This window comes from Pteropus medius, unplaced genomic scaffold, assembly GCF_902729225.1.
Source record: "Pteropus medius unplaced genomic scaffold, Ma_sr-lr_union100, whole genome shotgun sequence".
NCBI classification, from domain to species: Eukaryota; Metazoa; Chordata; class Mammalia; order Chiroptera; family Pteropodidae; genus Pteropus; species Pteropus medius.
The window spans coordinates 16,849,749-16,921,837 of NW_024342473.1; the positions used below are offsets into that span (position 1 = coordinate 16,849,749).

A 72,089-nucleotide genomic window follows, 5' to 3' on the forward strand; every position below is an offset into this window, starting at 1 on the left:
ATGCGAGTACATTTGAGCAAGCAAAGTTTATAGAGATGACTTATCTCATTACATTAGAAGAGTGATTTGCTATCTCAGCATCTATAAGCAATTTTAACAGACATTTCTGGATGAAGAAAAGCTTTTGTAAATATATGCGAAAGACACAATTTCATCAAGCATTAAATTGGAGGTGCCCTGGAAAAATATTACATTTGTTCATTCAATTAGCTTGATTGTGGCTGAATTTTGTCCATGGAAGGCAGCATTTCTGCAGAAAAACAGAAGCATTCCCTATGTCAGCAGGTTTCCTAAAACAGAAAAGCACACTTTCCTCCTTTGCAAGTCCTCTTTTGCATTTGTGCTGTTCCTAGCTATGCGTCCCTAATCAGGCTGCTCAGTCTTGTTCTCCACAGTAGAGAGTAAGGGGAGAGTGAATCAGAAGCCAAATATTTAGGCCTTAAGGAATCCAAACCCAGCGATTCCAACTTTAAATAGCCTGCATCTAGTCTAAAAGCTAGGTGAGTTCTGGGCAAAATTGGGACTAAGGAAGTGGAGAATGGCTGCCGTACAAGAGGGCTTTCTTGGACCCCTGAAATCACAGTAAAGAAATGAGCTATTTAGGATAATCACTCGCCCTCCCATCTCCTCCCCCTCGCTGTTGTGCAGTTGAAACCATCGGCTTTCTATTAATAAGAAACAAACCAGAAAAGACTTATTATGTCAATGGAACCTGGCCGTGGGGGTGGCTGTTATTGTTAAACAGTAGGTGATGACAAATTAGGACTTTCCCAGCTATTATCCATTGTAGCCCGAGGCTATCATACTTCCAAGTAAATTTCTAGAGATCAATTAATTCAAGGATTAGCAAGGAGTTTGGATCAGAAATAGAGAAATGTTTCAAATAAGGTTTAGGTTCCTATATCAGAGATTTCAAATTTTACCACGATTTCTTGAGCTCTGGAGAACCATCTCAGTTTTAATGGATCTCTTCTGTCCTAATAGATATGAACTAATAGATATATGATTATGAAGATTAGAGTAGAGCAGGTAATATAGGACCTCACCCATTTACTTATTCATTCAGCAATTTATTACTTTATTCAATAAATAGGCCTATTATGTGTAGGTTACTGAACTAAGCACCGGAGATTTGAACAACAAGGCAACACTGACCATGTAGAATGATAAGGGCTGTGATTGACAGAGGCACAGTTAAGGCACTTGGGAGTCCGAAGTAGCTGATCCTCACCCAGGCTGAAGCATCTGGAAAGTTGCTGGAAAAGGCAATTCTTAAAGCAGAATTATTTTTTTCTGACATACAAGAGGAATACATAATCATTGTTGAAATTGGAAAATACAGAAAAGTATAAAGAAGAAAATCTGAGTTATCTGGAACTCCAACTAGAATCAGTCACTGTTAACATTTTGGCAGGCCGACCTGTTTGAGAGTAACCTCTAGTTTCCATGGCAGTAAGCTCATCAGGAAAGAATGAGACTTGAAAATTGGACTTCCTTTTCCCCACGGGATTGGTAAGTGGCTTTTGATTTTTCAGAGTCTAGTTTCAAAGACATGAAGGCCTGGATTGTCTCAAAAGGGAAGGTTCTAGGGTAAAAGGAAGAAACGAATAACCTACCCCTGGGACAGCTGGGTTTCCAGATACGAGCGAGCTGGTGCCCAGCTGAAGGGGATGGTGCACCTGAGTGTCCTGACCTTTAATGGGGGAGCCTGGGTGCTTGCAGGGGATCAAAAACTTGCCCACAACAAGAGGCTGCCTCTGGGAACATTTTAGTGCCTGGGTGTGGGGAATGGGGAATGAGGCCCTGCCAATGTTAAAATCTATTTTCCAATCGTGATCTGATTTTATACCTCTTTTTCCCCCTCAATCAGCAGAACAGCCTACGTCCCACGATGAACCACTGGAAGGGAACCTTTTTATGTTTACCTTCTGACTTATTTTTCTTTTTGACATTTTATGATCTACAATATCTATCCCAGATAAATCATAAGTATTCTGGACACCTCAGAGCTCCATAATTTAGATCTAACTCTGCTTCGAAGAGCCTAAGTTGGTTAAATTTTGTGTATCGGTAGGGAAAACAGGTTCCTATTAGAGGCATAAACCAAGAGAAAGAGAATGAAGGATGCATTCCTGATATCGTATTCCCAGTTGTAGGGAAAACAACAAAAAACACAACAGAAAATGATTTCAGAGCATAGACGAAACAAAGAGGCAGAATCAAACCTTTTCAGCCACTCAGTGAGAAAACTGCCAGCTCTGTTTTAACATGAGGTTTCTATGTGAATTTACATCTGGCTTCTAATATGAACAGGTACCGAGTAAGGTAAGGTACATCAATCTCGTTCTGAACTTCTGTATCCTTGGTTTTTCCTCTTAGCCAAGCCTTCCAAATCCCCGCATGAATATCTAGGCCCTGTGGGGGCTGAGGCTGTTGTAAATTGTCTTCTGTCAGTAAAATGTCCTCATCTCCCAGCTCCCCTAAGCCCTGTGCTTACGAGCCCCTTCTCCCCATGCCCTGGAACCATTCCTGCCAATCCCAGTCCTGCTTAGCTCAGTTCTTCCTGCCTGACAGGGGCAGTCATTCTTGAAGGATGAGCTCTACCCAGCAACTGGAATATCCCACCACTGCCTCTTTCCATTGTCACAGATAACTATTTTCCTCTACTCAGAACATTTTTTATGGTTCCTCACCTACTACAAATAACCAGCCAGGCACTGACGAATTCAGAGATGATAACACACGTTGTTTATTTGGCACAAAGAATGTGCTACACAAGTTCAGAGTCCAGATAACTTTTTCTTCTTTTCTCTTATCTACCTGCTGCTCTGCCAAAGATGCCTTTCATTAAGATATTGTCTCCATGCAAACATATTAATTGAGAGGGGTGATTTCAATTAATCCTAAATTACTATCAAAAGATTTATAGTCATTTATCATTTCTTCAGGGAATGTGGTTCTAAAAGAATGGGATGTGGGACAGGCAGGTTTTTCTTTCTTCTTTTTTTTTTTTTTTTTTTGCTATTTTTATTTTGTACTTTAATAATACCATCAACAACAACCAGTAATATACTGCTTTTCTTTACATTCTTATAGATTTTAGGAAATTATTGCGTTTTCCCCTGGAGACATAACCTACAGTCAAAAAAGTAGTACCACATTGTGAAATTTACAAATCTCAGTAGTCAACAGCTTGAATACAATCCCCAGGGGCAGGGAAGAAAGCAAGTGTCACAAGAGGCAAACACCTATAAGGACAGCAAGCTTGGGAATCCACCGTTTCAATGCCACTGACCCAGACAGTAGGTACCCTTTCTCCTGGCACCTGCTGCCACCACCTCAAAGGGGTGATTTTTGGCCTATGGTCTGAAGAGCTCTTTTCAAATGACACAAGAGTTTCTTTGAGAAGAGATGCAACAAGAAATGTTCAAGTATGAATGAATAAGAGTCATGCCAAAGTCCAAAAGTCAGGGAAGAACCTGACTATTCCACTAGGGCAGCAAAATACAGTGAGGTCTTCAGTACTGTGCAGGTATGAAGGTATGTCTACAGGTTGAAGAAACAAAATCACAGTTGTTCTTGGGGCTGGGCTGGTTTCCTGTCCTAGGTTTAGCAGGATGTCGCTGTGACTATGGAGCTCCCACTGAAATCTGAGACCCGTGAGTGGGTGGGCACTGGTGACAGCACCGAAGTAGGGAATGTGCAGTAGAACCCTCTACATTAGGGCTCAGTGTCTGAAAATGGGCTATATAAGTAAAGAGCTGGCTGCCTCCTGCTGGCAGGAAGGAGCCTGAGGAGTGGACATGGAAGGCAGGATCTCAAATTTATACTGTAGGAGCGGGCTCATGAAGCCACAGCTGGGTAAGATCACACTCTTCTGCTTGATGTCATGGAAGGCCTCCCTCAGGTGGAAGCGATTCTCTTCCTGAGGGAAGCCATACAGGTGCCAGGTGAACAGGGAGATCCCTTCCTCGCATTGGACCAGGACTTTCCCTCCCTTTCCCTGACTCAGTCAATTAAGTCTATTGTTTCTTGAAAGTGGGAGCTAATGTCAGGCATATGGTTCCTTCTCTTGGGATCCATCTGTAGTGCAGGTGGGTCGTGCAGGCCTCGGAGGTCCACCGTGAGACATTCAGCAGGGCCATGCTGCGCAGGTGGGCAGGGCCTCGCATCCGGATGCAGGGTAGGCACTTCTGGGGTACAGGACCTGAAGGACGGGTATGGGCTGGGCTCCTCTGGTCCCAGGCCGGCCTTGGCTGATGCTGGGCACTGGTTCCCCACCTTGGCTTCTGCAGGCCCTCTGGGTTTCAATCTTCTCTTGAGAAATGGGTTTTACAGCCAAACGACGGTCAGGAGATTCTGAGTAGAAAGCCTCACATCCCGGTTAGAGGAGGCCGAACGCGGGCAGGCGGGGTACGAGGTGAGCACGTCCCGCATCGCCACCTCGCCCCAGAGCGGGAGTTGATGCTGAGGAGCCACACACCGCGAAGGCCAGCTAGGGCGGCGGCGGAGAGAGCCATGGGACAGTGAGGATGACGGGCTCAACCCCAACACACGTGTATTTCCCTTGAACCCCACTGTGAACCTGAGAGTTCAACTAAAGTTGAATCCTTTCCCTGAATTCTCCCCAGTGTGTCCTGTGCATCCACTCCCCTGGGAATAATATTTACAGTATAACGTTGTGAGGATTAAGTAAGATAATTCAGGTAATGTCCTTAGCGTAGTCCTTGGTAGAGTGGAAGCATTCAATAAATCAAAGAAATAAATTTCATATATACACACACGTAATATTCTACTTGTCACAAGTAGTATTGTTAGAAAGTTGGCTCTCATGGACCTTGGAGACACTCTTCCCACTGTGTGGTGTTTGCACAGGGCCGAGGACAATCGTTTCAGGGGTCCCATGTGGCTTGTCCTTATATGTCCTGTTTCCATTCGGGAATTTGGCCTCCTTGGTTCTCTTGGCTTCCTCTCTTATCAAATAATTTGGAAGGTGACTCCTACCACCTTCCTTTCTGTCAACAAATCACAAGACTTGACTTTGTGAGCCCATCAGGGAAATGTACAGTGTTTGGATCTTAGTGTAGGGTGTCCTTGAATTTTACAGCTAACATCATTCATCTTGGCAGTGAGACAAGTTATTTTTTCCTTCCCTCTCCCTCCCCCCAGCTTTATTGAAATATAATAGACAATTAGTTGCTAGTATTTATGTTGTACAATTCAATGTTTTTTCAATTATAGCTGGCATACAATAATATATTAGATTCAGTTGTACAGCATTCCTTTTCTTAAATTCCTTTAAATGTATATATATTTATTTATTTTTATGGTGACATTGGTTAACGAAATCCAATAAGTTTCAGCTGTACACTTTATCAGCAAGGCATATATCTATTTACTCTGTATGTTCACCTCCCATAGTTAGATTTCTTTCTGTCACCACATATTTGACCCCCTTTACCCCATCTACCTCTTCCCTCCTCCTTCCCCCCTCCTCTCTGGTAACCACTAGTCTATTGTCCATGACCATGAGTCTCTGTAATGCTCATTTGTTGCTTTTAGGTTTATATCCCACATATAAGTGATATCATGTGATTTTCTACTTTTTCAATCTGGCTTATTTCACTTAGCATGATTATCTCAAGGTCCATCCAAGTTATCGCAAATGGCAGTATTTCATCTCTTCTTATGGCTGAATAATATTCCATTGTATATATGTACCACAGCTTCTTAATTCAGTCATCTATTGTAGAACACTTTGGTTGCTTTCATGTCCTGGCCACTGTGAATATTGCTACTATGAACATCAGTGTGCAAATATCTTTTTGGATATGGGTTTTCAAGTCTTTGGGGTAAATATCCAGTAGACGGATTGCTGGATCATAAGGTAGATAAATTCTTAGTTTTCTGAGGCACCTCCATACTGTTTTCTATAGTGGCTGTACCAATTTGGAGTCCCGCCAGCAATGTATGAGGATTCCACATCCTCTCCAACATACAGCATTCCTTTTTTTTTTTAAAAAAGAACATTTCTGTCAACTGTGGACCGTATCAAGTTGGCGAATATATGTGGGCTGATGATGGGTAGGAAATAATGTTTCATGCTGGCCATGTCCTCTTGTTCTTGAAAACCGTTTATAGTTTTATGAGCTAACACAGACCAGTTCCTTTAGGGGTAATATATTTTTGGTGGAAGACTACAGAGGTAAAATGCCATTTTCATCACCTTACATCAAGGATCACCCTATCAACATGACCTATCACTGTTATGTTAATGTTGATCACCTGGCTGAAGGAATGTTTGTCAGGTTTCTCCGATAAAGTTGCTCTTTCCCTGTTTTCATGGTGCCCTCTGTGGAAAGAAGTCACTATGCACAGCCCACACTTAAGGAGTGGGGAGTACTGTGCTACCTCCTTGAGCATGGAGTAGCTACACAAGTTATTTGGAATTCAGCACAGTGGATTTGTCTCTTTTCCCTATTTATTTATTTACTTGGTCATTAATTTATGTCATGGGCTCGTGAATATTTATCTCATACTTTGGGTTATAATCCAATACAGGCATACCTCATATTATTGTGCTTCACTTTTTTGCACATCACGGATGTTGCAATTTTTACAAATCGAAGGCAAGCCCCTCCACCAGCAAAAAAAAAAAAAAATTATGACTCGCTTTATTGAGGTGGTCTGGAACTGGAATCGCAGTATCTCTCAGGTATGCCTGTACCACTTTATTTTGTTGCTCAAATTGTTCCAGCTTTGGCCGCTGGGAGCTCTTTCAGTTGGCTCTTGTGTCCCTTTGACACATCAACCTAGATTTCTTTTTCTTAGCACTTCTTTACTTTCTGGCACTACAAGGTGCTCTAAGTTCATCTTATATGTTTTCTGCCCCAGTCTTTGAATCTGCCATTTTTCAAAGGAAGCCTTCCATTTGTTGGAGGATGGTATCAGACATCTGGGCATTAGATGTGCTTATTGCTACTGGAATGTCATTGCTTCTAGATCCTCTCAGCTGAAAGAGCAAGGAAATATGTATATACTAATAACCTGTATATATACACATATGTATAAAATTTTCTATATGTAACCATCTATACCTATATTACCTATGTATATCTATGTATACTAATATACATATATACATACATATTTTATACATATATACACATATGTATAAAATTTTCTATATGTAACCATCTATACCTATATTAAGCTAAACATGAGTTCATACTAATATCTCCAACTCTAATCTATCATTACTTGGATCATTCTAGCCTCCTCTCTTGTTTATCTGTAAATTCCCACTCCAACAGTGAGAAACCTGGTTACTACCATTTTTCAACCATAACTTAATTGTTCAGTTCCTGTATGCATGTACAGCAACATCAGATGTTAACCCTTATCTCCAAGGAAATGGCTTTATCATTTAGAGTACAATGCAGTTCCTTCTTCCTTTAGTGTGACAGATTCTATTCATTTCCTAAGTTGCTTAGATCAGCACCCTTTCTGCCCACCCCCCTTGATGAAGTTCACACATTTGTAATATGGTTGGGTTGTTTGTCACATTTTGTATTTCATTCTGGGATCCCCTTGCCTCCTAAATAACTTTTTCTAATTTACAGTATCACACAGAATAGTTTTACCATCCCCATAGTCCATTGCACTTCATCTACTCAACCTCATCCCAGAGGGGCAACCACTGATTTGTTTATCAGCTTTGTGGTTTTGTCTTTTCAGAATGTTATAAAATTTGAATCAAAACAGTAGGTAGCTTTTTCAGGCGGGCTTCTTTCATTTAGCAATATGCATTTAAGATCCATCCATGTCATTTAGTGGCTCTACAGCTTGTTTCTTTTTATAACTGGGTAATATTCCATTGTCTGGATATACCACAGTTTGTTTATCCATTCACCTAGTAAAGGACGTGTTAGCCACTTCTAGTTTTTGGCAGTTATGAATAAAGCTGTTATACACATCTCTGCAGATTTTTGTAGGGACATACGTTTCAGCTTATTTGGATAAATATCTAGGAGTACAATTGCTGAGTTATATGATAAGACTATGTATAATTTTGTAAGAAACCGAAAACCTGTCTTTCAAAGTGGCTGTACCATTTTGAATTCCTATCAGCAATGAATGAGTGTTTCCATTGCTCTGCATCCTTGCCAGCATTTGGGGTTGTCAGTTTTTTTGGATGTAGTCATTCTAATAGTTGCATAGTGATATCTCATTGTTGTTTTTGTTTGTAATTCCCTAATGACAAATGATGTGAGTACCTCTTCAAATGCTTATTTGCCATCTGTATATTTTCTTTAGTGAGGTGTCTGTTCAGATCTTTTGCTCCCTTTTTCTTTTTCTTTTGGTTGACTTTTAAGAGTTCTGTTTGTGTGCGTGTTCTTTTTTAAGTTTATTTTTCAGTTACAGTTGACATAAAATATTATATTAGTTTCAGGTGTACAACATAGTGAAGTGATCTTATGAAGCAATTGCCCCGATAAAAGAATTCTTTCATATTTTAGATTTAAGCCCTTTATTAGATATATGTTCTGCACATATTTCTTCTAGTCCATGCCTTGTCTTCTCATTCTATTAACAGCATCTTTCACAGAGCAGTATTAATTTTAATGACGTTTAATTTATCATTTTTTTTCATTCGTAGACTGTGCTATTGATGTTGTATTTAAAAACTCATCACCAAACTCAAGCTCATGTAGCTTTTCTATGTTTTCTTCAAGAAGATTTTATAGTTTTTCATATTACATTTAGGATTACCATCCATTCTGAGTTAATTTTTGTGTAAGGTGTATGTCTATGTCTAGGTTCATCTTTTTGCATATGGCTATTCAGTTGGTCTAGCACCATGTGTTGAAAAGCCAACATTTATTTTTTCTCGTTTGCAAAATATTCCTGTTCAGTTTGTGGAACAAGAAAGCTTTGAGTACTCCGCCGCTGTCACTGAAGTCTTATAACCTCCATGTGTTGTTTTTATTCACCCATCTTCCTGCCAATCAGATGTTATCTGCTACTTACTAAAGAGAACTACACTCTGTTTTTTTAGTAGCACAGAAGAGGAACTGCTGTGTGTGTGTGTGTGTGTGTGTGTGCGCGCGCGCGCGCGTGTGTGTGCTGTGTGTGCAACAAGGATAGGAATTTGGTTGGGGAGCTTCTGCTTTAGCCTTGAAGATAGAAAACTCTTAAGACAGGAGAGAGTCTAATTAGCATACATTTTAGATAGAATTCACCTTTTAGGAAAAATATAGACTCATGCAGTACAGACGCACGCACGCACGCATGAACGCACGCATGCATGAACGCACGCACGCGCCTCCCAAGGCCTGGGGAAGCCAGGTAGTAGCTCTCCATGTCCCATACCTAGGGCTCAAGGAAGTGGGGGAAGAATTTCATGACTCTAATGCATGTTACAACATTAAACATGACAGTATATGAAATTGGCTACATATTTCACCACTCTATTTATTCTAGACTGTCTGAAAATCACTAGTTTTGTTTTTTCGCTTATGATGAATTAAACATAAAGAAGAGTGCCATCTTGTGGGCATATCTATTACTACCACAACCGCATCAGATCTTGGTGGAAGCCCATCAACCCCACAGAATCTTTCTGCTTGTAGACACATCTCTATGTATCAGCTGAGGGCAACTGATCACCGAACTCTCTTCAGTTCTTTTACCTACAATGAATTATTCTATGGGCTTTTATTGTCATAAATGACTGAAAAGTACTTCCTAATTACATATAAAGTTAGTCATAGCATGGTATTGATATGGACATTTATAATAAAAAATGGCACATTATCAGTTCCTTAATGTACTCTGATTCCATTTTGTACAGAAGTTTGACTGACTAGTCCCACAGTGACTGAGTGCACATGGAATGGGAATTTGGGAAGTTTCTAGGAAGGATGTTTTATATTCAGTGTCATAATGAGTTTGATGTTTTCAATTGCTAGTCTTGTCTTAAAGAATATAGTTATCATTTACTTATCATTGTGAGGAAAAAACCAAGACAGTCCAGTCAGTAGCAAAAAAGTTTTAGTAAGAGTTCAGGGACTACTTGAGCCAGATTGTAGATGAGAGGCCAGGATAGAGAATTGGGTGCCAGAACACTTGTTTGAGAGATGGAACTAAGGAGGTCATGCTAATTATAGCTAATTATAGCTGTGAGATCCCCTTCGGATCCCAGGTTTGCTGTTTTTTTTTTTTTTTTAAACCATGAGACCTTGGGCGAATCCCTACATCGTATTGTTTTTTTTTCTTTAAGTCTGTAAAATGACAAGTTTGAAATGTATAATCTCCAGTGTCCCTTGAAGATCTGAAATGTGATGTATCAAAGAGAAAGCCTCATTTCTTAATCCTTCGTAACGCTGGCTTTCTGGCCAAAGGCAGGATTTATCACAAAGATTCTTATTTTTTGTGAAAGCTCTAGGTAGAGCATTCTGAAGCTGTGGAATGGTTTATATTTTGCATAATTAAGAAGTTATCAAAATACTTGAATAAAATTACTTCCATCAATATTTTTATCCTCACTTTGAATTCCTATAGCCCTGTTGGAGGGGGTATCAGAGAAAACACACTCCCACTTACACTCAAGGATTGAGGGAGCTGGGCCCTTGCTTCACTGGGGATATGTGTTCTCCTTGCAGCTGGGTGCAGTCAGCATCTCAGGCAATGATGGGTGACATGATCCACCCAGCCTGCAGCTGCTACATCAACTTCATGCTGTCACTATCTGACAATGGTGTTAATACTTGGGAAATAAACCATTCCTTTCCATGGCATTTTGGGTTGGGTGTCATTTCATGAAGAAGACTTTCTCTGTTCCCAAATCACTAAGGAACAATTGCTTTGCATTTGTGTATAATTTGTGTGTATATATTTGAAGAGTTCTCATACATGTAATAAGAACTCTCATACATTCCTCTTTGCTTGAGTGAATGTAATTTGAGGTGTTTTTGGGGAAGAGTAGAGGATCTAAAATCCAACAAGGTACTGGAAAGTTCAACCCGGAATTACAGCGTATCTTTGTCAAAATTATGCTTCTGTGAGTTGTCAAGTGTTACTTTAAAAAAAATGTAGAACGGAAATTGTTTTGATAATGTTTGACCACAAGAGGGCACTGTAACAAAACACCTCACGGCTCAAAAATGTACATCTTTCCCCTCAAACTTTACATGCTGCGATTTCTGGCTGGTCTTATGACATAAAGCTCACTGTCACAAATATTGTTTCAAACTGCATGAAAAGAGATTTTTTAAAAGAATGTTGGTAGCCTGGAAAGTGAATTCTGAATACAAGTTAAACTACTTTGATTAGGTGGAGGTGCTTTATAAATCCTTCATCTATTTCCAAAAAAGGTGCAAAGAGTTCCAAAACCTTTACTTCCTTTAACAACAGACCAAACAACACAAACTCAAAACATTTTAGGAACATTTCCATTTCCAAATTAGAGCTTTTTCGGATTATCCTTCTAAGATCTGTCTAGATATGTGATTTAAAAAAACAACCAACCCCACTCTCCAGGCTAGATATAGCTCTCAGAGAAAATGTCATTACCTCTTCCAGAATACAGACGTTTGAAAAAGAAAGTGGGGGAAAGGCTGTATGAAAGTCTCTGAAGTAAATTAAAGAGCCCAGACTACATTTCTCTAGTGCACAGATAACACTCGAAGGCATCATTGCCAGCAATGAATACCTTTACATTTAAACAATCTCTACTGATAATAAAATAATTAGAAAAATTTGTGTGCATCTGTGCTATTATTAACATGGCTTTGCTTAAAGGAAATTGAGCTGGTTATTCACGGATATTATGAGAATGTCCCTGCCCCTTCTCAGATGACATGTTTATACTCAGGCAGCACTTCTAAATTTTTAATAGAGACGAAGAGATTCCATTTAATTAGGTAGAGTGACTTGTTTATGTGCAGGTTATACATTTATGAGTTCTAATGAAGAACAGAAAATACCTATTGAGCAACCTTTGAAGTTTCACTTGTTTAAGGATAATTGTCAACCCAGCTCAATGGAAAAGGCATCTCAGTCCATCGAGGAATTGAGAGTAGAGCATAGGGAGTTAAGTCTACGTACAATAATTGCACAAACTGTGTGTCGATCAGTGTTCAAAGGATTTTTTTCTCTCCCAAATCAAAGCTCTTCCATTGTACATTTGATTGGAATACTGAAACTGGGTTGTAGGAAAAAAATGTTGAGGCAACAAGACATTTTTTATTTCTTAAAAATACCCACACCATTTATATAAAACTTCTCTTTTCTTTCCTTTTACTTTTTACTTCATATATTCTGAATAGCCTATTTTCTTTGCAAATTAGATCACATAAACGTGTTATTGTCGAAAGCATTTTTCTACATTCATAAATCCTTCCTGAAACTGAAAAGTTAATTTTTCTTAACCTCTGATCTAAGGTAAAAATTCCAAATATTTGCATGCCTTAGATGTACTGCAAAAAGGCCACCTAAATTAATGAGGTTTCTTGAATCGGTGTATAGAAATGAATTACAAAGCTTAAGAAGTCGAAGAGATTTCTTGTGATTTTTAAAGCAATATTAATGATCGTATGGAATGAGAAATCGGGCTTTGTGTTATTACTATAGGATTAGTTTTTAGTTCCTGAAAGCCGATCTATTTATGGGTATGTAGAATGGAATTAAACTCTGAAAAGGTTAATTTTATTAAAAAAAATGTTCTGTAGAAGGTCTATTTCCTATCACCTTTTATAAGTTTCCCTTTGAATGGTAGTTGCAATCTGCATTTGGAGTGAGTCCAGGAAGCTTGAATAATAATGTAATCCCTGGTGGAGCCTCTCTCAGGGGAGGGAGTAGAGTAAATGAAATGCTAGGTACAGGTTCCTGGCAATGTATTCATCTTGATATTATCACAGCTGATGGATTGTAGCAAGGCGACTCCTATGACTTGCATTTGCCATCTTTAGTGCACGTTATAATTTCCGTGTAGAAAACAAAACCCCGGCATACCAAAGAAATAAAACCTAATTGAAAAATAGTATCTGAAAAATATTCATCGAAAGAAAAAGATTTGTCTTGTTGCAGGGTAAATGGAGAGTAGAGAATAAAAAACTAAAGAAGAAAGGGAAAGAAACCATTGCCTTTTGTTTAGCTTGCTGACCATATTGAAGGCTCTCGAGAAGATTTTAGCACTTGCACATCCATTTTCTCTTTCATCTGTTTGCTTGTCTAATTTATTTTCGTAAGAAAACTCTACTTCTCTTGTGCAGAGCCAACATCATGTAGCCGAAATCTTGGATGGTGTGGGTTTAGGATCAAACAGGACCTAATAAGTTGGAATTTGTTTCCTTACTGATCTTATTGCTTGGATCGCCCTGACAAGCTGCAAAGTGATCAAGAGGAATTAGGGCAGCAGCTCTTCAGAGGAATGTGTCTTGGCTGGGTTCTACCTCTAAACGGGAGAGCAAGAGGTGACAAACAGCAAAAATCCAGGGACTTGAAGCCTGGCACAGGGGAAATGGGTTCAGAGGAATGCCCAACAGCATAAACATTAAACGTGGAAGATGTTAGCTGATTTCTTTTTGTTGATTATTTTTTAGGTTCTTGCAGGTAGGCTGATGTTCTTGATTAGAGTTGCTCAACATGCTTAATTCAGGCCTAATTTAAGAAACCAAAGCTTCCTGACTTTGTGGGAGTCTGGGAGACGCTGGAAAGAAGGGCAGGACACCATCTGTATAAGAGAAAACCAAAGGAGTTTGGTACTTTTTTAAAGAGTTCACTTAGGAGTCAAAAAATACTTAGGAGTCATTTAAAGGAAGCTACAGGAAATTGAAGTGAGAAAAAAAGATTTGTGAGCAAATTAAACTCTCTTACCAGTAAATGGAAAGAAACAGGAGAAAAAAGTTCTGGGGACAAGTGCACTGTTACTAAAAATAAGTCATTTCTGCCAAGTCTTTCAAAAACAGAGAATTGAAGTAAACAACCATTCATGGTCTTATTGGATAACTGGAACTAGGGAGCATTAAAATCTGTCTTCTATTATGGTAGATAACACATGTTTAATGTTCTTACAGAACAAGAACTACAGCATTTTCATTTGTTTTCATCAATAAGAAAATTTGTCTATAGATTCTATATCATATTTGACAACCACTGCTGTCAGCTCAGACATTAAGTACCATGTTCTGCTTCTGCCCACCTTTTAATGTTGCAGAAAAGCAAGACGGAAAACCAGAATAGAAGGGAGTATCCACTACAAGTGAAATATTATCAAGGACACTGGCACTGACTGTGCCTAGAGCTGATTTCTGGAGGCTCTTTGGCAAGGTATTTATAGATGCGATCTTTTTGTCTATACCTTTATTCCACTCTTTGTTCCTTTACTGGGTGAATTAACCTGAGGTTCTTGTTAAATCTCTTTCTTTTAGGAAGAGAAAATGATGTACATTGTTATGACTGGGTACTACCAGGAGAAATGTCAGCTGGAGTAGACTGTCACTTTCAGGGGTGCTTTTTACTGGGGATGTGGCTGTCACCAGCTGCTTGAATGTCAGCTCGTTGGTTGGCCTTACTTCTGAGTTCAGTCCTGTGGGGTAAAGGAAAGAAGATACACAAAATTGTGCTAATGAGAAGGGATTTAGGATGTGCCTTGGTATTTTTGGGCAGAGAGAACTTCTTTTGCTTTTGGAGATGGGAAGGAACTTAAAGTCTCGATACTCCAAGCTTTTCATTTTGCACATGTATAAACTGAGGTCATTTGAAACTCAGTGAATGGTTTAAGACAATACAGTGAATTGGTGGTTGAATAATTTCAACCCTGCAGTGCACCTTTGAGGAAGAAATTGCTGAGAAAATGAAGGCATATTTTAGGGAATTGGAGGGGCCTTGATAAGAGGAGAAAAAGAAACTGTGCTCCTTGTTCCTCAAAATGTAGTTCTTGGCCCAGCATTATTGGCATCACCTGGAGCTGGTAAGAAATGCAGCATCTCAGTCTCCACCCCACAACCCCAGACCTACTGAATTAGAATCTGCAGTTCAACAAGATTTCCAGGTGATTTCTATGCCTTGTAGAATTTGAGAAGCACTGATGCCCCAAACCCAAACTGGAGTTACTCGGCAACTCAAAGCTAAAGTGGGCACATTACATTTAAAAATACTAAATGCAAAGAATAAAAATAGTGATACTACACTGTGAGGGTGAAGATGTGGGAAAATGGTGGTATTTAATCGTATAACCTTTTTGGAGGGCAATTTGGTAACAGGTATCAAAGTCTTAAAAATGTGCATACTCTTTGATCCAACAATTCCATTTTCCAGGAAGTTATTCTGTAGAAATAATTGAACTAGTTCAAAAAGATATATGAATAAAAATGTCATCCACATAACATAAAAAAGTAAACAGAAGAAGAAATTATAGAATACCACCAAACTAAGATAACAGACCAATATGACAAATATAGATGCAAAAATCCTAAACAAAATAATAGCAAATCAAATACAACAGTACATTAAAGGATAATACGTCATGATCAAGTGGAGTTTATTCCAGGGGCGCAAGGATTGTTCAACATATGCAAATCAATCAATGTGATATACTACATTAACAAAATCAGGGATAAAAATCATGATCATATCAATAGATGCAGAAAAAGCATTTGACAAGATACAACAATAAAATGGGTATAGAAAGAAAGTACCTCAACGCAATAAAGGCCATATGTGACAAACTCTCTGCTAATATCATACTCAGTGATGAAAAACTGAAAGCTTTTCATCTAAGATCAGTAACCAGGCAAGAACGCCCACTCTCACCACTGTTATTGAACATAGTACTGGAAGTCTTATTAGAGCAATCAGGCAAGAGGAAGAAATAAAAGGTATTCAAATTGGGAATGAAGACATAAAATTGTCACTTTTTGCAGGTGTCAAAAACTCTATAGAAACCCTAAATATAGAAAACCCTAAAGATTCCACCAAAATCAATAAATGAATACAAAGTTGCAGGATACAAAGTCAATGTACAAAAATCCATTGCATTCCTATATACTAACAATGAAATATTAGAAAAAGAAATGAAGAAAATTTCATTTGTAATTGAAACAAAAAAATAAAAAAACTAGGAATAAAACTTAATGAAGATGTAAAGAACCTATATATTAAAAATTATAGGACATTGTTGAAAGAAATTGAAGAAGACACAAAGAAATGGAATGATATTTCGTGTTCATTGATTGGAAGAGTTAACAGTTAAATGGCCATATTACCTAAAGCAATCTACAGATTTAATGCAATCGCCATCAAAATACCAATGGTAATTTTCAAAGAAATAGAACAAGAAAGTCATCAAATTTGTATGGAACCACAGAAGACCCCGAATAGCCAAAGCAATTCTGAAAAAAGAGAACAGAACTAGAGATATCACACTCCTTGACTTCAAATTATACCTCAAATACGCAATAATCAAAACAGCATGGTGTTGGCAGAAAAACAGACACACAGGCCAGTAGAACAAAATTGAAAGCCAAGAAATAAACCCACATGTATCTGGGCAACTAATTTTTGATAAAGGGTTGAAAAACATACAGTGGGGAAAAGAAAGCCTCTTCAATAGATGATACTGGGAAAATTGCAAAGCTGCATGCAAAAGTATAAAACTAGACTGCTATTTGACACCATACACAAATATTAACTCAAAATGGATCAAAATATTAAGAATAGAGCTACCATATGACCCGACAATCCCTTTTCTGGGTATCTACTCCCAATATTTAAAAATGTTTATTTGTAAAGATATATGTATCCCTCTGTTTATTGCAGCATTATTCACAGTAGACAAGACATGGAAACAACCAAAGTGCCCTTTGATGGATGATTGGATAAAGAAGATGTGGTACATGTACAAAAGGGAATACTACCCAGCCATGATAAAGGGTTGAAATACTGCCATTTGCTACAACATGGAGGGATCTTGATAGTGCTTAGCAAAATAAGTCAGATGGAAAAGGACAAGAATCTTATGATTTCGCTCATGTGGCATATAAAACATATGGCACAAATGAACAAACAAACAAACTCATAGACACAACAGAAAGATGGTTACCAGAGGGAAATGGGAGTGAGAGGAAGATGAAGAGGTTTGAAGGGGTCAAATACATGGTGACTAGACTATGGATGGTGAGAACATAATGCAATATATGGATGATGTATTACAGAATTGCACACTTAAAACTTCTATGATGTTATTAACCAATGTTATCCCAATAAATTTAATCAAAAATAAAAATAAAAAATAAAGGTGTCAGAAAAAAATGTCATCGTGTTTATGACAGCCAAAAAAATTGGAAATGGTCTCAATATCCAATAGTAAAAGGTAAGTAAATTATGGAACCAATAGTGGAATACTTTGCAGTCACTTAAAATAATAAATTAAAGGAATATTTAATACTCCAAAAATATATTTGTATGTTTTGCATGTTTGTCGATAAGTGAAAACTCATATTTTTATACTCTGTATAAAATGATCTCATATCTTATTTAGAAATAGAAATATATTTTAAAATCCAGAAGGTCATGCAGCTAAATGTTAGCAGTAGTTACTTCAGACAGTGAGATTATAGGTTACATTTTCCTTTTTTGCGTCATTTTGTGGTTCTTTTACAATTGATGTATATTAATTACCTAATGAAATATGGTAGTATAGTTATTTTGGAAGAGCATTTTTTCTTTAAATCTTAGATATTTTCTAAAAGGAAAAACATAACACCTGTATAACTTTTCCATTATACTGACTACATTATATTAAAATTATCTATTAAACATCCTCCTCCTCCAGGACCATGAACACCTTGTTGACAAAGACCTAGTCTTGTGCACCTTTATATCTAGGGCTGAGCACAGAGTGTGGCACACAGCATGCAGTTAATCGGTGTTTTAAATGGATGAAAGAAAGGATATTGGATGACCATTTAAAGGTATTTTTTTCATCATGAGTGGTCTATGGGAATAAGTTTTTAGCACATCTGAACTGATTGCTATTACATATAGATAATGCACTTGATGAAATAATTGTGCAGGGCTAAGTTCTGCCTAACCTATTGGTTTAGCTGAGATCTTTACTCTGGTACTAAATTGTTCCATGAAGTGTGCCCCAGGGCTGAGTGTGTCAGGAGGTCGGGCCTGTGAGGAAGAGGAAGTGTGCTTCCCAGGAGCTAACCACCATCTTCTCCAGTGGGGCCCACTGATCCCCAGGTGCCCCAAGTGGAATCCTAGGTGAGGACTATTATGCCCACCCAAGTGGAAGTTCATAACAGTGGAAACTGAGTTTACAGGTCCCAGTTTGTTCGTTTTGTTGTAGTTGTAATTTTGGATCTTATCTCATTAGGAGATAGAATTATGAGAGGCTTGCACTGTTGCTAACTAGTGCTCACTCTATTTCAGCACTATGGTAAGAAGCATTTGCAAGTATTCTCTCACCTGATGTTCACCACCTCCTTACGAGGTAGGTACCCATTTTACAGAGCAGGACACTGAAACTGAAAAAGGCTAAGCTATTTGCTCCAAGTTCAGACACGAAGAGGCAGAGCTGGAATCCACATGGAGGGAAGGGGCCTGACTCAGAGACCAGGCCCTTCTGCCAGGCTATAAAACAGTTGGGAGATGATCTGAGGGATTCTTCCCAGCACTAGCATGCTCCAGTGTGACTGCTAGTGGAGACATCACTGGGCCCTTCTGAATTTCTCCAGTTCTCCTAGTTAAACAGATTCTATTTAATAATGAGCCTCCATATTCTGTAGTAGCACATTTTTTTTTCGTTCTTGGACCGAAGTGTAATCACCAGAAAACCTACTCTATAGCTTTAAAAAAATTTAAGGGCTTTAAAAATATTTTAATAATTTCATATTAATAATTTCATACTATTTAAAAATAGTCATAATTTAGCTTATAATTTAATTTAATTTAATTTAATTTTTATTCATAAAGTTCTGGGAAAATTCATGGAAGATTCATTGAATGTATCTAAACATATGCTTGCTTGTTTCTTGGAATACTCCAGTTTCTATATTTGGAAATGTTATTGGGGAGATGTTTCCGATGTTGACTGATATAGTAATGAAATATGAATATTTGCTTACAAATCCTCTTGGCTGTACATTTGGAATTTATGTAGTAATACAGAAGAATCTTGAAAAACATCTGGGGAAGGGTTGTGATTTGGTCCAAATTATTTATCCAAGAGGTTTCACAATCATAAAATGATAAGTAACTACTCTGGGCTTTCTTCATCTGCCCTTCCCCTGGCTTATATCATCATTGCAACATTTTGCAATTTACATTGATTTGTGTGATTATTTGATTGATATTCGTCTCTGTCACTAGCTTGTGAGACCAGGAGAGCCACATCTGTTTTGCTTGTAATTGTATATACTTAGCACATACCAGTGTATTATAGAACATAACAGTAACAGCAGCAGCAACAACAACAATAATAATAATGATTAAGAGTGATAACTAACACTTGCTGGACCCTTGTTAGGTGCCAGGTGTTGTTCTGGGTGCTTAATACTAATCCATGTAATGGAACTTTGATAAATCTTGGTTTGATGACTTTTATATAAGTTTAAAAATAAATTTTGAGTTTATTCGTGTGTCACTTTTTAGTGTTGTGGAGGTTTGGGAATTATTACAAGAACTGGAAGATATTGAACTCGAAGTAATTCAGCAGTGTAGCTTTTCTTTTTTGTACCTGACAAATATTTAAGTTCTCATGTTTTTACATTCTTTTTCATTTGTTGGCCCCTAGAACAAATTTTTAATAAACAAGAGAGAAGTCTAGACTCTTAACTGCTTAAAGAAATTGAATAGCAATACCATTAAAATTGGGATTTAATTTTAGTGGAGAAGTCTTTAACTAGCAGCTCTCTCACTCGGGTGATGGGAAGGGAGGATTGTCTTTTAAGAAAGTTTCAAGCTGATGTCTATGTTGCAGCTGCTGTGGCCTCCACTTAATTTATTGTCTGTTAGTGCAAAAATTGATGAGAATATAACCTTTGTAAGATTTTTATATTTTATTGGCTATAAAAGATAAAATATGGAGTAAAAGGAAGTAAAATAGTATTTTGTTAGGTCAGAGGATGGATTTATGCTTTAACTAACTAATAGGATAATCAGAGGGTCGTAAAGATCAGAGTCTCTGCCTCCTATCTCTTCTCTTTTTATGTGCACATTCAACAAGCTTCTCTTTGCGGCTGTCAGACCCATGGGAGCTCACCCAAACACCAGGCCCCCTTTGTCCAAGGGCATTAACTCAGCTGTTCAGATCAAGAAATCATGGAGGCTTCTGGTACAGACACTGAGCAATTGGGATAAGTCTAAATGAATCAGACACTTGACATGTGCAAATGGGATGTTTGTTCACAAGGGGCTCCATGCTGCATTGTGTCTTGAATGAAGAGGCAAAAACAAAGTGTGTGAATGAAATTGAATTTTGTGGGAAACACACAATAGATCCAGTCTTGGAGAATTGCTGGTGATTGTAGTATTGGGGAGGGTGCTGGGAAGGCCAACCCCAACAATTCTCTAAACACACCCTCAGCACAAAAAAAAAAAAGGAAAGGAAAGAACAGAAAAGAAAGATATCAAGCAAATTTTAAAGTGATTAAATTTGATTAGTGGCTCTCAAACTTTAGCCTACTCATCAGAATCACCTGGAAAGCTTGTTAAAACCCAGATTGCTGTATGCCACACCCAGGGTTTCTGATTCAGTAGGTCTGGGGCAGTGCTTGAGAATTTGAATCCCTAGTAAGCTCCCAAGTGATGCTGATGCTGCCGGGCTGGGGACCACACTTTAAGAACTGCCGCTTTAAGCACTCATTTGTCCATGGTGTAGCTATGTGGACTTGCTTCAAGGAGCTGTACCAGTCCAGGAAGACATCTCAGAAGGGTGCAGCTGGGTAAGTCTATTGGTGCTGGTGCTGGTGCTGGTGGTGGGGGCGGGGGGTGTTTCATGTGCAAGCAAACCAGGACCTGTCCTGAGGATAAATAACCACTTTAATCTTTAGAGCTTGCAAATCTAAGTTTGGACTAAGGTATGAAATATGCAACTTAATATCTTCCCTTAAGTATCCTGTTCCAAAGTAATATACTTGCTTGGAGCTTCTGGAGAATGCCGGTCGGTTTTATTGCCATGTCCTCCATGTCCTGGACGCTAAGCATAGTGCCATGCACCAGTATTGCTATATAATTTTCAGGACTCAATGCAAAATGATAATTAGGGGCTTCTTGTTCAAAAATTAAGAATCTGAAGGTAGTGACAGCATTACATTAATCACAGGCCCTTCTAAGTGCAGGGCCCTGTGCAATTGCATAGGTTGCACACCTTTGAAACTGGTCTTGCTTGCCACCTAGTAGATACAAGCATACCTCGTTTTATTGTGTTTTGCTTTATTGTGCTTCATGGAAGTTGCATTTTTTACAAATTGAAGGCAAGACCCTCCACCAGCAAGAAGATTACTACTCTATTGTGACACTCACTTTATTGTGGTGGTCTGGAACCAAACCTGCAATATTTCTGAAGTATGCCTGTACTCATGAGAAGCAAGCAGTTTCTTAGCTTTTCTCACCAAAGGATCATTGGGTAAAGACTGACCAAGAAGGGATTTTGAAGGATCTCCTGGTTTGACTCTATTTTTGGTGGAGGTAAGTACTATCATTTTATGTAGCCTCTGTAGTTAGCCTTTGCACTTGTTACTGCATTTATAGCAGCTCCTTGCAGACATTAGAATCCCATTAGCACTAGGCTGAGCTGTGACTTGGATCAGTTTTCTGCAGTCCAGTGATTTTTTAAAAAAATTATTTTTCAGTTACCACATTTGCCTCCCAGAGAGGTTTATCTATATGATTGAAGACACAGAGCCAGTGACATTGAACAGGGATTTGAACCTAATCTTCTAAATTCTAGTTGGAAGTTCTTTCTACTGTCCACCATTGAAGAAAGTTTTGAGAAGTTTATTGATCTTATTGATAAATATCTTTGAGCTCCGAAGCTTTAGAATCGATTCAAGAAATCTAGTTGACTCCTGGTCTCTTTCTGTCCCTGTGTGCTGTTTAGTTCTGAGAACAAATGGTATCTCAAATATATCCTATTCCCAGGAGAGTCTGGCTCCTTAAGTTTTACTACTGGTGGCTTGGACAATTTCCTCTGAATTAATTCCCTACTCCCATGTTCAAATGCAATGTTACCCAATATTTTACTAAAAATATTTTCCAGTGCACTGGAATGCTCCTCTACCCCAAACACTTGATTTATCTGTGTTTGCCTGATGTTCACTCTCCTGTGGGTGAGAAACTCTACCTCCCAGGGTATGAAGCCAGATGCGCAGGTGATTATGTCAGGATGCCCAGGGACAGGCTGTCTGGGTCTGGGTCCTGCTTCTACTTTTTACTTGCTATGTGATCTTGGCTAAGTTTTCTTTTCTCTTCTTTCCTTTTCTTTCCTTTCCTTTCCTTTTCTTTTCTTTTCTCTTTTTTAAATTTGAGGTACAATTGTCATATAACATTATATTAGTTTTGGGTGTACAACATAATGATTTGATGTTTGTATATATTGCAAAATGATCGTAGTCCAGTTAACATCTGTCACCATACCTAGTTACAAAATTATTTTTTCTTGTGTTGAGAACTTTTAAGATTTACTCGCTTAGCAACTTTTAAATATACAATATGGTATTGCTATCTATTGTCACCATGCCATACATTATATCTCCATGACATATATTTTATAACTAGAAATTTGTACCTTTTGACTTCTTCACCTATTTCACACCCCCAACCCCAATCTGGCAACCACCTATTTATTCTTGTATCTATTAGTTTTTTTTTTTTGTCATTCCACATAAAAGTGAGATCATGCAGTATTTGGCTTTCTCTGACTCACTTAGCATAATGTCTTCAAGGTCCATCCCCATTGTCACAAATGGCAAGATTGGATTCTTTTTTATGACTGAATAACATTCCATTGTTGTATATACTACATATTTCTCTCATCCATTCTTTCATTGATGGACATTTTGGTTGTTTCCACATGTTGGCTATTGTAGATAATGCTGCCATGAACACGGGGACGCATATATCTGTTTGAATTAGTTTTTGTTTTCTTCAGATAAATACCCAGAAGTATTGACCAAGTTTTCGATGTAACCACACTTGAGCTTGTTTCCTGGTCTGTAGAGATAATGCAGTAGCAGGTCTGCTATGATGATTAAGGGTATCATTTATGCAGAGTGCTTTGCTATATAGCATTACCGTTTCGAGGGCTGGCCCTGACACAGCTAGATAGCGGGTCAAATCTGTGGTTTATTCTCCAATGCTTGTTTCATGCTTGGGGACTGCTGGCATATCAGCTTTTTCTGGGGTGCATTTGCACAATATATCAAGATTTCAAACCAAATCAAACCAAACCAAACAACAACAACAAAAACAATTGAGAGAATGGTGTTGCCCCATTTGCAATAGTAGATGCTTTGAAGCTGACTTTTAATTTGGGGCGGGGGATGGAGAATGCCATGTTAAAAAAATTACACCTTGTAAATGGCTGTGTGTTCTGACAATGAGAGGAAATGAATATGTCTATGAGTGAGTGCGTAAAAGCAAGAGTGTAAAGCACTCATGAACTTCATCATTAGAATCTCTCTTCCCCCAATTCCTTGAATCTTTCAGCGCCGCAATTTTGCAGCGTGTTTTGGATGAATCGATTCTGTGGTTGTATAGGGCTCAGGGAAAATCATTCTATCTTGATTGCTCACAACAAATTCTCATTCTCAGTTTCTTCTATTAGTTTCCAGTATTTAGAATGAATGCAAATGTTTATTTATCAATATCTTGATATGTTTTTCTGATCCCACAACTATTTTTATGTAGCTTAAAGTTTAATATAAATATTAAGGAATGACATGGAGGTAGACACGTCTGACTCCAGCTGCTTCGTCTTAATGATAATGGGGGAATGAAGGCCTTGCATGTTTGAGCCTTATGTACTCTTTCAGCGCTTGCTTGCTTCATCCCTTTTGACTGTTCTATACTTGTGCAGCCCTCTTTCCTCTCTGCCCACCCTCCCATCATAAAACAACCCATGGGCCTGGGCAACCATCTGAGTCCCTGTAATAGGGTGAATTGCTTTAGATTTTCACAGAGCAATTTTTTGGGAGGATGAGGAAGAGTGAATGGATAACAGCTGCATTGCAATTTCGAAGTTAAGATTGCTTACCTGAAGGACTTACTCCAAGTGCCTAGGGAATTCTCTAGGCTTTTGCATTTATTAAAGACATGTGAAATCAAAGACCGTCATTTGGTCTATAACATGACAGTTTCACGGAAAATCCACATTGTTGGTGCCCTATGAGAGCCCCACTTCTTTTTTTGGTATTAATGAGACTTGTGCCATCTCTTCTATGATTTGCTATCCAACTCTGGTTGAACCCAGTGAGTAAGGATAACATAGATACCTTAAAACCAGAGACAATCTAAGAAATTTGCTATTGCGATTCTGTCTCTTATTGTACATAGAGAGATAAACCAGCTTACTCCTTTAATTTTCCTCCTCTCCACTGAGTGTAGGCTCATGAGGGGCTTCCACAAAACTTCAGTGCTGAGTCATCACATGCTAACTTGGACTCATTATCTCTCCTTTTACTTCCCCCCTCTACACCAACACCTCTGCTCTTCCCTCGAAATTCTTTATCTCCTTCTGAATTCCTGATCCGAACCAGATTCTCAGGGATCATCTTGGACACCTCCCTCTTCCTCATCTCAATATCCCCCAACTCACTAAAAATTGTCAATTGTATCCTCAGTCTCTCTAGACTCCCTCCTTTCCTCATCCCCACATTCCCTGCCTTTATTTAAACTATGGCATCTCTCACATGGTGGCTGTGGTCTCCTGTCTACCCTCCCTCTCTACTCTCGCCCTGGACCGGCAGTACTGCCCCAAACTCATAGATGTAATGAGTAAACTTAATTGCTTCTCAGAATGGAGACCAACTCCTCTTTTAGCAAAGAATAGCATGTTTTTACTAATCTTCCCTTGCCTACCTTGCTAGCTACATCTGCCGGCCTCTCAAAAGTAGCTGGAACATATTAATATTCCAAAATATGGCATACAGTCCTTTAACTTTCTGGGCCTTTTTGTGAGTTCTTTATTCATGCTTCTTTTACCGTGTTTTGTCTGAATAACTGTTCTCAAGCTCAAGAGTCACCTCATCCTTGAAGTCTTCCCTGATCGCTCAAGCAGAGTTGATTCCTCTTTCATTTTGACTTCATATAAAAATGTCGTAGCACTGGTGGCACTATTTTGCACCTAGGTTTTAACAGGTGCTTGGAGACAAGGAACTTATTACATCATCTTCATTTTTATTATTATAGTATTTAAAAATTTTTTTTATCATAGTACATTTTAAACATTTTGATGAACTGTAGCATACATACGAAAGTGTTTAAAATGTATATGTGCAGTTTAAAGAACAGTCACCACAAAATCAAACCCTCATGCATCTGTCACCCAGACCTTAGACATAGGATTTTGCCAATACTCAGAAATCCCCTATGTGTCCATCTCTGGTCTCATCTGCCTCTCCTACCCACTGTAGGTTACTATTATCCTGAATTTCATGTTAATTATTAACTTGCTTTTCTTTATGGTTTTTAAAAAATGCCATGTAAGTATGTATCTCTAGGCAATATATTGTTTAATTGGGTCTGTTTTTGAACATCTTATAATGGAATTGTTCTGTTTGTATTCATTTATAACTCACTGCTTTCTTCTGTTATGTTTATGAGATTTATTCTGTTGATATGTTTTGTCATGGTTCATTCACTTTTTCATGGTTGTATAAATTCCATTTTATGAATGCATCATATTTTATTTACCGAAGCTATTGATGATGACTTTTTGCAATTATGAATAAGGCTTCTGTGAACATTCTTGCCCATGCCTTCTGGCACGTGTGCAAGACTGGCATTAGGATAGATATAGCTGGAAGCAGGACATCTGGGTAGAATATATATGCAGGTTCACCTTTGCCAGGCATTACCAAACATTTGCCGAAGTATTGTATCAGGGACTGCATCTTTTTATTTTGGTATCCCTAGTACCTAGGACAGTGACTGGCCAAACACAGTTGCTCAATACATATGCCCTGAGTGAAGGTAGATCAATAAAGTAGGTGTTAAGTCTTAGCCTTTCTTTTTTTTGAATAGCTCTGGGAAAAACAGCCAAAGCAAGTACTTTTTCTACCCCCACAATCAGCCAATAGGGGGCATTCTGGCTTAGGACAGAATGATGTATTTTAATAATAATAAAGATAGAATTAATGCAATTGTAATGTCTTATATCACTTTAAAGAAGATTCTTAGAGGACCTAGTTGATATTATAGCTATAGCAGTCAGACCTGCAGATAAAATGGGTCCCAATTATACTTTAAAAATCAATGTTATCTCAGATTGCCGAGGGGCTAGATTTTGGGAGCTAACCTGCTTTGGAATGTGGGTATTTCTTCAATGAATCTTCTGGAGCTTGAAATATATAGATCATTGACAGAGAGATTAAATGCTTCTAGAATGGGTGTGAAAAACCACAAATTTACCGTGCTACACAGAGAAAGACAAAGATGTACTTTCTGTGTAGAAAAATACTGCTAAACCCTATAAAAAGCAGGTCATAAATTTGGATAAAGCATTAATTTAATCTTGTACCTTGAAATATCTCTCCATTAAGCAATATTTTAGGGCTCTCTTATCCAAGCCATATTTAATAAATTATTTCTTTAAAATTTTTTTTATTTTAAAATAATTTTAGATTTACAGTATTGTCGTAAAGATAGTACAGGGAGTTCTGTATACAATTTGCTCAGTTTCTGCTGATGTTAACAGCATTTCACATAATCATGGTACACTATCAAAACTAAGAAATTAGTGTTGGTGCAGTACTATTAACTAAATTACAGACTTTTTTTCTGATGTCACCAATTTTTCCACTAATGTCCTTTTTCTTTCTAGGATCCAGTTCAAGATACCACATGCATATAGCTGCCATGTCCTCCAATCTGTGACACTTTCTTAGGCTTTCCTTGTTTTTTTTTTTTTTTTTAAATGACCTTGACCCTTTTGAAGAGCAGTGTTTAATCATTTGGTTGAACGTCCCTCAATTTGGGTTGTCTCATGTTTTCTCATGATTAGACTGGGTTATGGATTTTTGGGAAGAATAGTATAGAGGTTAAAGTTTGCTTATCACATCTTGTGAGGGGTACATGCTAGCAACATGACTTATGACTGGCCAAGTTAACCTTGATCAACTGCCAGGTTTCTGTACTGTAAAATTACCATTTTTTTCCTTTCTATACTCTACTCATTAATTGTGAATCACTAAGTCCAGGCCATAATAAGGAGAGGAGTGAGGAATCTCAGAGAATTCATGGACATATATATTAAAAACTACCCAGTAATTAATAAATATTTTGGTAGATACTTTGAAGCTATGTAGATAGGTTTTTCATCCAAATTGGGTCTTAGTTTTAGGCAGAAAATAAAATATTCAGAACTCCAGAAACAGAAATCAGTCAAAAGAAATTTTGACAACAAAAGTTCTCTTACTTTTTACTCAGGATAATAAGAAATAATCATCTAAAACACTGTTTAGGCCTCTGTTGCAGAGGTTTCTCTTGGCTTAAAAGTGAGCAGTTGAAACCCATGTTATAGGAAGAGTGGACCAGAGAAAGGCTCACCCACTACCAAGCCCTGTGGACAACCTCCAGTGACTGTTTCCTTATATTTAATTGGCATTGATGCCATCTATTCGCAACTTTTTTTTCCCTATTTTGGGATATTAAGAGTTAGGCTTTATTTTTAATAGAAATATTTTTCAGTAGCAAGCATGCATAATTGCTCTAGATTGAGAGAGCAAAAGGTAAACATTCCATTTTTTTTTCGTATTTTGCTCTCATCGCAACTTATATAAATTATTATTTGGGATAAGATTCTCCAGGTCTTAGGAACACTGATGACAATTTATCAAGATTGTCAAAATGATGGCCAAGAATACCCTCAACATATGCCAACTCTTCTGAGGGTTTCCTGGCATACACACACACACACAAAAACCCATATTATTAGCTTGTGAATGTATACCTACTCTTGCTTTACTGCCAAGGAAAAGTTCCACTAAAATCATCTCTTAGGATTTTTGCCTATATTTCCTAGAAAATTATGTAAATTTTAGAAAATTACTCTTCTTTGAAAAACTGTTGTATTATGTATTTTTTGTATTATTTTCTGTTTAAACCAGAGGTTCCTGACACAGGGTGCCTGAATTCTTTCTCTAAGTTTTTATTTGCTAGTTACAGAAACTAACTCTTCTTTTAAAACAAAAAAAGAGTCTGTTAAAAGGATATTGGATTGGAACTGGGTATGCAGCTGAAAACTGTTCCTCCAGTTTGAAAACAGAATTGATCAATGAGAACAGAGTGCTGTGGATTCTCCGGTGGGATGGATCCTGGGCCATCCCTAGTTCCTTGGGTTATTGGCTACCAATTCTGGGTCTAGGTCATGTGTATCTTATTAGCAAAGCTTGATCTATTCCTACACCCTTGCTACAAGGGAAGCTGGGAAAGTGACTTGTTTCCTTCTGTGGCAGAGTATGCTCTTATTCACCAGGCATGGAGCTTTCCCATGCAAAGTAAGAGGGTTCAGATACTGGCAGCCAAAATGAAAGACAAATATTCACTACAGACCCTTCTGAATGGGGTCCCATAAGCTGTAAATTTCATCTGATTCTCAAATAGGTGCATTTATTAAAAAGAAGCACTGCTTTATGTGTTCTATAATAATTGTATTATCATAATTATGAACATCATCAAAATTATTATTTTCCTAAACTGTATGTTGACTTTCTTTACATGATGACTGTTAATGCTGTTTCACTCTTTTTGGCTTCTCTGGTATTTGTTTAAGGATTTTTTTTTTCCAGAAAAGCTATATTTTCCTTTAAAAATTTTGGAATCCTAAATTTCTTTTATTTTTTTCCCCCTCATTTAGAAACTCACTTCTGGTGTAAAAAAAAATGGCTGTTGAATCTAAACATTTACCTCTGAAATGGTAGTAAGACATAGACTCATGATATCAAAGAGAGCAGAAGTGGAGACATTAACAATGATGTTTTGAAAACTGGAAGGCAAGAGGATGAGTAGATAATTGACTTAGGAGTCAGAGTTCTCAGATCTGATAAGTCAACAGTGGGGGAAACATTTAGTTAGCATTCCATGTGCATTTGTGGAGTATCTATCAAGTGCCAGACACTCTTCTTGGTCCTTCGGATTCATTAATGAACAAAATCAAAGATCACTATTCTTATGGAGTTATCATTCTGGCAGGACAAGCCACTAAACCAACTAGATTTGTACCTGAAAATCTCCAGGAATTGGGATACCAGATATCTCTGGAAGTGGCAGTGAATATGGGTCTGAAACATGAGGATCGGTCAAAAGTCTTTTTGTGGAGCAATTAGTCATTGTCCAATAGAACTTTCTGCATTTATAGAGATATTCTGTATTTGTGCCGTTCAATACTGCAGCCACAAGCCACTTGTGGGTATTGTACACTTAAAATGTGGCTAGCGCAACTGAGGAACTGAATTTTAAATCTAAGTTTTCATTAGTTTAAATCTGCATAGCTTCAGTGGTTAGTGGCTACTGTATTAGACAGCAGAGTTGAATCCTCAGTTTCCTCCCCTACCTAGAACAGCTGGATACCCCTTTCCCAATGCAACAGAAAGTTTTGAAATTTATTCTGTGAACTAAGAGATATCATATACATAAGAAGGATAGGATATCATAATGCAAAGAAGGGGATCACTTGAATTTGAGAATTTGGTTTTCTTCTCCCACTTGATTCTCCAAATATTGGCAGTCAGCTTCTACTTCCAGGCATGAGAGTAGAAATTTACTATCTGATCTTTCTGAGTAGTCCAAGAGAAAAGATCTAAATTTGTTAACATTAGGGATTTCCCAATGAAACAACTCAGCCAGATCATCTAGGATAAGACCCAGAGTCAACAACTCAACCCATATATGCAGAACTCCTATCAGCTTTTTTTTTTGTGCTATAATCTTAAATGTGAATAGATAGTTAAAGCTCACCAGACATCTGAGGATGACTTTTCTCTAAAATGTAGACAGATACATAAACCAAAAAACAAATTTGAGGAAATAGAGAATATCTAAGGAGAATAAAAATGAAAAAATAAAAAGTCAGATAAGAGATAATTTTGCATTCACAAGAAAAGAATAGAATGCTATAATGAATGATCAGAAGAATAAAAACTAAAAAGTTGTTGGGAAAATAAGACACAAATCACAAGCTCAATATAAGGTTTAGTAAAATAAGGATGTGGAAATCTTTTAGAAACTAGAATAAGAAAGCAAGGAAATGTAAAATAGGAGGAAAAGAGATAAGAAAATTAGATCAGACTAGGAGGTAATATCTGAAGAATAGAAATGCCTGAAATTGAGATTTGAGTGAATGAAAATGAGGAAAATTATCAGATAAATAATTCAAGAACATTTTCTAGGCCTGAAGGATGTGAGGGTTTAGAATAAAAAGAACCATCAAGTGCCTCCCACAACGAATGAAAATAGATCTATACCAGGGTACATCATGATGATATTTCTGAGTACTGGGGACAAAAATAAGGGCCTAAAAGTTTCCAGAGCAGGGGAAGGTTATATACAAAGAATCAGGAATTGTAATGACTTTGGACTTTGCATGTGCTCTCCAACCTAGAATTCTATACCCACCCAAAGTATCAGTAAAGTGTAAGGACTGTGTAAATACATTTTTCAGATATGTTAGATCTCAAACATTTTACCTCCCATGGAGTTTTTTCTCATAAAGCAACCACAAGAATTGTTCTGTCAGAACAAAGAAGTAAAAAGATGATGAAGATCTAGATTCTGAGAAAAAGTGAATTTAACACAAGAGAGAAGTGAGGGAAATTCTCAGGATGATGATGGAAGAAGATTCCTGGATGAATCTGTGCAAAAGACCAAGAGAGCAGCCAGAAGATTGGAGCAAGTCAGAAGGTTCAGGAAGAGATAATTCCAACAGATAAAATGGGTAGTGTTTGAATGTATTGAAAAGAAAGCTAGGTAATCAGGGGAGGGTTTGAAGATAAAGTAACGAAAATTCATTAAAAAAAAAATAAAGGAAAAAAATAAAACCAGAAAACTAAGTGAAATTAAAAAAACTCCAGATAAGTGTTGACTCTGGGAAAAATAAAGTTGTACAGAAAGAAAAAATAATAATTATAATTCATGGCTCAGCAGTGGAATAGCATTTACATAATTATCATAATGTAAAATGGAATAATTATTAAACGAGAATTGTGATAAAAACATGTTGAGGGCATAGAGGATTGGGAAGTATGCATGTGTGTGTGTGTGTGTGTGTGTGTGTGTGTGTGTACAGATAAAAAATACCAATTTTCAGTAGAGGAAGTCAGTAGGTAATGTGTAGAACTAAAAACTCAGAAAAGTTTATGCTTGAGATTAGCAGTGTGGAGATAAATACCAAAATAAGTAGTAAAAGTGGTTAACTGGACTTGAGGAGAGCTGTGGGAGAACAACCATTTTCCATAATAGCCCTTGTAGAACTATTTGCCTTTTCAAATTCTTTGCACATAAGATTTCAACTAAGGTGAAAACATCAACAATCAAAAAAACATTAGAAATGAGATGTGATTAGTTGGGATGGCAAACTTTCTCAACTTCTGAGAATTTGGGGAAAGATTTAACATACTTTCAGGAGTCAAATTCTTGTCTTCACTTTTCCAAGATCGTAGAAGGAAACTCGTTGGTTGCTGCAAATATCTGAAATGATAAAGAGTAATAGGGCCTTGCATAATATTTTCCCCACTAAAGTAACATAGAGGACATGTGTTTTGTTCAAAGCCCAGGCCTTTTTCCTGTCGCCGCCTTTTTCCTGTTGTCCTTTTCTTTGGAAACGGCTTTATTTCCACTTTAGTCAGTACTGGTGGATGACTCTTGGTTCTCTTTCCTAAGAGAGATGGGGACGTGACTGAGTCAGAGCCAATCATCATTTACTTTCCCTCTGGTCACATAACTGGCCCAGGAATGAGAACATGACTCACATTAGGCCAATGAGCATTCTTTCATTTTCTAACTGCAGCTGATGAAGAGCTGCAGACTTTTTCCTCCAGGCTGTCCATATGGCTATAGGGACGTAAGCCTGGGTGGCTTGTAGTTATATTTCCAGTGTGTGGGGTCAATTGTCCAGAGAAATTGAAGTAACTAGGAAGATACAGAGGAGGGAGAGGGAGAGGGGGAGAGCGAGAGAGAAAGAGAAGTAAGGGAAGCAAGAGAAGGCCTCTGAGCCCCTGGATCCAGCTGATCCTTAATCTAGTCCTTTTCATGGTGTGAATTCAGAAGCCAACAGATCCCTACTCCATTTTTTAATAAAACTACTTAGAGCTGGAGTTTTGTCACTTGCAGCCAAAGAGTCCAAACTAATAATATTAGCCAGCATATTTTATATCATTAGGCAAAAAAAAGTTTTTCAAATTAAAAAAGGGAGCATGTAGACATATCCATTGTTATCTGTTTGTCTGTTTGTTTGTTTGTTTATTTATTTATTTATTTATTTTAACATTTGGGATTATACCATTGAAAGGAAAAGACTCTCAGATGAGACTGAAAAGGAATCTGATGGTTTGACAGTTGATGCGTAGAGCTGGCCTGTGTAAACTCCAGCGACAAGAATGTTGAGTTTTTGCTATTTGTGCTGAGATAAAGTTGATTAAATTCAAATTGCCAAATTATGCATTTTATAGTAAATCAGGAGTTTACTTAAAGAATTAAAAATTGCATTTAAGAGTTTATTAATAATCTGGACACTGTTAGGTTGGCACTTTGGAGAAATTTGAAATAAGTGTAATGTATGCTCTGTGCTCTCATGTCACTTAAAATCAATGAAAGATGATATAGTGTGAAATACTTAAGTATCACAGCATAAGATCTATAGGCAGTCACCAAAAAGCAAGAAGCCATTCTCTTGATGCAACTTCTGGCCTATTTAGTCTAGAACTTGCTTGTAAGTCTCACCCTTATATAGAACGATCATTTCCCCACCTTTTTTGAACCCCAGAGTAGGGCAAAGGGCCTTGGTTATGAATCAAGATAGAACAACAAGTCTGCTTTTTGGAGGTTAGGTCATAAATAAACACTCTTGATATAAAGGTGGAGGCTGAGGCACTCCAGTGCTTTGTTAGGAAGAGTGAAAAGCTCAGCTGTTCTGTGGGCCAAGAAGTGCTGAGCCTGCAGGATCCTCAGCAGAAGGAAAGAAACTGCTTTGCAATGGCCTGACGCCTCTAGGGTTGCCTTGCTCTCATCAGATGCTTTCCCTGTTCCTACAGGCAGGCATTGCCCAGAGGAGGAGGGGATGGCAAGGTGCCAGCCTTAAATAATGAATAGTACCCTCATTTACATTCTTTTTTAGTGGCGCCTGTTTGCACACAGCATTGCAGGAACCTGGAGCCCGAGGAAATATGACTTGGAGCCTGCTTGGGCTCCTTCCCTCCAGTGTGCCTAGCTCAGGAAAAGGCAGAGAGCTTCCCCTCAGACCATCTGGCTCACTTGAATGTGCTTATTAGTAACAGTGGAGGTGGGTCTGTTAGCTTGGGACAGCAGCTCGGAGGCAGATGCTGAGTTTATGTGTAAAATATGGCTTCCAGCCAAAGCACTAATCATGGTCGCCTCTGAAGTGGTTCCAATTGTCTGGATGAAGCGCTCCGGCTCTTATGTTGTTTGTACAAGCTGGTAGTTAGAGGTGTTGTGTACAAGATATTTGTAGTCATAATTTCTCCAAACAGGTTAAGGCAAACATTATGAGAATCAGCATATTAATGTGCTGTGTTTCAAATTAGAATTATAAACACACTTTCCTCATTGGAGGCCTAATCTGCTAGGAAGAAGCCAGATGTTTAATGATGAAATCATTATTTAGGAGGACCTATCAAAGTAAAACAAATTGTTGTTTAAGTGAAGGGAAAAACCTGCTTCATGCAAGGGAACTCGGAAGAACTGCTTCACGAGGATTCCTGCTTGCATTAAATTTTCACGCACTTCTTGCTGCTGCTCAAGAGCAAGGGTTTCTTCCAGAAACATCACTCAGCAAATATGAGTTCCATCCTCCTAGGACAAAACTACAGGCCAGGACAGTGCATTTCCTGGTGAAAAGTGGTAGCTGATGTGCTGGAGTAGTAGTTTGGGAAAAAATTTGGTCTCAGAGGCTTTTTGATGTTAACTTGATATTAACTCCTCTTCCTCTTTCTGTCATTTCTAAGGTCAGAGTCAGGAAGCAGTATTTGGTGACAGCTGATATTTTTGTCCTCCACCTGTCTTCTGAGCTTCTTCAGGTGTATGGAACTGGCCGCCACATTCCTATTGTTCAGGTGTTATCATTCCATTAGTCTCTTATTTTCTTTAATGGGGCGCGACCCCATAATCTTTGCATCTGCCATGAATACGCCTGTCTTTCCTCTCTTCTTCTTCCTTCCCTTCGATCCTCCACTCTACTTTCTCACGTTCCCTTCTTTCTCAATTTCTTATTGGAAACACATCTTAGAGAATACATCCAATTGTTCCTTTAGGCTGAAGAGCATACAAAAAGTAGGAAGAAGTACAAAGATGGGTACTGGAGGTGGTTTTCTAAAATTTAATTTCATCACGTGTCTTGTCCTAAATATCCACAATACTTCCATTACTATTCCAATTTATTCATTTTTTTCCAGTTTTCTTTGCTGCTGATAGGTTTTTAGACTGTCCGAGTCCTTTCAGAGTACATAACACTGTCTCCCAGCAAATTAACTGAGGCCATTTTGACATGCACACATTTTTAGTCATTACAGCAATGAGAGGAATAACAGCTTGAAGTGATTAGAAACCATTGGGGTTTGGAGGCTTCCCTTCTGCTGGATTCTAGAATCTCAGAGCTGTCAAGTACTGAAAGGATCCAGAGAAGCCAGCACCTCATCTGAAGTTTTTCCGCAAGACTTGGAGGATGCACGTGGCCCTGAGGGCTCATTTGCTCCAACCCCTGTGGGACCAAAAAGAAGTCATCCCATAGAGATGAGCATTTTTTCTCTTATGAAGGATGTCTTGATTTCTATTAATGCCATCTCATTTCCTTGAAGTGAGTTTTGATTTCTCCGTCTAATCTGTTTCATGTACCTCTCTTTCATTCATTCAAAAGCATTATCTTTTCCTTGTTTATATTTTCTTTTTTATTCCAGCAAGTCCTAGAAGGGATTTGAAGTAAGATCTAACTCACCTACCCATATGATACTTGGATCTTCTCAACAATACTTTCTTGCCTAGGGTTTTCCAGCACATAATTGGTCATATCCAGCGATAGGACGTTGGACACCTTCTAATGCAGCATATTTTGCCTCTGGGTGATTCTAATTGTTAGAATATACTTCTCTGCATTGGCTTTAAATCTGTTTCTTGGTAACTACCACTCATTTATTATCAGGATTGTTGTGACAATTAAGTGGGGTAATGAATATACTACTTAGCATAGTATCTGGCATAGAGAAAGAACACAATAAAAGGTGATTGCTTTTTATTATTGTTGTTTTTGGTTCTTGGTCTGCTCCTTGGAGTTCTATAATACAAACCAGTTCTTCCACATGGAAGCTCTTTGCATAATTGAAAACAACTCTTGTCTCTTTTTGACCTCCTTTTCCCCCTCCCAGTAGTTTAAGCTAAATATTCCCATTAACTTAAATCATCCTTCACATGGCAGTACTTGAGTTTCTTCACTATTGTGGTCACTTGCTTTGAACATTACAGCTTGTTTTTCCGGACATAGCTCCTAAAATTGAAAGTAATATTTATGTAGAGGGTATGTTCTGATTTGTGCAGCATATAGTAGCTGTTAATGAGGCCTTAAGTTATCTTTTCTGGCGGCTACATTACATTGATGACTCATATTGGATTTATTGTGACTAAATTGCTAAGTTGTTTTTTTTTGTTTGTTTGTTTTTTGACAGGATAAACCTATACATCTACATTTTCTAAAGCAAACACACTTATGTTTATCATAACTAAATACCATCTTATACAATACCTGCAGCTTATTATTCTAGCTCTCGAAGACCTCTTTGGCTCTATCCACATTGCACTTTGATCCACAGAAATAGTTTTCTTTGCTTTATGGTTTTGGTTTTTTGTTTGTTTGTTTGAGGTGGGGGAGAATCCCAGATTTCTGCAGGATGTCTTAGCTTGGATTGCTATAGCAAAAATACCATAGATTAGGTAGCTTTTAAACAACAGAAGTTTTTTTTTCACAGTTCTGGAGACTGGAAGTCCAAGATCAAGGTGCCAGCTTGGTTGGGTTCTGGCGAGGCCCTCTTCTGAGTTGCAGACAGCTGACTTCTCATTGTATCCTCACATGGCAGAGAGTAGAAAGGGGAAGCGCACTTTTTCTTGGTGATTCTTTTTAGTTTTTAATTTATTTTTCTAATCTGTTTATTTTTTTTTATGGTGACATTGGTTAATAAAATCCGATGTTTCAGCTGTACATTTTAACAGTAAGGCATATATATGTATATTTACATTATGTGTTCACTTCCCATAGTTAGTTTTCTTTCTGTCACCGTATATTTGACCCCTTTCCCCCTCCCCTCTGGAGTTGCAGGCTTTCTTTCCTTTTTTTCTCTTAAGTTTATCGGGGTAACATTGATTAATTACACAATTATATAATTTTCAGATGTACATTATAATTTGACATCTATATATTCTATTGTGTGATTACCACCCAGAGTCCAGTTTCCTTCAGCTACCATGATTTTTTGTGATTCTTAAAAGGGCACTAATGCATCATGAGGGCTTCACCCTCATGATTTTATCTAATCCTAATTACCTACCAAAGGCTCCAGCTCTTAATACATCACATGGGAGGGTATGGTTTCAACATAGGAATTTTGGGACACAAACATTAGGTCCATAACAGATGAGGAGACTCATGGAGGGTTCAGTAGAAGGAGGAAGAAAGAGTCTGGGTAAGCACAATTGTTCAAAGTGGCAGAATTATTCCAAATTCTATTAGAGTGAGACGGGAATAGAGAAATAGGTGAACGCAAAAGATTGAGTGACCATGAGCACAAATTTGGAGACATTACGAAAACTTGAAAATAACCTAGCAACGTAGTCCCAAGCACTGAATTTAAATGACCAAGCATTAGAGCAGTTACAAAAAAAACTCAAGTCTCCCTGGAGTGGCTTTTGATTAGGATCAGTGACACCGTATGGAAAGAGCTTGGCACGAATCTTGAAACCTAGTAAGGGATCAATAGAAAGGTGTCTAGTAGACAGATATCCTCTTTGGGTCCTTCTAAATCTTGACTTTGGCCTTCATCTTTTTCTCTTTCGTGATTTTCCCTTAAGTGATTGTATTCAATCCATTAGCTCTTTTCACTTCTCCTCACAGTTTCCATCTCTCGTCTATCATTTTGTGAACAAACCTGGGTTTGTGCTCTCCTTACTGTTCATGATTTTATAGCCTCTGAGCATTACCCACTTTTTTCTCCACCTTTTCAGGCTAAAGAGCTCTAAAATGTTTAGCGTACCAAATGCGCAAATCACCTCTCTCACTCCAGTCGTTCCTCTCAAGACTTTCCCTAGCTCTCTGCCTTACTCGATGAAAGACTTCTTACTGGGCTTGGCAGAAGTCTCCCTGGTCCTCTCTGGTCTCCTAGTAGTCTGAGACTTAGTTTTTCCATCTGTAAAATGGGACATGGAGCCAATAATACCATAAGAAGAGGTGAAGAGATTTAAGTGAGTTGATGAATATAAATTGCTGAAAGCAGAATGTGGCATGGAGGAGTCATTCGGAGATGTTGTGGTTAAAACCATCGTGTTCTTAATGAAATCTCCTTTTGTAATTTAATTTAGAAGCAATTAGTGTGAAATGTACAGACCTCCCTTACTAACTCACTCTGTAGATTTACAATGAGGAACACAAGAGTAATTTTTCTGTTAACAGGCTAACTCATTTTAGCTTCATGGTAACTTCTGTCACTTTTTGGAGAATTGTGTGAGAGAAAGCCCTGATGGAGTCATTCATTTTATCCTTTTGCCCTCTAACCCATCACGTTGGCAGTAATAGCTGCCAGGAGCAAGACTTATAGATTCCATGAGCATTACAAGAGCACACGTCTGAAAAATGTTGACCTCTATGTCACCTGTGAACCTCAAACATTAACAAGAGTGATATGATGATGATGATGATGATGATCATGATGGCGATAACAATAACTTCCATTTTTCAGCCACCTACTGTGTGCCAAGTACTACTGTAATAGATCCTTGAGTCAAAAGGATGAACACGACAGTCACAGATGAGAGACAATCTACCTAGAACTCCTACCCCAGTGCTTGGCACATGGTAAGTGTTCAATAAATATTTGAAGGACAAAAATAAGTGATTGAGACTCAAGGTTTAAGTGACCTCCAAGGAGGCCTTCTGGATTCTTGGAGCGGGGGAAAACCTTTTATGAGGCTCAAAATATACTCACTCCATACTGAATTCGGCTCCGTGGAGAGTGATGTGACAGATTCTATTGCCTTTGGGATCTTTTCCATTCAAACAAGCTTACATGAGCCTGACTTTGGGTTCCTTCCTTATTTATCCCCTCACACTTCTCCTTGGTGCCCCACACTGTTCCCATGGAGCAAATCTCTAGACCAAAGCTGTGTTGCAGAAAAGTGGTAGCTAAGGCCATAGGACTCTCAGTTCATCTGGATAATTTTTCTTTGTGTAAGTGTCAGCCAGAACTTAGGAAGGCAATGCTTTTCTTTCAGTCATTTTTTCTCCCTTAATTACTGACTTTTAACAAATGGATCTTAATTTTTAAGCAAATAAGCTATTTTTAAGTTGCTTTGAAAATAGGAATGTCATGGACAAACCAGTCTTGAGCTTTCTGTTCTTTGAGGCTTTAATTTCCGTTTTGAATGACATTTGGTGGTGAATAATACGTTAGGTGCATTGACTCTTTCTGCCTCTTAGGATCCATTTGTTAAATTGCCCATTTCACTACACTCGATGGCCTCTGGGTACTAAGGAAGTTAATGCCCCCATTGAAAGTGAGCAACTTTATTCCTGAGCATCCCACATTAGAAGGATCATCCCCAATGTTTCTGAATTACTTAAGGATGTGAAAAATATCTTTATTTTCTATTTGATGACACTTCTAGGTAATGTGAGGTATTATAGAATAATACCTTAGCTTGGAGAGGATTTTACTCCAAAATAAAATCAAGTCAGATTCTCAGCTGTTGCCTGTTAAGTGCCAGTTTGACATTCGAAATGATCTGAACTTAGTGATTTGGAGAACCCCATAACTAGGAGCTATAACTTTTATTCACTTAAAACCCATTTGGCCATGACTGATGAAGGAGCTCATTTTGTTTGGGAGGATTGAATTGGAGCAATTGGAGATGAAAACTTAAGACCTAATGATGGAGTATCTGCTGTGCAACTTCAAGTTCCGAATTTGTGTTCACTTTAAAATAAACACTCTTACTTTTGTGCCTCTTTTTCTTAGGAAACTTAGTATGGAATAAAAATAAACTAATGTTGTGAAATGGTAGAATACGTATAAATATTTTGGTCTTAGGAGGCCACATTGGCCAACCACAGGGTGTTGGGTTGGGTCCTGGCTCTGTCCTCCGTGGCAATGTGACCTTGGGCAGGTGCTCAACCTTTCTTGGCCTTGGTCTCCTCAGTTAAACATTGAAGATGGAAATAGTGCCTTTCTCAGATGGCTGGAATGATGATTAAGTGGGCTTCTCTATGTAATGGGTTGAACATGCAGAAAGCATCCTTAGGGGCTTGCTTTTAGGAAAACCTTCTAGGTGGGAGGTGAATTATTGTGAAGCTTATGGAACTTAAATTTCAAGATCCCTCATTTGCACATACCCTTTTAAAATAAACATTTTCTTTGGTACCTGATTTTATATTCATTATAGGTTGTTTTCTTAAACAGGGCCTTTCAAATTGCATAGTTCCATAAAGCCTAGATTCTCCCTTGTCCAGCTCTCTTCATAAATTGTTCTATTAGTCCTCCTACTTGGGTATAGACTCCAGAATTCATCAATTTAAAAAACGCTTTTAATGACTGCTAAAACTAAGACTATTTTAAAAGCATCTGGATGGTATATGTTCTGCTAGAGCTCTCAAGCAGGAATTATCGAGAAGGCGAAGAATTAATCTGTCTCCCACATATATTAAAAAATGGGTTTGTTTCTGCCTAGGAAAGCAAGAGTGTAGAAGCTTTCTTGATGAGATTTAATGTTTTAGAGACTGATACCCTGATGAGTATTACCTGATGTTAGAACAATAAACCCATCGAAGTAAGGTACACAGTCCTTTTCGAATGCCTCTGATCTGAACTCTAGTTATGTGACTATTGCCTTCTATTTGGTAAAGTTGTTGTGTTTGTTTTTTGCAGTCTTGGTTGTCTATTTATCAGATCTAGAAATGCTATGTCTTTTTTAAGGAAAAGAGAGGTATGGGCTATTCTGAGATTAAGAGGGAAAGACTAGATCATTCCCACCGCCACTGCTGTTGCTGCCGCTGCCACGGCCGGCATTGCCGCAACTCCCAGCCTCACATGTCGCCGCTACCTTCTCGGATAGAAATTTTATGAATAAGCATCAGACGCCAGTGCTAACAAGCCAGCGGTTCAAATCTCAGAAAAGGGATGAAAAAGAGAAATTCAAACCTACAGTCTTCAGGGATATACTTGTCCCGGGGCTTAATGAAGCTGGTGGTGACCTTAAAGCTGTAGTCAAGTTTCTGGACTCTACAAGATCAAGATTAGGTTATCATCGCAATGCAGACACACTCTTCAATATCCTGGTGGCTGGCAGTATGCTTGTCCCTGGAGGGACACGCGTAGATGATGATGACAAGAACAAGATGACCAACCACTGTGTATTTTCAGCAAATGAAGATCATGAAACCATCCGAAACTATGCTCAGGTCTTCGATAAACTCATCAGGAGATATAAATATTTGGAAAAGGCATTCGAGGATGAAATGAAAAAGCTTCTCCTCTTCCTTAAAGCCTTTTCCAAAATAGCAGACAAAGCTGGCGGTGCTGTCAGGCATCCTGCTGGGCAACGACACCTTTCCTGCCGCCATCTTCACCAGTCTCTTCACTGACAGCTCAGTCAAAGAAGGCACTGCAGCCTCATTTGCTGTCAAGCTTTTTAAAGCAAGGATGGAAGAAAAAGATGCCAACTCTGTTACCTCTTCTTTGAGAAAAGCCAACTTAGATAAGAGGCTGCTTGAACTCTTTCCAGTTAACAGACAGACTGTGGATCATTTTGCTAAATACTTCACGGGCACAAGACTAAAGGAGCTTTCTGATTTCCTGCGAGTCCAGCAGCCCCTGGGCACCAGGAAGGAACTGCAGAAGGAGCTCCAGGAGCATCTTTGTCAGGAAGGCCCGATCAAGGAGGTGGTGCCCTATGTAAAAGAAGAAATGAAGAGGAACGACCTTCCAGAAACAGCAATGATTGGACTTCTGTGGACATGTATCATGAATGCTGTTGAATGGAACAAGAAGGAGGAACTTGTTGCAGAGCAGGCCCTTAAGCACCTGAAGCAATATGCTCCCCTGCTGGCTGTGTTCAGCTCCGAAGGCCAGTCAGAGATGATCTTCCTCCAGAAGGTTCAGGAATATTGTTACGACAACATCCATTTCATGAAAGCCTTTCAGAAGATTGTGGTTCTCTTTTATAAAGCCGATGTGCTAAGTGAAGAAGCAATTTTGAAATGGTACAAAGAAGCACACGTGGCCAAAGGCAAAAGTGTTTTTCTTGACCAGATGAAGAAATTTGTTGAATGGTTACAAAATGCAGAGGAAGAATCTGAATCAGAAGGTGAGGAAAATTAGATGATTCAAGAAGCACAATACCTAGGGTACTACACACTTTGATTGGGAATGCTGAACCATTCGAGAAGAGAAATTTGGCTTCTGTTTTCACAAAGGATAAAAAAATAGATTTCCCTTGTGCAGAGGGGGAAAGTGGTTTTGTTTTCATTTTGTTTTTAAATGGAGCCCGGAGGCATCAGCGATTACACTTGGGACTCTACCTCTCACTCACTATATGCTAACTTAAAGCCATTCAATGAGGAGTCAAATAGGAATCTGAAAGTAAATGCTCAACAGACTCCTCTTTTTTTAGCTGTATTTTTCAGATACTGTGTGGTGAACGCCCCACTGGTGTCTATTACAGGGCCACTTTGCTAGTTGTGTATCTGCTTATTGATGTGATTTGACAAATAAGTTTTTTTTTAAAATAAATGGCTTTATTAAAAAAAAAGAAGGAAAGACTATTTGACAGAGGTTTCCACAGGTCATAAGTAGAGCTATGAAAGACGTATGACATGCAGGCAGAGCACCATTATTTCTTTCCAAAATATGTAGACATTTTCTTAGAGGAAGGAAAGAGTTCAGTTAATGAGGCATTAACAGAGAGAAACTTTTTATTGTAAGCACAGCTCATGCCAAAGGAGGTGCGCACACACATACACACAAATCACACACGTATACATACGTACATATGCTCACTCACTCACATACATACTCACACTCTCTCAGACTGAGAGACATTGAATGAGTGGAGGCTGAGTGAGCTATTCCATGGAAGACTAAGCAATTTGAAATGGAAATGAGAAAAAATATAATGCATCCTCTCAGATGAAAAATACCAAAGCTGAGACTGATTTCGAAAGAAAAGGAAAATAAAACAAAGATTTCAGTCAGTTCGGAGACTAATTTTACTAAGATGAAAAACAGTTAGAGATGTAGTCCTGCTTCAAAATACTATCAGAAAGGGAAAGGAAGAGCTCAGTGAGTGAGAGGCAGGGGGACAGAATCACTAGGGCGACCTGCTTCCAAGTGGCTGAGGCAGCTTGCCCGACTTAAAGCAAGACTTACTAGGATTGAGAGGGTGTTGATGTTGGACCATTTGAGGCCAACAAGGCCATGAGCTTGTATAAAAGGAAGACATCTTCAAGATAAGTAATTACATTAATTGAGGATTCAATAAGTGTTCTCATGTTTTATGGTTTCTTATGAGTGATTCACAGTCATTCCATTTATTAGTTACTTATTGTTACTGGTTTATTAACTCATAGTATACATTTCATTGCTAACAGTAAATGCCGTGACTCTTATTTTACCAACCCCAAGAACTGATTATGTGCATCTCTTCCCAGCACTGCTTTTAGTGACATTATCTTGGTTGCTTGAAATTTGCCGTGATGGGTGTATTTACACCATGGAAACTGGCAATCACTACGAATCAAGAGTTTTCCTCATCCCTGGAGAGATGAGGAAAACTCTTAAATGTTTGCTAGTATATACACATCCCAAGTGCAAGGCTAGGCACTGTAGGAGAATTAAAATGTGAATGAGACACATCCCAGTCTTTAAGGATCTTTTAATTTGGTATAAGGTTTAATGATGATGATAATAATAAATACTTATTAATCACTCACTATACTCTGTTGGAGCTTTACAGGTATTAGCCGATTTAATCATTATAAAAAGGGAGAAGGCTTAAGAAAATTAGTTGCATCAATTTACTATGTAAAGCAGTATTTTATCCTAAATGTATCTTTGCAATGCCAAAATTACCCCTCTTTTCAGGTTCTCATACCATCCCTCAGTTCTATCCTGGCATTTTGTGAACAAGCTCATGTTTATGCTGTCTGTGTTTTATGACTTTAAAGCCTTTGGTCATTCCACTTTCATTCTCCATCTTCCCAGACTAAAGAGTCTTAAGATCTTCAGCTCACCAGGCTCCCTATCCTCTCCCTCACTGCAATTGTCCTTCTAGGAATTTCCCTAGCTCTCGGGCTTTCTTGAAAAACTTCTTGGGATCAGGAGGTGACACCATAGTCCCCATGCTCATTTTGAGGTACAGACATGACATTCATATCTTTATTTATTTTTAAAGTATCTTTAATGTGTTCTTAAAGAAGGAAGGACAAGAGATATTAATGGTCATCACATCTTTGGAGCTAAGGTTTTCAGAAAAAGTCTTTGCAAACACTTCATGTTATTGTAGCATCTAACTTATACATCGGCACAAAGGACTCTGGGCAAATGATTTTCACCAAAGCTGTATAGTTGAGGAAGGTCAATACAGTTATTACTTGTCTAGGCTTGTACTTCAAACTGTGATTGAGTAAGCCTCCAAGGGTAGTTCTTTGCATGTATGAATCTGTACTTGACTATTTGCTGTAGGTTCAGGACTGGAGTTAGGATTGCTGCTTCAAGCCTTCTTATTGTTTGATAGACCAAGACGTTTACAAGTAGGGTATTTTATTCATTCTAGGTGGAAGTATACTATAGCTTCTGGGAATGGATCAGGATTCTAGCTAAGAAAATTTATTTTAAAACCTCAACTGATCCACCAACTTTCTTGGTCAAAAAGGAAATATAGCCATAAGCAAGTCTTGGTTTGAACTGGGAAGGGAAGAGCTAGCTTTTGCTTTGGAGTATGTAGTGATAGCTAATTCTTTTCTTTCTTTCAAGTTTCCTCCTCTAATTAATGTAAATACATTAATGGGATATAATTTCCCTAATGGACAACTGTGATAGTAACGGGGGTGGGACTGAACCTAATGGTTTCTATAACATGTTTAATTTCTGATGTTGCTGTTAAATGTTGAGGAAAATTAGTCACATTTAGAACCATCTGTTTCCAAAAGTGGTTAAAGTGCGTCTCGCCTTCTGACAAACCATTTTATTGCTTATGGTAATATTTGTGGCATGAAATTATATTCTTTTTATTCCCTTTCTTTGTTTTCTGCTACGAATACTCATACATTTTGCTTCCAGGGGATAAGACTAAAAATATCAAAGGACATCCTTTAGGTGTCTTGGCCATCATGAATGTAAAAAGGAATCTAAATTCTTACATTCCTCTTTAATCCCAATATACCTTATCTTCAATTCGGATATATTCACAGATTAGAAACCATAATTATGAAGAGTATAAACCTTTAATGGGAATAAGCACTGTATAATCAATAAATGGTTGAAAAAGTAAATTAGGAGGACCCTAATATGTGATGCCTTAGACATTTTATTTCCTGGGTTGTTGCTATTGAGAGAATGGGAAAAGGTGAGGGGGGGGGGTGGCGAGAAGAGAACTTTAAGTGTATGTATCCCTTTATCAAGAAGGAAAAACCAATTTTTAAAGCACGACCGAATAATTTAGCCGGTGTTTCCCTCAATTGTTTTGCCTTCCAAATGGTCATTTCCACAGAGCAGGCATGAAACAACTATGACCGTCCATACCTTTTAAAAAGAGCAGGTCAAAGATCTGGTAAGCCCACCTGGAATATTCGTTGGGATATTTAAAATATCCACATAATGTGTTTCTTTATGAAAAAGTCTACCGTTTTGGGTTGTGAGTGGTGCTTTATTTTTGAGGGTACACTGGGACCTTTGTTCAGTTTCCTAATTTTGGATTACTCCCTGACATGTTGTTGTAGGAAAATCAGACTCAAATTCTTTTTTCCGTCTTGGGTGGCTGTGGATATTCAAATCTGCCCTATCAGTGAAGCACTTGAGAGCTCTGCTCTATAGCACTCACACAGGGCAGGAAGAGTTTCCTGCTTGCTTGCTGCCTGCCGGCTTATTTCTACTTATTCACGTCAGATAAGTTTTTTTTTAATCTGTTTTTTTTTTTGTCAAAGAAAATTAAGAGAAAAATGGAGGGAGAGGGAGAGATTTTGAAATGAAAAATTAATTGTTTATAGCAACTATTAAAATGTTTGCTTTTCTACAAATTAAAGATTAAAATAATCCAAATGTAAAATGAATTTTTAAAGAACCGAACTGTGTTACAGAGTGTTCTTAACTTCCAGATGTGTAAAGAAACAAAACTTTAAAGGTATGTTAACCTAACTGTACACTGAAAGTAAACTAGCCCCCCTACTTATGTCATCCAGAGTGGCAGCAGCTGGGATTACTCACTTAAGGTTGGATGTTACTGGAAGCTTTAGATGTTCAATTAGTGGGTTAATCCTCCAGAGGGTAGAACAGTTCCTCTCTCACTGCCTGTGTCTGCTGGCAAGGAAGGAATTGGTTATCTTCTGGGACCATTTGTTTGATCTGTTGAATAGGGGTGGAGGATAGCCAAAACTTTGGCCTTTTGAAAATTAAGAAATTTAGCTAATTGGGGGAGAAGTTCTCCTTTCCAGTATCTAGGTGGGCAAGCACCTTGATTGGTCTCCGCAAAATGAATTTTCAAATGAGTTGTTGACAACATCTTCAATAATCTTACATGACAGTAATTTCTAAATGACATTTTGCTCCTATGAGGGCAGTGGAATTGATTGCTTGCAAAATTTTTAAATGGTAGCTTTTTATGGTACAGTTTACAGAACAAATGTGAACTGAAGCACCTTAATTAGGCCACTGTGAAAATGAAATGGCCCGCACTGACAGGATGTGGAATTCTTAAGGAAAGTTCAGCAGCGAGAATACTTGATTGCTGTGGTTGAGTTTAACAGCAGAGCTGAATCACCATCTATCTGCCTGTGGACCCTGTAATGAAATGGACAGGAGCTGCTTCGAAGAGAAACAAGGTGATTAGCTTCACCTATATTCTGCTGGCATTCTCTGAATAACCTCCTGACCCTCTCTTTTTCCACCTTTCTCCTGTTCATTGCCGAATCAGCCCTTGTATAACAAATAGTCATTTATTCAGGCCTGATACACAAGAACTTTGCTTGGAATTTTAACAATATATTTTTTCTAGCTACAAATGAATATGGATGTGGAAAAAGGAGAGAGTGGGGACTGAATGTCCTTCTCTCCCGGAATATCTATTTTATACAAGGATAGTTTACAGTGTAGGAGAGAATGTGACAATATTTTATCATTTTTGCTACTTTTCTCTACCAGGTGAGCCCTTTGCTGCAGGTGACTAGAAGTATATCGGTTATTTGACTAGAAACAACTGATGATACAGACCAATTCTGACGACCAATTAGTGAAAAAATGGTTAAAAGAATTTATTTTCTAACCATGAAATAGTTGGATAAGAAAGATCTTTGAGATTATTTTTGTGCGACTAAAACAGATTGTCATTCTTGCTGGGTGTCTATCCTTTATTTTTTTTTATTCATTTATTCACTCCTTCTATAAATATTTATTCTGCCCCTACTTAGGGCCAGATCTGTATGAGGCACTGGAGAGAGTAATGAATCAGTCAGTCAGACATAGAGCTTACAAACTGAAAAATTATTGAAATAATAAATGACAATGGTGATGAAAGTTTGAAGGAGAAGTAGTGTGCTCTGTGAGCATTACTCCAGCAGTGACCTATTACAGATAAGGATGATTGGATTATAGATCAGAAGCTGCATTTAGTCTTGGTTAGTAGTTATGAAAATATATAAATTAACATACTATGAAATAGCATTTCTAGAAAGATATTTGTAGAGAAATGTAGCTGCATATTGAGAATACAGGGTGAGTGAATGTGGAAGCCCCTGCAAAATGGAATAGTAACTGAGAGAGAAGATTGTTGGCCACCCATTCGGCCACTCAAAAGGATTCTGGCTTGTTCTGCTGATTGAGCACTAGGAAATGGTGACCCTCATGCTCTGGATGAAGTTTCCAAGGTGTTATAAGAATTAAGAATTCAGCGGGGAGGAGCAGGGGGGCAAACACCTTTAGCAGGATGTCTCCATTAGTTTCCTTTTACAGTTGGTTTATTTGAACAAATTTAGTTGACAGGCTTTCCCCTGTTTCCCCATTATATGTTATGTTGCTGATTTTAGCATATTTCGTTCTCTCTGAATTCTCATCCTGACTTCCACAAACTTCTCTTTTTTCCTTAGAATCATCTGGTAATTGGTTAAAGGTGCCTTGTCTGCCTTCATGTTGTTCGATAAAACTGCTAAACATGACAGGGACAAATGCAGAACTGGGAGACTATTCCAGAAGTCTCCCTTCAAGCGTACATGGCTCCATTAGTAAGGTGTTCTAGATTTGAATTCCCTGCACTGTGCTGTCATCAATGTTGTATGATGTTGGGGCTAATTAAATAGGAGAGGAGAGCACAGGCCAGGGACACTAGGATTCTCCACTGTCATGGAGTAGCAGACCAGTCACCATGAACTGAGAAGCAGAAGTGAGTGCTTAAAAGTGTTTTATTTATTCAAGAAACTGCAAACTGAAGAAGTGGCATACCGATGAAGCCAGAACTTTCTTCCTGAGCTTCAGGCCTGTGTGTCTCCAATGCCATATTTACCAACCATCTCCACTGGGTGTCCCATAGGGACCTCAACCCAAACAAGTCACAAATTGAACTCACCCCAGAAACTGTCTCCTCTGCCTTTATTTCTTATCACTAGTTTCCCCTTCATCCTGATCCATTCTCCACATTGCTTTCAGAGTGAACTTTCTAACAAATCTAACATTGTGCCTTCCTTGTTCAAAATTTGTTCTTGGCTTCCTCTGTGTAGCAGGATAAAGTCCGAAGTCCTCTATATGAAAGACTCTGGGTCATCTGATTTTGCCTAACTTGCCAGTTTCATCTACTCACTGCTTTGTTAATTTACATCCACACTGAACTCGTTTTCCTTGAACATGTTATGTTTCTCATTCTCTTACCTTTGCATTTTTTATTCCCTTTGGTCAGAACCCCCTTATCTCCTCGACAGCCCCCTGTTCAACCTCCAAGCCTTAATTCCAGGGCCATGTTCTCTGTGAGGTCTGAAGAGACTTTACTGAGAAGTCTTCACAGACTGTCCTGGCTGGCTCACGAGTCCTCCCCAATGCTCAGATTAGACCACGCATACTGCCATTATAGTGCTGGCCACGGGGATCATAACTGTGTTTTTCTCTTAAAGGTGGGGTCCATGTCATTCCATCTTTGAACCTCCAGTACCTCATGGAGTGTCTAGCTCATGGAAGGCGCTTGTGGAAGGAAGGACAGCTGAGTAAGACTAGAGCTAGGAAACTATGGAAAGAAAGATCAGTAGAGACATCTGTGGGGCTGGACCCTGAGATAAAGACAGAAGGACAAATTTCCTGTTTGTAAATATTCCTGTTGCACCTCTGTCATAGCTCCACCTAATCCATTCCGTGGCAGAGGCAGCTAGTGGTCCAGCTATATTCATTCTTCTCTTCTTCCTTTACTAAAAGACCTGCAGAGTTTAGCTGGGCACATGATTTCCAGTGACTATATTTCTCACATTCCTTCAAGATATGATCATGCAACAAAGTTCTGGCCAATTAGATGTGAGAAGAAAAAGTATGTGGCAGTTTCATGTTGTACCATTAAAAGGCACACTCTCCTTGACATTTTCTTGAACTTCTGTTGACTGTTCTGTAGATGTGATGGAGGGTGGGTGTTAGAGCATCCATCTTGACCTAGAGATGGTAATCCTGCATTGAGGATGGCAGAGCTGTGCCACTAGCCCTGGACCACCAGGTCCTAGACTGGGATCACAAGAGAAATTTCTGTCTTGTCTAACCCATTGTAGTTTTGAACATCTGTAGAGATTGGACTTAAATAATAAATATCTTTTTAAAAACGTGTTTATGAATTGTTCTTTGTTATTTAGCAGAAATATGCCTTGGCATGTACCTCTATATGCCAATTTTATCACATTTGTTAAAAATTATGAAAAATGTCAAACATATATAATTATAATACTTTCTGTGATATACTTATATTTTTCCATTTTTTAAAGTAATTACATGTTATATTTAAATATTCATCGTTGATCCCAATTCTTCTTTTTCCCTCAGAAACAACCTCTATTCTGATAGTCTCATGCATATTTTTATACTTTTAACTACATGTGCCTTTAAACATATATAGCATTTTTGTGCATTTTAAACATTTACAAGTCAATATTAGGCTTTTGTGATTTGTCTATGTTGTTTCAATATTTTACTATGTAACATTTCACTGAATGAATATAATTCAATTTAGTGATCCTCTTAATGATGAATCTTGAGGCTGTTTCTAATTTATAACTATTACGAACAATTGTTACAAGAACACCCTTATTACTGTCTTTTGTGGTCATATTAAAGAGAGATAATGGGGCAGAACCAATATTTGAAGAGCAGCTAACCTGGGGTTTCCAAAAATGAGAAAAGATATTAAATCAGCTAAAATTAAAAAGGTTTATGAACCCTAGAGCCCAGGTTGATGGACTAGTTATAATTTGGAATGTTTGCAGGTATCATGGCAATGGAAAGAGTTCTGGAAGGTTTTGCACTGACAAATAAATGCTCTGGCCTAAAAGTGACACATGGCACTTCCTCTCACAACTATTGGCCAGAACTAGTCACATAACCCCACCCAACCACAAGGGTCCAGACAGTACAATCCTAGCCTAGCATGTGCCCCAAAAGAGAGAAGAGTTAGAATATTCGACAATCAACATTATTCATTACCATAAACTCAAACTATACCTCTGTTGAAACCACCAAAAGCAAACAGTTTAGTATCTATTTGACAAATGTTTTCAGGATTGATAATAACAGCAAATAAGTGACATTTTTAAGTGCTCACTGTAATACTGGCTCGGGGCTCTATTTTCCCTATTTAATTAGATGTTTTCAGTGACCCTAGGAGGAAGGTGGTAGTAGTATTCTCATTTTACAAATGCGGAGACTGAGGAAGACACTCAAATGGATAAGTAGGTCATAGTGCAAGGGGGCTGGAAAGCCCAGGTACAGACTTTAGTTCTGGTCCGGGTGTCTTCTCCCTACATGGATGATCAAGGTGAGCCCTCAAAGCCTCTTCTTTGAGGCCTCTTCGTCTAACAGAACCAGCGATGCAGGCCTCTCTCTGCCTCTCCTCACAGTTTAAAGCCACTAGACTACTCTCCAGAACAGAGTTTAGCAATATTATACTCCTACAGTAAGCGTTCAAAGCACCTCAGTGTTTTATTCTGGAGATAAAACAGCTGTTTCCTCCAAATGGCTTATACTGAAATGTAAATGAACAAGGACGTTAAAAAAAAAAAAAAAGGAAAACAGATTTAAGTTCTTGCCTTTTAAAATTTTTATCATATTCCATCCAAGCTTACTGTTTTTGTTTAATCTTACCATTCCTTTTCTTCTTCCTTATACGCTCTTTTTCTTAGGGATATGCAAACTTTATTAGTCAGCTCCTCTTTCAAGCTCTGTATGCTTTTGTGTTTGAGAATTGGGAATCAGGTACTTTTACTGTTAGCCCTAGGGTAGATCTGAGCAGGAGGAAGCTTTATGAATAATCAAGGTTGACATCTCCAACGTTGTTCCTTCATTATAAATATTGTTAAAGGAGCTGTGACCACCATGGGCTCCCACTGAACAGAGTGTGCAGGGGAAGGCAAAGACAGCCTTTGATTTCAGCTCTTTCCTGGTTATCACTTCACTGATGACCCTGGAGTTGACAAGTCTCTTAGATTTGACTGCCTTTTTTTTCATAAAGTTTCTCTTCAATTAGCATAAGTGTTTGGTCTGCAGGAAGCTGGGTTCATCTCACCAACTCCGAAGGCTAAGAACCATAGTTAATATTAGTGCTGTGTGTTGCCTTAGCCTGAATCCCTAATGAATGCTGTGCTGCTTTGTGACTTTAACCATTTTAGTTCCATTTGGATTAGTTATAACATCATGATCTTTGTTAGGGGAAAACAAAGGCCCAAGGTCATTGGGCCTTCTCTCCAACTCTCGAGAAAGCTTAGGCTCTACACATGTCTGAAAAAATACCAGTCCTCTATCCATATCTCTACTGAGGTGCCCCTCCCACCTGTACCCCACTAATCCCTGCTAATATTATTAGCGAACCATTCTTTAAGATTATTCATGTAATCTTGTCACCGTTTTTATTTTCGAAATGGAGGAGACATGCGAACTTGAATTTATATGAAATGAGTAAAACTTTATAAATTTTCTCAGGCCTCCCCGCTCCTGAGCTTCCTTGCCTTCTAACTCCCCCCAATAAATTTGCCAGAGTGTTACAGAATTTGTTACGTACTAAGAAATTTTGTGGACTTTACCACATTTAATTGTCTCTATAGCCCTGTGAGGAAGGAGATATTGCTGTTCTGATTTTCTTGAAATATACAAAAACCTAGGCTTAGGGAGTAAAGGGATTTGCTCGAGGTCACACGATGAGTATTGTTAGAATCAGAAATACAGTGCCGGGCCTCTAATTCAAACCCTCTACTCTCTTGCCTGGTACATTAGCAATATTTGCCATTCATTAATTCTGCCAATGTAATTGAGCATTTGTTTATGTCAGGCATTGGGAGTACAAAGATGATTAAAGCAGAGTTCTCAGGAGCTCAGATTCTAGTGAGGAAGAAGCCCTGTTAACTGGTGGTGATGACACTAAGTTACTAAGACATTTAACAATGCAGTGGTTGAAAGGGGGAACTATGGGGGTGTGGAGGAGAGCCATTTAATGTGCTCTCAGGGGCTTCAGGAAGCCTTCTTGGAGGAAGTGGTATGTGGAGATGGGTGGGCCCTTGAGATAAAAAGATAGGTCTCATTAAAAAGTAGCTGAGAGCCTGCCTTTTAGGTAGACGGAAGAGGAAAGAGATTCCTTCCTTTTGTAGGTTCTTTAAAAATACTTCAAATACTTTTGAGTAAGCCTACCAAAGATTTCGATGTCTGTATGTACATGTGTGTGCTTGGGGTTTAAAAACCATATTCCCAAATAAAAAATGCATTTTTGTTTTGCCAGATGTGGACATAGAGAAGACAGGAGTAGCAGGTTTGGGGAGGAAATTTATGCATTTATTTTTGTTGACTTTGAGATGTTTGTAGAAAGTTCAAGTGAAGATATGCCAGCATTTGCCTGAGGAGTGGTGGTGTGGAGTTCAAGAGAGAAACCAGGGCTTAGGGAGTAAAGGGACTTGCCCGAGGTCACACGATGAATCATCATCATGCAGGAAGGCAGTGAAATCAGTATGCAAGCAGACAGATGAGAAGGCCAAAGCTTGAGCCCTGAAAAATATCAATGTTTAGGGAACAAGCAGAGAGGTGCCCTCAAAGGAGACTAAGAAGGACTCACCAAAGAGGTAGGAGAAAATAAGGGGAGTGTGGTCTCATGAAATCCTAGGGAACATTTCAAAAAGAAAGAGAGCTCAATAGTGTAATGTTGCTGTCAAGCTTACGATATTCAGTGACACAGATCCATTGCATTTGGCATCAGGGAACCATTACCAGCCTTTCTGAGAGCGGTTTCAGTGGGGTGTGGGACAGACTCTCGACTGGAGTAGAGGAATGAACAGAGGGGTGGGAGTTGGAGATCACCTTTTAGGAGTTGGCCTTTGAACAATGGAATACCACTTTTTCTATCAGTTTCTTTGAAGAAGAGAGAAGATGTAGGGAAGTAGCTGGAGAGGGATGCAGTGTTCTGGAAGGTGGTTTCAAGGTGGAAGAGGGCTGTAGGATTCTGTTTGGGTGTGTCTAGCAGACCGGGACGGGGCAGTCAGTTGAACAGAACTCCAATATGGGGGCAGGGTAGTAGAGTCCAGGGCAGGAATGGAAGGATTGCCTAAGCAAGAGGAAGAATCCTTTCCCTTTGACAGGAAAGACTGCAGAATGGCTCATGGCTAGGATAGGTGGTACGAATCAAGACTCTAGGATAATTTTCTGAGTGCTAACTATGTGTCAGGTACTGTGCCATTCACACACACAAATAAACTTATAATCCCCATTCTGTGGGTGGGGAAAGGGAGCCTCTGAGAAGTACATTAAGCTTCCCAAGGCCACAGCGGGCATGCAGAGCTAGGATTGGAACACAGGCAGTCTAGCTGCAGGGTCTGCTCTCTGGCCACATGTTCTGCTGTAGGAGGGAGGCAAGGCTGGTGACTCAGGCCAGAGTCAGGCAGCTTTAGGAAGTGCAACAAGAAGTCCTGGTTTGCTCCCTCCCCAAGCTGGCCATTTCTGTTCATGAAAATGAATTCACTTTGCTCCTTGGATGTCAAATAAAGTGTGTATTTTGAAGGTGTGACTATTTGACACCTCGACGACAGACATCTTTAGAAAGAAAACTATATGGCTCAGGCTTGAGGATAAATGATATATTCTATTTCATTCAAACCCCCCTACTTATCACCAAATTGAATATTGAAACCTGTGTGTTTATAGTCACAGAGATGTAAAGTACAGCCAGCATAGGGAATGTAGTCAATAAAATTGTAATAACTATGTATGGTGTCAGGTGGGTACTAGACTTTTTGGAGGTGATCGCCTCATAAGTTATGTAAATGTCTAACCACTATGCTATCACCTGAAATTAATACAATATTGAGTGTCAACTGTGATTGAAAAATAAAAAAAAAAATTAATTAAAAAAAAAGGAAACTCATGTGTTTAGTTGAGCCTTTGGTAGTAGAGTGAAAGGTGTGATTGGGTCTGTAGTCCCGGCTATATTCCCATCTCAGAGGAGGAAAAAGAAGACCATATATGGGACCCAGGTGATGGAGAAAGAGAGTAAAGAGAGCATCAGTTGGGACACTGAGGACAGCCATCCTGTTCTGTCCTGTCAGCAGCCTCACAAATATCTGTGAGTCTGACCAGAACAGCAACTTGTCCTTCCTTAGAGTTAGGCAGGGAAGGGTCAGGTGGAGGAAGGAGGCTGCAGAGTCCCCATCTCATGCACATTTGATGAGACACCAACATGTATGTGTTGTTAGAGGATCCAGGGAATGTTAGAGTCAGCATTAGTGTGGGAGTCTTCGTAGTGTAGATTGTATTGCTCAGCTTTTCAAGAACAGAACTCAATTTTCCCAGAGGGGATTAGGCTGAGAAATCAATTCCCAATTCCCATCACAAATCCCACAGGAGACTGATGCTCATGCTGGAGTGATGATATATTAATTGGCAGTGGGAGCATGTGACTGGCGTCAACTTCCCACACCAGACACACTCTCCTTTATGTTTGTACACTCAAGAGATTATATTTCAAGTTATAAGGTTGCTAGATGAGTTCCAAGTTCAAGTAGAGGAATAGAATATTCTTGAGCAATAACTTTATGAATTGCCCTTCTCCAATCTAAAGATATGTCTGTCGTAGGAGTTAATACTGATTAGACCGAGAGCAATAGTATCATAGACAATAATTTTACTATAAATTAGAAGCTTTTGTCATTGTATTTCTTTTTATTGAGATACATCTGATATATTACATTATATTAATTTCAGGTATACAACAATGATTCAATATTTCTATATATTGTAAAATGATTACCACATAAATCTCATTAACATCTAGCTCCACACATGGTTACAAATATTTTTTCTTGTGAAGAAGACTGTTAAGATCTACTCCTTTAGATTATACCAGTTGTGGTTCATTTGTAGATCATCTGACAATAGGTACGATTTGGATTGAGGCACTGCAGAGAACATTTTGGGGAGACACATTAGTCGTATTTTTTAAGTCATCTCTAATTGTGGGCAACATTCTGGATGATTTCCACAAATGGCCAATGCAAAAGTTTACATTGACTTTTATTAATTTCAATTTCTTAGAGCATTATTTTCTTTCCTGGTCTCATAATTCCAGGTGTACTCTGTAATTGAAGCTTAGCAGTTCAATATTCTGAGAACAGTTTAGAGCAGAATCGAAGAAAGGCAATGAATTAACATGACTAAATACTGTGCTAGAAATTCTGAGATGCCTGGTGAGGTATAAGAACCCCCATTTTGTATTTTATGAAGTTGATCTGAAGAAGTGTCAGGAACTGTGCAAGAACACATGACTGGAAGTGGAGGACCTTGGAGTCCAGTGTAGGCTTGCATCCAAAGGAAGCACTTGAGAAATTCAAATTTTATCTTCCCCAGTTGAAGGGTTTCATATAAGGTGAGACTATCTGAGTCCTGAAGGGTACGTAAGTGTAGGAATAGGAGAATTTTTGATTTAATGAACAAATCTGCATTGCCCTGGCTAACCCACCTCTTGGTTTTTACATTCAATTTTGGCTACTATACTCTTCAAGGAATGTAGACAAACAGACATATTTAAAGCCTTTAATCCACCATGGATTATGTGGTTGATTCCATTCACAAGAACAAAATATTTGCCTGGGTATTTTTAGTTCCTTCCCAAGCTATGACACAAAATAATGTAGAAAGTAAGTTATCCTTCATGCTGGGTGCAGTTGCTGTAGTAATTTACTCTTTCTTTTCGTACTGGTCACGAGAATGATTGTGCTGCAAAATCATGGTTGAAATCCACTGATTTAGACATCAGAAACCAGGATAGTGATGGAACCAAAATTATATTTTATGAGGAATGATTCAAGGAACTGGACATCCTTAGAAGAGTGTGTTCAGGACATGGAAAGAGATTTCAAATATTTGTGTTTGGAAGGCTGTCATCTAAAGAGGGGTTAGATGTGTCCTATGAGACCCCAAGGGGTATAAACTAGCATCATGGATTAAAGCTACAAGCCAAAAAAAAACTGAATTAGAATAAAGAAAACATTTCTAAGGTGATGTAAGAAGAAGGAATGATCTTCTTCATTAGGTAGTGAGCTCCCCATTGCTGGGCTGTTGGATTGAGGGCCGGACAACCATTTTACAGATGTTGCTAAAACACTCAAGTTTGAGATAGAGACTAGATTAGATGTGCTTTAAAATTCATTTCAAATCTATAAACTTAAAGCTAATAATTTAAAAAACTACTTATTCACCTCTCATTATGTATGAAACACAAGACAGTTTTAATAACCTGAATAATAACCAACAAATCAAAATTTCAAACTCTTTGGCCTGTAAGAACCCAGCCATGCATTTTATCTTCAAAACTCCAAAGCTGAAGAGGCACTGGCTTCTAAAGACATTACAAAGTTGACTGTGGATTATTGATTGTGTTTAAAAAAAGTATCCTTGAAAAGGAAAGTTTTTCAGGAGCCATTGCATTAGAATAAAGGAGTCCTTGAGAATAAAGGGAACTTAAGAATGGAGGAGTCCTTGGTATTTGTCAAGAGTTTATCCGCCCCCACCATACCAAGCTTATGATAAATGATTATTGAAGTAAGTTAGTCATCTATTTGCTGTCTAAGGATTTAGTATACAAATGCCATGGGAATGCATAAAATTACTTCCAGAAAGAGTACCTGGAAAGAAAGGGCCAAGTTGTCTAAAGTTGTCTTTCTCTGTGTGGCATTTGCTGTTTGTGCGTGAATTGGAACAATTATATCAGACTTGCGGTTTGTTTTAAGTTACCTTTGGCTTTCAGGTGTTTGTAGAACACAAAGAGTAGTCTTAACCTCAGATCTTATAATGGACCTCATAGTAATACATTTTTATCATATGAATTTTATGCCATTCCAGTAGGAAGCAGTTATCTCTTTCCAACTACTTTTTTGAAATCAATGAGATGTATATGTATTAAGATTTTGCCATAACAAAGCAAATTTTGGTTAAATATTTGGGTTTTCTTCCCTACAAGAAATATTTGAAAAAGGAGCAATGGAGAAGGTCATTGGATTCTGATGGCTGAATGGTTAATGGCCACTGAAAAAAATTGCTTAGCAGAGTAAATAATATAATGTTAGAAGAGAAAGAGTTTGAAGAATAATTTTCATTCCTAACACTTTTTGTCTTCCATTTCTATTTTCCTAACAGTAAGCAGAGGATCTAGAGCCCAGTAGGCATTCAACAAATGTTTTGGGATGAATGAGTTTTAGGAAAAGGAAAACTATTCTACATTTCAGTTATTTCTTTTAGTAAGACAAGATCTGTGTGACAGAAAAGCAAAAATTCGGTCATCATCCAGTTGTTAAATATTTAAGCTGCCAAATCATTTATTTGATTGGTGTTTATAACTTTAGAATTGACTGACTTCTTTGGCTTGGGGTAGACACAGCATGCAATTCCTGTCAGTCAGTGGTTGCATTTCTATGTATAACTAGTTGACTTATGTTGATCACATCAGGCACAACCGTAAATCATGACAGTCCAATAATTGGTACTTGGGCTTTTTCTGGATGGAAGGATACCTTGGCCATTCTGTTGCTAATGACACTGAGTACTCAGTGATTAAACAGCATTTGCCAGCTGACTAAAGTTTCCTACCCTGAAAAGATCTTAAAATATAATGTAAAATAGAATTGGTAAGTGAATGTGGGTTCATCTAAGTATGAATGCATGGCAGAGAGTGACTCTCCACTGAGAGAAGCTGGGCAAAGTTGGAATAGAGTAGGATACAAATAATATATTTTTTAGATGTCTGGTTGTGGGGGACAGATTTTAAAGGGGTCCCCATGACCTCTATCTCCTTATGCTTTTGTATAATTCCCTCCACTTGTGTATGGGCAGGATATGTGACATATTTCTAAGCAATAGAATATGGCTAAGGTGATGGGATAGCATTACATTATATAAAGCTATCTTGCTAGTAAAATTGCTCTGGAGTCTACCTCTCCTTGCTGGCCTGGAAGAAACAAGGTGCCTTGAATCATACAAGGGCAAGCACATGAATTCTCCCAAAAACCTGAGTGAGCCTGGAAGCAGAACCTGTCCCAGCTGAGCATCCAGATGAGAAGCCAGCCCTGATTACAACCTTGTAGGGGACTCAGCTAAGCTGTGCTTGGACTCCTGACCCACAGAAACTGTGAGATGATAAATGAGTATGGTTTTAAGTTGTGGTAAAAATGTATATACTAATCATTGTCCTTACATAATATGTTGGTGTTCAGAATATGAACGCAGGAGTCAACTGGAATATACCATAATGTGCTAACTCCTCTGGAAAAGCTACATAAGTACTGAATACTGATTTGTACAAAGCAGGAATAAAAAGAGTAAAGAATAGTTATGGAGTCTATATTCCTACTGTCAAGTCTAATCATTTGTATGTTTGCATTATTTCCTAGGACATTTGTTTTTAAAGAAAATAGAAACATGATTGAATTCTCACATGTGAGGTTAAATATTGGATTGGAATTTATGGTCAGTGTGGTAGATATTGTTTGGTCATCCTTGTTTCTCCTTCTTTGTACTTTCCTGGTTTCTCTGTGGGTGAAATGTACTTCCTGCCTCACTGACAAGGGCTTAGTCATATGTCTTGCTTTGGCCAAGGGAACATCGTAAAGGTGATAGTGATACCAGATCTGAACTGAGGCTTAAAATGTTTTGACAAATGTCTGCCAGAAATTTTGTAATCCTGCTCTATACCTTGAGAAAAACACACCCAAGGTAGCAACTGCTTTCTAGCTTGGATTCCTGAATGAGAAATACCCAGAACACACATGAATTTCACCTACTGCCTGAAGCCAAACTGTCCTAGAGAATTATCAATGAGAAGTAAATGTTTGTTGTTATAAGTGTCTCAGATTTGGGGATTGCTTGCTATACAGGGTTATCGCAACAATTGCTAAATAATCCAGAGTCCAAAAACTCAATTATATCAGATTTTAAATGAAGCTAGTGCTGTTTTAATTCCTTACCACAGAAGTAGGAGTGGATAAACTTGTTAATTTTTCTTCTCTCTGGTAGCAGTTTACTTGGTCTTTATTTGGACAAGACCTTTTAGAGTAGTGTTTCCTACTCGGGTTCTGTTGAATACTAGTGCTAGTTTAAATGTTTACTGGTCTGTGAAACAAAGATTCTATATTCATGCAAGTTAAAAAAAAGACTGATAATGTTTATTAGCTCTAAGAAATTCTACATTGAAAAAAAAACCTCCTACTAAACATAATCTAACCCAATATTTTCCAATCTTATTTGACCACAGAACCCTCTCTACCCCAAACAATTCTGACTTATTTTGCTTAGCATGATAATCTCAAGATCCATCCATGTTGTTGCAAATGGCAGTATTTCACATTTTATTTGGCTGAGTAATATTCCATTGTATATATATCCAACATCTTCTTTATCCAATCATGTATTGAAAGACACTTTGGTTGTTTCCATGTCTTGGCTGCTGTGGATAATGCTGCTGTGAACGTCAGGGTGCATATATCTTTCTGGATAAATGTTTTCAAACTTTTTGGGTAAATACTCAGAGGAGGGGTTGCTGGGTCATATGGTAATTCTATTCTTAATTTTCCATACTTTTTTCCAGAGTGGCTGCACCAATTTACATTCCCACCAGCAGTGCACAAGGGTTCCTTCTTCCCCACAACCTCTCCAATGCTTATTACTTGTCCTGTTGATGATAGCTATTTTAATAGGTGTGAGGTGGTAGCTCATTGTGGTTTTGATTTGCATTTCCCTAATAGCTAGTGAAGTTGAACATCTTTTCATATGTCTGTCGACCATTTGTACATCTTCTTGGGAAAAGTGTCTGTTCAGGTACTCTGTCAGTTTTTAAATTGGATTTTTTTTTTATTGTTGAATTGTATGAGTTTTTTGTATACTTTGGATATTAGACACTTATCAGAGATGTTGTTTGCAAATATCTTCTCCCACTCAAATGGTTGCCTCTTTGTCTTGTTGATGGTTTCTTTTGCTATCTAGAAACTCTTTAGTTTGATATAGTCCCATTTATTTATTTTTGCTTTTATCCTTGTCTTTGAGGTCAAATTCATAAAATCCTTTCTAAATCCCAGGTCTATGAGAAAACTTATGCTTTCTTCTATGCAATTTATTGTTTCAGGTCTTAAATTCAGGTCTTCGATCCTTTTTGAGTTAATTTTCATGTATGGTGACAGATAGCAGTCTAGTTTCATCATTTTGCATGTGGCTTTCCAGGAACTTCTTACCACCTTCTGTTTGGAAGTCTCTGTTCATGAACAGTTTGTTTCTCACTCAATAAAATATTCATGTCAAGTAAAACTTCCTGAATTTTCTTTTGACAGTTTCCTTTAATGGAAGTGCTGGTTCTTTCATTTCAAGCATTTGGGAGCTAGGTCTGTGCTTTCAGATGGGAATGGCAAGGCAAGTAATAGAGACTGGAGGAGCCATGGAGATAACCTCCTTAAAAAATGGTTTTGATAGAAGAATGAGATTAGCATATTAATTAAGGCCTTGATATCCAGTAATGATTTCATTTGCTTATATAAACAGATACAACATTGGGAACAAAGCCTTTACCTTCATCCCTTTTTTTGGTATATGAGTGAATTTTGGTGAAATATAAGAATGGTTGGCTATTCCATAGCTCTGGAAGCTCAAGCCAAACATTTTGTTTCCAGTCGCTGTGCCTGGTTTCATGTGCTGGTCCCCCTTATTTGCTTGCTTTCTCTCATCTCTGAAACGGGGAACTGTGACAGGGGGGCTGGTTATAATGTTTCTTGATAAACCTTCGTAAAGCAATGTGCTGTTGCGAATAATGGGCTCCATTCATTATTAGCCCAGTTGATTTTCATTTACACTTGGCTCTAACAATTAGCTTGAGCAGGTGTGAAGGTGATGGAGGGGCTGGGACACCCAGAGGTCAGCCTCGGCTGGATGTGATAAATTAACCATTATTATCAGCAGTGAAAGTGGTTCTTTACGCTTGTCAGCAGCAAACAAAGGGACAACACATCTCACATAAACTCACTATTCAGAGCTGGGTTTGCTGAAGGATCAGAGTTTCCTTCCAGTCCCTACAGGCAGATAGGAGGAAAGCGAAGAACCCACATGTATAGAGGTGAGGGCGCCTTGAGGGAGTAGCATGTGGATGTCCCTACCTGGGGTTTTTTGCAATGGTTACCCATTCCAATACGAAGCCATCAACAGCCTCTGTTGATGATGAGAGATCCACCTGTGCTTAAGCATTATTAGGGAGTCAAGGATGTGTACGTCAATAAAACAGACATGATTTTTATACAGGGTGTGGATAGCTGTATATTTCCATATATCAATCAATTGGTATTTGAACAGTGCCTTATAATTGAGCACATTTATAATCCATGAAAAGTTAATCAGCATTCCTCAGTTCTCCATCTGTACCAGTTTTAAGTCTACTTCAGTAGACTTAAAAACTCAGAAAGAAGGTGCGGTAGTGTCCACAGAAGGCAACACCAGATCCTGTCTACTATAGACCTAATGGATCTAAGTGTCCTGCTTCTGAAACAGGAAGTGTTTCTCCACTTAGTTACAATCTGGCGTGTAAACCTACTGAGTACGCCTAGAGGTGAAACAGTCAAATAAGGGAAGAGGTGGTAGTTACTCAGTGTACAGGTACATAGTTTGTTTAATTTGTCAATGTTTGGAGGACTGTATGGATTGAATGTTTGTGTTTCCTGCTCCCAATTCATACATTAAAGACTTAACCCTTGATGACCATATTTAGATATGGGGCATCTAAAAAAGTACTTCGAGTTACATAAGGTCATAAGGGTGGGACCCTGACCCAGCAGGATTATTGTCCTTAAGGAGAAGAGACACCAGAGAGCTTACCCTTTCTCCAAGTGCATGCATAGAAAAGCCTTGTGAGCACACAATGAGATGGCAGTTGCCTAAAAGCCAGGTGAAGAGAACTTTTACTAGGAACTGAATTTTCTGGGACCATGATCATGGAATTCTAGCCTCCAGATGTGTGAGAAGAATCTTACAAACATCTGTTGTTTAAGCCAGTCTGTGGTATTGTGTTATGACAGGCTGAGCAGACTAAGAGACTAAAATTTGACTGGAATATTGGGGCATATAAGTGGACTTGGTAGACCATGAGCTTTGTTTTAGAATGACTAGACTCAGACCTTCAGTGAGGAACCATGATATCAATATGTATAAGCATTTGCTCTTGGGCTTGTAAGACCACATAGAATTTTCCAGGCTCTGCCTGGGGGTGACCGCCTGGGTGCCAAGGTCCTCTAAACTAAATGAGGTATGGCTGGAGGAGGGTCTCAGTTTGCTGTGTTCTTTGTATTTTATGACTTGTACATCCACTATCAACTGTACCTAATCATTTTTAGTCCAAATGCCCTTTGATTTACCTTTGTCAGGGGGAAAAAAAAAACCTTTCAGTCTTCTATTGGGGTGTAGGCTTGTTTTATGGCCTGGATCCTATAGTCTAGCTATTTCTTAAATAGCCTTCAAACAAATATTCATGATTTAATTTCCCCTTTTATTCCCACCTTCAGATGCTTCCACTGCATGAGCCTTTTGAGATTTCTGTGATTGCTGAGAGTGAGATACTCTTGAGGTTTTAGAGCTTATATTCTAAACCTAGTATAGCAGTGATGGAGATGGAGGAAAGCTGGAACTAGAACACTTAGCATAATACCCTCTAGGTCCATCCATGTTCTCTCAAATGGGAAGATTTCCTTCTTTTTATGGCCAAGTACTATTCCATTGTGTATACATATCACTTCTTTCTCCAATCATTTATTGCTGGGTTCTTAGGTTGCTTTTATATATTGGCTATTGTAAATAGTGCTGCAGTGAATATAGGGGTGTTTATGTTTTTTCAAATTAGTGTTTTGTATTTCTTCAGATAAAAACCCAGAAGTGGAATTGCTGAGTCATAAGGCAGTTCTATTTTTAATTTTTTGAGGAACCTCCATACTCTTTTTCATAGTTGGCTGTACCAATTTGTAATCTCACCAACAGTGGATGAGAGTTCCCTTTTATCCACATTTACTCTAAAACTTGTTATTTGTTGATTTATTGATGATAGCTGTTCTGACAGGTGTGAGGTGATATATCACTGTGGTTTTATTTTATATTCCTCTGATAATTAGTGACATTGAGTAACTTTTTATATGTCTATTGGCCATCTGTAGAGATGTCTATTGGTCATCTATGGAAAAATGTCTGTGCAGGTCTTCTGCTCATTTTTTAATTGGATTGTTTGTTTGTTTTTTTTTGGTTTGAGCTGTACGAGTATAAATTTTGGGTATTAACCCCTTATCTGATGTATCATTAGTGAATATCTTCTCCCATTCAGTAGATTGTCTTTTCCTTTTGTTGATAGTTTTCTGTGCTGTGCAAAAACTTTTTAGTTTGATGTAGTCCCATTTGTTTATTTTTTTCTTTTGTTTCTCTTGCCCAAGGAGATATATCAGAAAAATATTATTAAGAGCAATGTCAGAGAGTTTACTGCCTATGTTTTCTTCTAGGAGTTTTATGGTTTCTGGTCTTACATTTAAGTCTTTAATTTGTTTTGAATTTATTCTTGTATATGGTGTAAGAAAGTGGTCCAGTCCTTTTTTTTTTGCATGTATCTGTCTGGTTTTCTCAATACCATTTATTGAATAGACTGTCTACCCTGTTGTATATTCTTGCCTCCTTTGTCATAGATTAAATGACCATATAAGTGTAGGCTCATTTTTCGGCTCTTTATTCTGTTTCATTGATCTCTATGTCTGTTTTTATGTCGGTACCATGCTGTCCTGTTTACTGTAGCCTTATAGTATAGTTTGATATCAGATAGTATGATACCTCCAATTTTGTTCTTCTTTCTCAAGATTGCTGTGGTTTTTCAGGATCTCTAATGGTTCCATATAAATTATAGGATTATTTCTTCTAGTTCTGTGAAAAATGCTGTTGGTATTTTGATAGAGATTGCATTGAATCTATAGATTACTTTGAGTAGTATGGACATTTTAAGGATGTTAATTCCTCCTATCCATGAGCAGGATATATGCCTTCTGTTTATTCGTATCTTCTTTTTCTAAAATTTATTTATTTAAATTAGTTTCAAGTATATAGTACATTGATTAGACATCTATATAGTTCATAAAATCGATTCCCCCAATTGCTCCCTCCCTCCTATTTGTATCTTCTTCAGTTTCTTTCTCCAATGTCAGATAATTTTCTGAGTGCAACTCTTTTACTTGCTTGGTTAAATTTATTCCTAGATTTTCTGTTTTGGGTTTTTGTTTTTTTTTGATGCAATTGTAAATGAGATTGTTTTCTTAATTTCTCTTTCTGATAGTTAATTATTGGCATATAAAAATGCAACTGATTTCTGAATATTAATTTGTCTCCTGCTACTTTAGTGAAGTCATTTATCAGTTCTAATAGTTTTTTGGTGGAAAAGAGCAGTTCATTTTAATGATATTTCAATTTTTCTAGAACATTGATGGAAGAGGAAAACCTTCAAATTCTCTTTAGGAAACCAGTGCAAAACTGATATTAAAACCTAACAGAAATTACACAAAAAAGAAAATTACAGCCAATTACTTATGAATATGGACATAAAAATTCTAAATAAAATATTCACAGACAATCCAGAAACAAATTAAAAGAGCAAATCATGTGAGGTTTTATTTTTAAAAACACACATTTGAATATTAGAAAATCTATTACCATAATTTATAATATTTTTAAGTCTAAGAAAGAAATCATAAAGTTATATCCACAAATGCTGAAATGGCTTTTGAAAAAACCAGCACTTATCCTTGTTAGAAAACACTCAATACAATTGGATATTTCTTAAACATAAAATATATTTATCTCAGCTCCCCAAACAAATATTTTTAATGAGGACAGCCTAGATCTATTCCCACTAGAGTCAGGAATAAGACAAAGATTGGAGTAGTTAACATTGTGCTGGAAGCTGGATTTGTTCCTCAACATCTTAAAATAGGAGAAATAAATTAAAATGATAAAGGAGCAAACATTATCTCTATTGACAGATGATATTGTTGTATATCTAAAAACTGTGAGAAAAAATTAAAATCTAAAAGCAGGTAGAGAATTTAGTAAAGTAGGATACGAAATTAACACAGAAATTAATAGTTTTTATGTATATAAGGAACGATCAGAAAATAAAATGAAGAGAAAAAACTCAACTGCAAATACTAACCTCAAAGATAAAATATCTAGGAATAAATTTAGCAATAAATGTAAAAGTTGTATACAAAGAAAACTTTAAAACATTTCTGAAGGACTTAAAATAATTGGAAAAAGTAGGGAAAGCATATCCTGTTCTTGGCTAGGAAGATTCAATGTCAGAGATGTCAGTCTTCTCAAAGTTAATTTATAAATTTAACACAGTGCCTCAAAAATACCAGAGATTTTCTTCAGAACCAGTCAAAGTTATTACCACATATAGGAATTCTTTTCTAAAAAGAGCTAAGAAAACTGAAAAAGAGCAAAAATTAGGGGAGACTAGATATTCTAGATATTAAGATATGCTGTAAAGGCTTAGGTATTAAATTAGTGTGCTATTTGTGTACGTAGCCAGAACAGTGAAGCAGAATAGAAAGTCCAGAAATGTATCTCAAAATACATACAGTTTTAACATATGAAAAGGTGGCAGTGTGAATCAGTGGGAGAAAATGAAATATTCAAAAACGGTGATGAGACAGTGGGTAGCCTCTAGGAAAAATCAAGTTGCATCCATATTTCAGTGTATACAAAGAAAAATTTAAATAGAAATTTTAATACAAATAAATGAACCCATTAAAAAATCTAAAAGCATGAAAGAATTACTTTATGTCTCAGAATAAGAAAGGATTTGTAAACTATAACAAAATCTGGAAGCCTTAAAGAAAACATCAGTTCATTCATGTGTCTGTGTGTGTTTGTGTATTAATGTGCATGTCTGTATGGTTTTTATACATGGCAAAAATTATCATAAAAGAAAGATGACAAATAGGGAAAAGTATTTTAAGCTCATATTGCAGAGATCTAATTTTGTAAACATATAGAGTTCCTACAATTTAACAAGAAAACACTTATTAGTTGTATGCAAAGATACTTAATCTCACACAGAAGAGAGAAATGTCTACTAAAACTACACTGAGACATCATATTTTACCAGTTTGGCAAAAGCTGAAAGTTTGATAACATTGTGTTGGTAAGGATGTGGGGAAACAAGCACCTTCATCATTGCTAGTGGGAGTGTAAATAAGCACAATTCTTCTGGAGGGCACTTTGGCAACAGTATGAGAGTTATAAATGCATATACCCTTCAACCCAGTAATTCAACATCTGGATATACTTATGCATTTGTGTAACAATTTATGTACAAGATAACTTATTGTAGTGTTGTTTGTTTGTTGAAAGACTGAAAACAACCTAGAGGTCTATCAATACAAAACTGAAATTATGGTACATTTATACAGAAGAATACAATGAAACTGTAACAAAGAGTGAAGATTCTCTTTAATGGATTTGGAAGGATTTCTACGGTACATCTTTAAGTAAAAAAAGGAAGATGAATGACCTTTTCACTTGGATAAAATGAGAGGTAAAAAAATATATGTATATATATATTTTCTTGTATATGCATTTAAAACATCTCTGGAAGTGTAAACCATAAAATAATAGCAGTGGTTTTCTGTTGGAGGAAGGTGGGAACTGTGTAGATAGGTACATGGATGGGAGGGAGACTTCTCAAAGTATGCTATTTTGTACTTTTTGATGTTTGAACCACCTAAATATTTTATCTATTTAAAACAATAAATGAATCACTTTTTAAAAATCTAGAAGTGGGTTTAAGAACTTAAATAGAACTTGCAGTTTTGAAAAAGCAAAAAAAAAAAAAAGTCATTACTTATAGCAGAATTACAACAGGAATCCCAGAGACCTAAACTGTTTGAAATTTGTGTTGCATTTAGCTTTTGAGACAAACACCATATAAACAAGAAACGTAAACCAGGAACTTCGTCAAACTATGATGCCTGAACCAGTGGATATTAAACCTACCGACATTCATGGTTCTATGGTGATGATTAGTGATGTTTACTTTCATAAGCTATAGTTTCTATGAGATTCTTAAATAAGGAAAGATGTAATTGTGTTTAAATTGTCTCAAATTTATGTCAAGTTCCTGATCAGCTTAGCATTGTAATAACTGAATGAAAGTAAAAACTTAAGTCTTAACTGCTTCGGGTATCACATATGTCAAAAATATACTAATGGTGTTTTGCTAGCTTGATTGATTTGGGTGACTGCTTTCACTGAATATAATTAGACCATTGGATTTGTGTTAGCCAGTAGGCAGGATAAGGACTAAAATGCTTAAACCATCCCAAAGTGTTTTGCTTACTTTTTAGTTAACTAGAAAATATGATTAAAAAGATTAATCTGTTTCCTATCCTTATAATATTTTTCACATCAAAATTATGTTTATTGTACAACATTTAGAAAATTCAGATAAAGGAAAAGGAGAAAATAAAAGGATACCATGTGACATAAAATAATCTTTGCTAGACTTTCGATGTCTTTTTTTAGCCCGTATATATGAAAAACCACAAAAATCGATCCTACTTTTTTATGACTTACTTTTCACATAAGATTTTATATAACAGCATTTCCAATGTCAATTAACATTCTGGAACACCATTTTTAATGACTCCTGTGTACTGCATTGTGTGGATGCACCATAACTTATTTAACTAATTTTGTAGTCTTAGACATCTAAGGACAACATATTTCCAAAGCTCTTTAATTAAAATTTTCCTATATCTTGCTTATGATGAATTTACTTTGCTTATTTTTTAAAGATTTTTAAGTGGAGGCAGCCCCAAATGCCAGACTTTAAATGTGCCTGCCTTATTTTCCTCTGTAATGAAAGGCTGGTCACCATTGAATGGATTGTATCTCCCAAAACCACTTGAAACAACGGTTTTGCTGGCTGATGCTTATTTAGATTAGACTGTTGCTAAAATGCTATAACATATTTTGGCAACGCATACTAAAAACTAACTGTGGTGAGAGTGTTCTAGGCAAAATATCTTTTTTTTTTTTCATTGTAAGTAAGATAAGGCCATCACTTTGGAAAGCTAGGCAGGAATTTAGTAAGGTACGATGTACTAACCTGGCCCAAGCATTCTGTGTCAGGAGCTCAAGTTTTACAAAATTACATGATTTCAGAAAATCATCCCTTTCATTATATTTTCGGCACTCTACCAAACAATATATTGTAGAAATTTCCACTTTTACTTTCCACTTTAGAAAATGAACATTCGATTTGTAATGTGGAGGATCTCATTAATTTTGCTTTAGTCATTTGTAATGTGAATGAAACTAGACAAGTTATGGTCTATCTCTAGTTTCCTTATAAGTGAACAAAATTCTCTGATAATGAATATAAAGATTGCAAGCAAATGTTGGCTCAGTATATACTATATGAGTGAATGAAACAGTTTTTAAGTACATTACATAACTTTTCACTTATAAAAGAATAATTTACTACTTATAAATAATTCTTTTCTGTATCTTTGTTTCCTGAGGCTTATTGGATGATGTAATTAGTTTCTTGTGAGTTACTGTTTATATTATGAGAAAAGGTTCCTTTTAAATATTCTATAGTGAAGCCTTTGCTAATGACAAATCAGCGGGATTCTATTTTACATCCATCTGTTCTTGTGTGTATTTCCAAGTCCTCTTACCTAAGATTTTTCTAATGGGAGGGAGAGGAAGTGTTCAAGGTATATCTTGGAGTGTGTGTTAGGGCAAGCCAAAAACAAGCTATAATATCAAATGGAGAAATAATAGAAGTCAAAGTATGGAGCCAGAAGAGTGGTTGCTGAATTGCCCAGAATATCATGAGCTAGAGCATTTGCCCCCACATGCCATGTAAGTGAGTGTAACATTGAAGCCAAAGGGACCCTTTCAGCTTCCCCTTTCCTAACTCTGGTTGGGAATTCTGGGATGCAGTTACCTCACAGGCTTCCCCACACCAACCTGGGATTCAGCCCCGTCAAATACACCTGGACACATAACATGACAAGAAGAGTCTAGGGGCTCGCCTGAGAAGCTCATTCTAGAAGGGCAAAGTATCTTTTTCTCCAAGGCTGCAGAGCAAATAGCCAAACAGAATTCTATCAGGTACTTATTTCATTAAGTTGAAAATTAAGTTTAGAAACTTTAAAAATAAAATAACTTTTAGAAGGGAATTAGGGAAAATATTGGCTTTAAAGCATACCATTTTTAAATGCATACAGTATATTTGCTCTAGAGTAAAAAATTAAAAAAATATCTATTGACAGTGAATAGCTTTAGTTCTTTAAGCACCTCAAGGCACTTGGGAAGTGTTTCTTTGCAGAGGGCACCAAAAGTCAATTTGTTTGCTAAAAAGTGAGATTTGGGCATGGGGAATAATGAGGTCAGACAGTGTATGCTAATTAGAAGTTGAACAATGAAGGCAATGGAGATGAATTTTTATTAATTTCCATGGCAAATAGTTTTTAGGTAGATGATTATTCAGGAACCAAGAGAAGCATTTTACCTGAACTTTTTTATTACATTTCTAAAGGTTTCTATCTCAAAAGCTCTATCAGCAGATAAAAATTGTCTTCAAATTTAGACAACAAATCTGCCCTGGTGAAGATTGTGGCAGATGAACTCTCAGAAGCTCAATTATTACTTGTTGGGGAGATGGGTCCTCTCAGCTCTCAGTTGTGTGAATGTGGTATTTGAAGGAGCAAAGCGTGTGGATTCAGTCCCAAAAGAGCTAATCAGGTTTGCAAGGGAACAAATTATCTCCTTGAGTCCATGTACCTACCATCACTTCAAACCTCTTGAAATCAAATTCATAAATGGTTAGAGGGAGGAGGAGAGATGGAACAAGGTAGGAAGGAGAGAATGGGTGACTCAGAACTCTTAGAAAAGCAACTCAGATTACATGGAGTCAGCTTCAAATGACAAAATATTCATAGTAGATCGTTTGTAAACCCTACCAGTGTATATGTTAAAGAGCTTTAATCCTGCTAACAGTACTTTAAATTTTTTTCTTAACTTGGAGCTTTTTTATACGACATTGAAATAATGCAGGCCCTGTGATTATGCCATTCTGAAAACTCCCAGACTAACAGAAGACGAGACTACAGATGGGAAAATGTGAAGGAAAAAATCCAATCGTGATACTGTCACTATAGCAGTACTTAAATTGCATTGATCTATCAAAACTTTCACCTTCACATCTCACGTAGACACTAGAGATGAGTGAAATTCAAGAAATAATCCACTATGGAATTTTCACAGCCAGGAATGATCTCGGGGAGCCTGTTTTGAATGAGTTCTTTCTAAAGAACTAATTTCTCTTGTTCCTATGAAATCACTTGATAGATATTATATACCAGCCTGTTGGTGTCAGAAGCTTTCAGAAGGCTACTTAACATCTGGTTCAAAATAACCATGTGTTGGGTGTGGACAGTTCTGTCAATTGCGTGGTTTCACCATCAGGTAGCATATTTTAATCTTGGTGGATCTGAATTTAATTGTATCTATACTCATAAAATTCATACTCTACAATTTACAGCTTAATTGTACAGTGTCTGGTATCTGCTAATTGCTTCAGGTGTGTTCAATTGCCTCTACGTAGATGGTCTTTCCAGCTGCTTGAAGGCAGAGGCCAAATCTTAATACTTTTGTGTGCATTGCATCTCTTAGTAAAAGTAGTCTCTTTGATTTTCAAGGTTCCCCAGGGAACAAAAGGTTTTGAGAGAGAGAGAGAGAGAGAGAGAGAGTGAGTGTGTGTGTGTGTGTACATACCTAACTAGCTAGCTTTTTTTTTTCTTTTACCCTAGCCTTTCCTCCTAACATTTTGGTGAATTTCATGTGGTTGTGGGAACAAGCTAGCTAGCTATAGCTCCACAGTGATGATTGCTTTTTTTTTAAATTAAAAAAACTCCTATAATGTAGGTGTTCTCCAAAAATTATGATTAAAAGTTGTTTTGTTTTGTTTTTAACAACTAAGTATACTATCCTCTCTCTCCAATAGGAATATTTCACACCTTCCCTGGCAGAAAGTTATTCATCTCTTTCTAACTACTTCTACTGAAAGATAAGTTTATCCACTTGGATTCATGCAGTTGAAATAACAGAGTATCCAGCTAGTCACATTGCAAACTCTAGATTCAATTGATAAAGAAGAAGGGGTCAGGAATGTGTCTTGGGTTGGCCAACTAACAGTACCAGCATGCTTGCTTTAGGAATCAAAATTATTCCTGTTGAATAACTTTATCAGTGTATGTATTTCTTCCTTTTGGCTAAAAATTTTAACTCACCAGAATTACTGTCTATGAAATTTCATTCTGATTGTTTGAACAATATGGAATGATATTATTTTTGACTAGAAAACTCTTCAAATATTTCTTAAGAGCTTTATTGAGGGGGTGGCCCCAT

The 72,089-nt window shown here is 37.7% G+C and overlaps 1 protein-coding gene and 1 pseudogene across 1 annotated transcript; one reads left to right on the forward strand and one right to left on the reverse strand.

The window, feature by feature from the left end:
• Window positions 1-3,609: 3,609 nt before the first annotated feature.
• On the reverse strand, window positions 3,610-40,718 carry LOC120604347 (dual specificity protein phosphatase 5-like; annotated as a pseudogene).
• Window positions 40,719-40,747: 29 nt separating this feature from the next.
• Window positions 40,748-42,048, forward strand: LOC120604358 (basic leucine zipper and W2 domain-containing protein 2-like). The gene is given in 2 exon segments (XM_039864996.1): window positions 40,748-41,208; window positions 41,210-42,048. Coding segments are annotated over 2 exon segments (1,257 nt in total). The 5' UTR covers window positions 40,748-40,771; the 3' UTR covers window positions 42,030-42,048.
• The last annotated feature ends 30,041 nt before the right edge of the window (window positions 42,049-72,089 follow it).